Source organism: Cebus imitator, unplaced genomic scaffold (assembly GCF_001604975.1).
Source record: "Cebus imitator isolate Cc_AM_T3 unplaced genomic scaffold, Cebus_imitator-1.0 Scaffold41, whole genome shotgun sequence".
Classification (NCBI taxonomy): Eukaryota; Metazoa; Chordata; class Mammalia; order Primates; family Cebidae; genus Cebus; species Cebus imitator.
In genome coordinates, this window is record NW_016107356.1 from 7,541,523 (window position 1) to 7,613,611 (window position 72,089).

The window sequence follows — 72,089 nt, forward strand, 5'->3', positions numbered from 1 at the left end:
TACTAACCCTGGAAACAATTTAAAAATGGACAAAAAGTCCTACCCTGAAGAAGAAGAATGTCATATCAGCAATGGGTCTTGGAGCAGCTGGTGTAAGGACTATATAGAGAAATCAACAAATACTAATTGGATACGAGTCATGTGCAAAGCACTGAAGTCTGAGGGATGAGGACAAAAAGCATATCACAGTTTGTTCTTATAAGTGGAAAATATAAGTAATTACAAGTAAGGCAAGTTGGTTTTTTTAAATTTTTTTTTTTTTTAAGAGTATGAACAGAGACCCTATTCTAGTCCTGAGGGGCTGTGGAATGCTGTTTCCCAGGAGCTGAAGCTCTATAATGGAGAATGGGCATTATCCAGGTGATCATGGGAATGCTCTAGAATCTAGGAGAAGACAACAGGCCATTTGAAGCCCAGTGTCATGAGAAGGTGAGGAGCCTTGCCAGCATGTTTGTAAGTGGATGGAGTCAAGAACTCTTTAGGAAGAAGAGCTGACAGATCTCTGGGACTGAGTGGATGCTGGGAGTGGGGGAAAGGAGAGGAGTCAGGCTTCCTCCCAGATTTTTGGCTTGAGCAACTTGGTGGACAGAGGAGCCATTGGCTGGTAGTGGGAACATTTGCAGTGGAGCAGGTATGCCAGGTAGTGATGAGTTTTAGGACTTTGAGTGTTAAGGGCGCATAGGAGAACTGTATGGAGATGTCTGGTCGGCATCTACAAGAATGGGTGGAGGAGGGAAAGGCAGGCCTGGGGATGGTTGGTTTTTGGTCACTCTCATGTAGGCAACTGACGGTGAATGGGATGATCTAGAGAGAGCTGGGAGGGGAGCCTAGGACACTTAAGAGAAACTTGTATGTTCTAAAAATGAGCACCATTGCAGCTTCCTCAACCCTAGGATGCTCTAGCTCTATCAAGGGAGCGTCCAGCCGCTTGCTCCTCAGTGTGGTCAGTGGACCGGCAACATTAGTGTCACCTGGGTGCTCACTAGCAATGCAGAGTCTCAGGCCTCAGTCCAGATCTCTCAATGAGAATCTGCATTTAAACAAGGTCCCCAGGTCATTTATGCATGTTAAAAGTCTAAGAGACACTGGCCAACACCTCACTTTAGATTTGAGAAAACGGGTTTAAGCAACTTCAGGACGATGACACAGCTGACCAGCGACATTCTGTCTTCTAGTCCAGGTCTCTTTCCAGTTTTCCACGCTGACCCTGACTTCCAGATCACATACCAAGGCCTTCAGGTGGGTGGTCCCTCTAGCTGCTGTGACCGACCACTAGAGGCAGAGTTAGGGATGAGACTAATTTAATATCAATTGATATTAAATTAGTAGACACGGGCCTCAGGCTAGGGAAAATGTGATGGATGACTGTGTTGTCCTAATGAACCACAATGGTGCCTACGAAGTTTTTATTTGGGCAAACCTTCCATTAATTTGGAGATGTTGAACGGGTTTCTCTTTGACAACCTTCTTGTTTAATTATGAAACTAAAATCACTTCCAGGAGGCTCTGAAGAATCAAGTCTGAGCGATGCAGTGCTCTTGCCCATTTCCCTGTTCCCAAGGTCGTTTTTCTCCCTTCTTGTTTCCGGAATCCACAATTCCTGCTCTGCCTCCACTTTCTCCAGTGGTCGTTCAGGCTGCCTGCAGCAGCAGCTCCAGGGGCACCGGGACACCGCTGGGTGACGCACCACGGCGTCTGCTTCCCCATGTGGCTTCCACAGTCCCCTCTTGCTTCTCCATTAGTCTTCATAGATTATTCTTCGTCAATTCTTAATTTTATTTTTTAGAGACAGAATCTTGCTCTGTTGCCCAGGCTGGAGTGCAGTGGTGTGATCTCGGCTTACTGCAGCCTACTGTAGCTGTCATAAAGAACACAGCCTGCTCTCTGGGACTCAGGCGATCCTCCTGCCTCAGACTCCCAAGTAGCTGGGACCACAGGCACCTGCCACTGTGCCCAGCTACATTATTTTTCTGTAGAGACGAGGTCTCACTTATTTGCCCAGGCTGGTCTTGAACTCCTGGGCTCAAGCGAGCCTTCTGCCTCAGCCTCCCAATACAGGCATGAGCCACTGCACGCAGCCGTGAATTTTAGTTTAGGCCCCTTTCTTTGTGAGAGGGGGTCCCAGGATTATGAGAAGCTGGGAGGCTCTCCAGGACCCTGAACAAAGGTGGAAGTAGGGTTGTAAATGAAAGAAAAAATGAGGGAGATTCATTATGTTCTAATGACGATCAGGGAAGCTTTAGCTTTTGTCTCCCTGAAGCATCGACCTGCATTCCCGCTGCTGTGAGCACATCCCTCCAGGGCTGTGGGCTGTTCAGGAACAGGAGAGCTCTGGAAGAGCAGGGACGACTTTGGCTTCTGTTTCCTGCCCATTGCAATTAGACATTCGCAAGGCACCGTCCTGATTCTGTGTGGCTCACCAAACTAGGGATGATTTTCACGTTTTACATGACTGAAAAGCGTCAAATAGTACTTCATGACATATGGAAATTATATGACATTGAAATTTCAGTGTCCATAAATGAAGTTTTATTGGAACACAACCACATTCATTTGCAAGTGTCTGTGGCCACTTTGGTGCTGCTGTGGTAGAGTTGAGTAGTTGCTACAGAGACCATGTGATGAGAAGATGCGGCATTCCCATCATTTTGCTCTGCTGCTCTATGCAACGTAAATTGCAGTCACAGCTAGAGCTCAGCAGCGTTTTGAATGCCACATGCATTTCCATGCTACAACATTTTATTATTACCAGTATGCACAAGAATAGGAAAGTGGATTTCAAGTATCATTGTGCTTTTAGGGTACAGTGGAGTATGGATTGTTACTGAATTAGGCAGCAAAGTACAATGACATGGTAGCTGTCATAAAGAACACAATACAGCCAGGTGCAGTGGCGCATACCAGTAATCCCAACAATTTGGGTGGCTGAGGCGGGAGAATTGCTTGAGCCCAGATTTGGAGACCAGCCTGGGTGATATAGTGAGACACCCCGTCACCACAAAAAAAAATCAAAAAAGAACAAAATACATGTTGATATTTCCCATCTTACCACTCATCAAAATATTTCTAATTCACCAGAAAGCAATGGTCAGAAAAATTAGAAAATTTAAAATGGAATACCTCATCACAGAATTTATTCACAAAAGTGAAAATGAGGCTACAACCAAAGTAAGTTTCAGATGCCTCGTTTGTTAGCTAAGCAAGAAAGATCACTTATGGCGAATTAATTAAGTCAGTTGCTTGATGACTGCAAGTGAAGAAACATGATCAGAGAAAGTAAACTTGTTTAAGACTATTGGCCTTTCCACGATAACAGTTGCTCAAAGAGTTGACATTAGGAACGACGTCAGGAGTCAATTAAAAAACAAGGCAAATGGTTGTGAGCGGTTTCCCCTGACTCTCATGACAAGGGTCACCATATTATACACACTGCTCCATTGTTGCTGTTTATTCAAGGAGCTAGTACCACGTTGGAAGTAACCGAAGAACTGGCCTCGATCAATAGTCTACGTGGAACAACTACTGGCAAAAGTATTTTCAAAGTTGAGAAAACTGGCCGGGCGTGGTGGCTCATGCCTGTAATCCCAACACTTTGGGAGGCCAAGGCGGGTGGATCACCTGAGGTCATGAGTTTGAGACCTGCATGGCCAACATGGTGAAACCCCGTCTCTACTAAAAATGCAAAAATTAGCTGGGCCTGGTGGCATATGCCTGTAGTCCCAGTCACTCAGGAGGCTGAGGCAGGAGAATCGCTTGAACCCAGGAGGCGGAGGTTACAGTGAGCCAAGATCACGCCACTGCACTCTAGCCTTGGGGACAGAGTGAGACTCTGTCTCAAAACACACAAACAAAAAGTTGAGAAAACTGATTCAGTACAGCCTGAAGTGGAATCTGCTAAGATGTGTTATGACTGTTGGTAGTAGAAATGTTTGTGTGCATTAGTCCATTTTCATATTCGTCTGGAGAAATACCTGAGACTGGGTAATTTATAAAGAAAAAGAGGTTTAATGACTCACGGTCCCACATGGCTAGGGAGGCCTCAAAATCTTGGTGGAAGATGAAGGAGAAGCAAAAGTATATCTTACGTGGTGGCAAGCAAGGGAGTGTATGCAGGGGACTGCCCTTTATAAAACCATCCGATCTCATGAGACTTACTCATTATGAGAACAGCATGGGAAAATCCTGCCTCCATGATTCAGAGGGACCTCCCACTGGGTCCCTCCCATGACGTGGGGATTATGGGGGCTACAATTCAAGATGAGATTTGGGTGGGAACACAGTCAAGTCATATCAGTGTGCAATAGAAAAAGGCTCAGTTGGACAACTTACAAAGCTTGTAATAATATAAGGTGTTAAGGCCTATGATTATTCATTGTATTATTTAAGTCAACAGATACTTTGTGGGAAATATTTGAATCTATCATGCACTATTGAACCAGTATTGTCAACAGTGAACTTCCTTTAGCTCCTGTGGACTTAACTATCAACAGCTCCATGATTTTTTTTTTCAGATATATTAGCCAAATATCTGACATCACCTATAATAACAGCGGTTCAATGGCTTAGTACTGGTAAAGTTTCATTTAAGTTTTGAGCTCAGGACAAAGATTGAAATTTTTCTGAATGAGAACTGCCCTCAACCACTGTTCCTGGAACACTGAATAGCTTTGGAAATTTGCTTTTGCTGCAGACTTGATAGTGTTTCTTAAGGAATTCAGCCTAAAACCACAAGAAAAACTGTTTATGTGAAACTTCTGCTGCGTTAAGTGATTTCAAGAACTCTTGTTTCAATCACAACTAATGTTACTGCTTCAAGCTTTTCCTATGTTGTTAAAAGTTAAAAAAAAAAAAAAAAAAAAAAAAAAAAAAAAAAAAAAAGCCCTCCATTCCCACACACATTTGCCACAGATACATTATCTGAGCCCAAACTACAGTTCAAGCAGTGTGTTAGGGACCACAATGCAAACCCAAAAGAAATGTTTGTATTTCAGAATCCACTGATCTGCAATTGAGAAGTGATTAATTTGTTGAAAGGCAACTATCAAAAGAAAAATTTAATAGCGTTGAATAGAATCTTAAAGTATTTTATAAATGTGTTTGATGTAATATGCTAAGTTAAGCATGCTCATGAGCTGGGTGCAGTGACTCACACCTGTAATCCCAGTACTTTGGGAGGCTGAAGTGGGAGAATCACTTCAGCCCAGAAGTTCAAGACCACCCTGGGCAACATGGTGAAACCTGTCTCTATCCAAAAATTAACCTGGCATATACCAAAGGTCCCAGCTACTTGAGAGACTGAGTGGGGAGGATCATCTGAGCCTGGAAGGTTCAGGGTGCAGTGAGCCGAGATCACACCACTGCTCTCTAGCCTGGGTGACAGAGCAAGACCCTGTCTCAAAAAAAAAAAAAAAAAAAAAAATGCTCATGTACATAGTTGTGTTGGGAAGGTACTATCTGTGTGAAGACATGTTCAATGATGAACCATGTCACATTCCATTCTGGATCAGCATTAACAGATAAACATAGGCAAATATGCAATTGGTTTTGATGATTTTCAACACTAGCTCTGAATCTCAATTAGGGAAATGTTATTCCCCCAAAAGATTTCCAATTCCTGTTGGTAGGCCAGCATTACCAAAAATTGTACTGTGCCGTTATGTTTGAATTTGATCCCAGTTAAGACTTTTTTGGAAATATTTATTCTCTTCTTATTCTCTTATAGAAAACACCTATTCAATATTTTAGATTTGTGCCTTTTAACCCAGAAAACCTAAAGTATTTGATACTTTGAGAGAAAATATCTCCAAGAGATGGAGCAAATAAGCAAGTGGGTTTGGGTTTATGGGCCGGTATCCCCAAAAAGCAAGTTTGGGGCAGGAATGTGGTACCTTCTGCTCCCACTCCCCAGCACAGCCTCTGCTTCTTAAAGTCTTGGCGCCTGTAGCAGGACGGCACCTTTGTGAGAAATCCCAGGAGGATAGCTACATGTCCGGCAGCAGGAGATGGCAGCCCAGAGATGTGTTCGCAGGCTCCCAGCTGGTCCGCTGAGCACGCCCGCCCTCGTGCTTCTCCCCACTCACCAGTTTGCCTGCTCAGAGACAGTCCTGCTGTGTGGATACCTCCCTGAATGCACAGAGCAGCCCTGTGAAGTAGGTGGGTCCTGTTCCTATCCTCATTTCCCAGATGGAGAAAATTGAGGCCCCAAGAGAACAGTCACTTGCAGCATCCATCGGCTGCAGTGGTGAGGCCAGCTTTTGACCCCAGGCAGACAGAATCCGGAGACTGCTTTGAACTCCTCCGCCAAGCTCACTGGTGAGGAATGCTCAGAATTAGTGCCCCACATTGAGAGGCATTTCTTTATTTCTAGTACAGAAAAAGTGCTTAGCAAATAGGCTTTGGAGTTCAGGCAGAGCCTCCCCACACTTTCTTTCTTTCTTTCTTTTTTTAATAGGAGACAGGTTCTCACCCTGTAGCCCTGACTGGAGTACAATGGCATGACCATAGCTCACTATACCCCTGAACTCCTGGACTCAAGCAATACCCCTGCCTTCACCTCCCGAGTAGCTTGGACTGCAGGTGCATGCCACCATCAAGCCTGGCTAAATTTTTTTTTTAAAAATTGTTATTGTAGAAACAGAGTCTTTCTATGTCGCCCAGGCTGGTCTTGAACTCCCAGCTGAAACACTCCTCTTACCTTGGCCTCCCAAAGTGCTGTGCTTACAGGCATGGGCCATCACACCTGGCCCAGACCCCATTTTGAATCACAGATCTGTCATATACTAGCTGTGTGTCATTAGACAAATTGCTTAGCATCTCTGATTCTTTATTTTCCTCAACTCTCAAATGGAGATAATAATATTTGCCTTGGAGCATTGCTAGGGTTGGATAGAAGTTTGAAAAGCCCAGGTGTGATGATTGGCACACAAAGGGTAATACTGGGATTTCGAGGAGTCCCTTGTGGCAGGCACGTTCGGGCCCAGCAGCTGTATATCTTAGCACTCATTCAGCCCCATCCTGCCTCTCCCTGTAACAGTGGCAGTAGAGGCCACGAAACAGTCAAATTCACCAGTGGTCTTGCTCATGTAGGGTGCTTCTGGGATCAGAGGGAAGAGGAGGAGTAATGATTCTAGAACTATGAAAAGCCCTCAATTTCCACGTTTCTGGTCTTACTCTTGGAATCCAAGGTCGCCATTACCATTACTGAATACGGAGGAACCCCCCACACAGGCATGCGTTTCGGGGGCTGGGCCACATGTGCATTCTTTGCAGTCTTTCCACTCACTCTGGTGGCGTCTTGGTCTGGCCTTATCTCGGGCTGGACTCATTGTTGTAATGGGTGCCGCTGATGAAGTGCTCACTGTGCGTGAGTCTCTGTGCTGAAGAGGCCACTTCTTCCTCGCTCTGGGACTTTGGGCAAGGTACTTAAACTGTCTGGTATTTAAACTGTTTCCTGGTCTGCAAAATGGAGATGAGAATGTCGCCTACCCTATAGTTTATTATGGGATCAAATGAGCTAATACACTTGACACTCTCAGAACAGAGCCTGCCGCTAAGTAGGGCTTCATGTTCTTGGTTCTGATAGCCTGGTACATAAGGACTGTTACCTGAGATTCCGTAACACGCCCAAGGCTGCAGAGCTGTTGATTTGAAAGGGAGGGTTCAAACCCAGGTTTGCAGGCTAAAGCCAGGTTTCTTAACCATTACCCCAGACTTCCTCCAAGCCATGCCCACCCCCTCCCGGCTATCTCCCCTATGCCCCTGTGTCCTGGCTCCATCCTTTAGCTGATGAGCAAGGCAGACATTCCCCTCTTCTCCTTAAATCCTATCCCTGTCATTGCCATATAACCTAAGATTCTGGAAAATTCATTCCCTAATTTCCCTCAGCCTCCTGCACTCCAGCCTCATGGGCCCCTCAAATGTGCCTCCTCTGGCACTTGCTTCTGGCTTGAGCTTCTGTGATGCTTTCCTGATCCTCGCCGGCGTCGCTCCCCTTCATGGCTCATGGTCCCATCTGTGTTACATGGCACCTCGTTTGTGCCCCTAATCACCACACACCATTGCTGGCGTCAAAGTCAACTGTGTCTGTCCCCTTTCCCTCTTGAAGGCAGGAGCTGTTTCTGTGTCCTCTCTTACCTCCAATGCATGGTGCTGGATGGATGGATGGATGGATAGATGGAGGTACTTGCTTCTTAGGAAGGAAGACAATCAGCCAGACCAGTTAGGTCTCTTTTCAAACACTTTTTGAAGTTACTTTTTTAAACGTGTGCTAATAGAGCTGGAAGGGACTCCCGCAAGCAGGAAGTTGCCCAGGGAGTCAGGGACTAGGAAACACCATTTCGCTCTTGTACCTGAAAGAGTTTTCTTGGCTTGGAGCAGGAAGCCACAGCCTGCCATCCCCAACTCTGCTGGTTTTAGAGAAACAGCCGGTAGGTACGGCTCCTCCATTCACAGACACCATTTTGGAGCAGATTCTTTTAGTTTTCTTTGGGCAGAGAGGAAGCTCGGGGCTGGGGACTGTCATGGGTGGCCCTGTGTGCAGCTCCAGTACCCGGATTGGTCAGGGTTGAAGGAGCTGACTGAGGTGGAGCTGTGCCCATGGCCAAGGGCAGGGGCCCAGGGGTGGCTCGGGTGGGTGGGGTGGCTCGACGTGGCTCAGGTGGGTGGGCTCAGATCAGGTGGGTGGGCTTGGGCTGGCTTGAAGGGGGCCAGAGTGGGCATTTGGCCACCAGGAGAGAGTGAAGGCAAATCAAAAAATAAGAGTTACATCAGGGAATTTTGGCTTTTGAACCTAAAGCCAATTTTTAATAAAATGATCAAGTTTCTTTGGCTCTCTGAATATTTAACAAATAGTTACGTGTGACGTAAGCCTAAATTGTGAAAAGTCTGTGATTATGAAGAGTTAGGGTTCTAATAGCATGCATCGTCTGGATCCCAGATGTCATCCAAAAGGTGACCAGGATGGGCGGGACACAGGGCTTGTGCCTGTGATCTCAGGGATTCGAGAGGCCAAGACGGGGGGATTGCCGGAGGTCAAGAGTCCAAGATCAGCCTGGGCAACAGAGTAAGACCTTGTCTCTACTTAAAACAAAACAAAACAAAACAAAACAAAACCATAAAATTATTAGCTGGACCTGTTGGCACAATGCCTGTAATCCCAACTACTCAGGAGGCTGAGGAGGGAGGACCGCCTGGGCCCAGGAGTTCGAGGCTGCAATGAGCTATGATGTCACCACTGTACTCCACCTTGGGTGACAGAGCAAGACTCTGTCTCTAAATAAGTAAATAAAACCAGGAAGGCTAAATAGTAGCAAGCGGAGCTCACTGGCAGTACTGGTTTGTGGCGAAAGCGCTATCCAGAGAGAGGGGAAGGACAGGTTGGGTTTTATGCCTCACCGGGCCTGCATCACACAATGGAGCGTAGATTCAGCAAGTCTGGGGGGAAAGCTATACATATTTATGAGGGGGGTTGAGTGTATGGGGAATTTTAATGTAGTAGGCGCATGATTTATTGTTCCTTTTTTTGTTGGTTTTTTTTGTTTTCATTATCTTAAAATTATAAAATATCTAATACATATAAAAAGGTATAAACACTCTACACGTAAACTTATTTACTCATCAGACACTTAGATAACATTACTCATGCAGCCATGGCCACTTCTTAACTGATTTTTCAGGCACCTTTTACATATTAATCACCCTTTGGCTGTTTTGTGTATTGCAAATATGTTTCCCAGTTTGCCCTTTGTCTTTTCATTTGTCTATGATGTCTTTGACGTATGAGCATTATACGTTTTTATGTAATTATAAAGAATATGATTTCCTTTATAGTTTTTGACTTTACTGTCAGACTAAGAACCTCTTTGCTCCGGGATAATATAAACACTCTCCAATATTTTTCTTGACTTTTAAAATCTTGTTTGCATTTAAATGTTCTGCCTATTTGGAACAGACCGTATGTGTGTATGTGTATTGAGATAAAAATATAACTTTATATTACCAAGAAAATTGAGCATTAAGGTTAGAATAAACTTACCAAGTTGGCGATGTGAAAATATATCACCTTAATGTATGCATTTCTGGTACAGGTTGACCATTCCTAATCCAATAGCCCGAAATCTGGAATATTCCAATATCCAAAACTTTTTGAGTGCCAATATGATGCCACAAGAGGAAAACTTCACACCTGACCTCATGTGACAGGTCAAAGTGCAGTCAAAACTTCATGCACATAATTATTTAAAATATTGTGTAAGATTACCTTCAGGGTATGTGTAGAAGGTGTATAGGAAACAGATGAATTTTTCTGTTTAGGCTTGGGTGGGTCTCATCCCCAGGATATCTCATTATGCATATGCAAATATTCCAGCGTCAGACAAAATCAGAAATCTGAGACACTTCTGGTTCCAAGCATTTTGGATGAGGGATACTCAACTTGTATTACTAGAGAGTTTGAACCTCCTCATTCTGTTTTTTTTTTCTTAAGTTCTCTCTCTTTTTGAAATATTTTATTATACAAAAATAGAGTAATGTAATGAATTTACCTGTATTCATGACTTAGCTTCAAAAACTGTCGACTTACTAATTCATCTCTATCTTTACCACTCCCCACTCTATATTATGTTGAAGCAAATCACAACATGTTATTTTAGCTGTATTTCAATATGTGCCTCTAAAACATAAGCAAGGGCTTTAAAGAAATATAATCATAATAACATGATCACACCTTAAGATATAATTGTTTTATTTTTAAGTTCTGAGGTACATGTGCCAGATGTGCAGGTTTGTTACATAGGTAAACGTGTGCCATGGTGGTTTGCTCCACCTATCAACACATCACATTAGCAATGCATGCATTAGCAATTTGTCCTGATGCTCTCCCTCCTGTCACCCACTCCCCTGCAGGCCCCAGTGTGTGTGATTTCCCCTCCCAGTGTCCATGTATTCTCATTGTTCAGTTCCCACTTATGAGAGAGAACATGTGGTGTTTGGTTTTCTGTTCCTGTGTTAGTTTGCTGAGGATAATGGCTTCCAGCTCCATCCATATCCCTGCAAAGGACATGATCTCGTTCCTTTTTATGGCTGCATACTATTCCATGGTGTAAATGTACCATATTTTCTTTAGTCTATCATTGATGGACATTTGGGTTGATTTCATGTCTTTGCTATTGTGAATTAGTGCTTCAGTGACCATATGCATGCATGTATCTTTATCATCAAATGTTTTATAATCCTTTGGGTATATACCCAGTAATAAGGTTGCTGGATCAAATGGTATTTCTGGTTCTAGATCTTTGAGGAATCACCACACTGTCTTCCACAATGGTTGAACTAATTTACACTCCCACCAACAGTATAAAAATGTTCCTATTTCTCTTCAACCTCAGCAGCATCTGTTGTTTCCTGACTTATTAATAATCGCGATTCTGACTGGCGTGAGATGGTATCTCATTGTGATTTTGATAGATATAATTGTTTAATATGATCACATGTAAGATCAGTGTTCAAATTTCTCATTGTCTCATAAATGTCCAAATAAGTTTCATATGTTGGGATTGGTTAATATAGCTCTAAATCACTTTAAAAGTTCATAGACCCCTCTTTTCTTTTTCCTCTAATTTATTTTGAATACATTATTTTTAGTTTATTCCTTATTCTGTAGTCTCAGAGAGTCTGGATTTTGCTGATTGCATCTTTGTGGTGGTGTTTAACATGTTTCTTTTTCTTCTTGTTTTTTTGGAAGATTGGTAGTTGGATCCAAAGGATTGTTCATATTCAAATTAGACTTTTGGGGGTCAGTTTTATAGGTTATATTGATCTCACCCCCTTTCCTCAAACATTTTATTATAAAAAATTTCAAACATACAAAAAAATTGAAAGACTTATATAGTAAACACAGATATACCCACCGTCTTGATCATACAATTAGCATTTTGCTATATTTCCTTTATCACATTTTATCCATCTCTCATCTCTTTATTCATTCCTCAACCTTCTTATTCTTTTATATTTCAAGTAAGTTTCAGATATCAGTAGACTTCACCTATAAACACTTCAGCATGCATATCATTAATTAGAGTTCAACATTTATTTATGGTTTTTGATTTTTAGGTAAAATTTATACAGCGTGGAATGTACAAATATTAAGTGTACATTTAATGTGTATTGACTTTTGTAACCAATATCTGTGAAGATTCAGAAATTGTCATTACTCTGGAAAGATTCCTCATCCTCCTGCTGAGTCCCTACCTACAAAACTTAGGGCAACCACTATTCTGATATTTTCACCACGGATTAATTTTGCTTATTTTAAAACTTCATATAGGGGAAAACAATAGCATGGTAATAGATTTAAAACCAACCATTTTACTAACTACACTGAAAGTAACTGAAATAAAATTCCATTTACACTAAATGTAACTGAAGCAAAAACTCCATTTAAAAGGTTAGAGATTATTTGACGAGATAGAAGAGCAAGATTAAATGTATGCTTTTGTTATAAAGACAGAGTGATGAATTAAATGAAGGAAAAAGATATAATATCATGCAAATACTATAAGAAAGCCGGATTGGCTTTCCTATTGTTATATCAGATTACAAGATATAAAGAAATATTAACCGAAACAATGGGGGGCATTTTATAATGATAAAGAGCAATATGACAAGGAGACATAACAATCTTAAATATGTATGTACCTAATAATAGCTTCAGAAAACATGAAGCAAAACCCAGCAGAACTATGGAGAGAAATTTCCACATCCACAGTTATAGTTGGAGATTTTAGAAATCCTTTTTTTTATAATTGATACAGCTAGTACTCAAAAAATTAGTAAAGACAACAAAGATTTGAAAAATCCTATTACCAGTTTAACCTGTTTATCATTTGCAAAACATCATACCTAAAGGATATCAAATGCTTTGTAAGGATTTTAAAATTTGTAAAATGCAGCTATAACAGTGCATAGAGGGAAACATAGCTTTAAATACATATGTGAATAAGAAGAAAAGTTTAATATCAATGGTCCATAAAGCTAACAATGAAGGGCAAATTAAAGTCAAAATAAGTAGAAGGAAGATAATAATAATATTATGAGCAGAAATTAATTTAAAAAATGGGTCCCTCCCACCTCAACCTCTCAGAGTACTGGGAATACAGGTGTGAGCCACAGCAGCCAGCCTAATACAATACAATGGCCACAAGAAGGAGTAGAAAATCTGAAGTGCCCTGTTATCTGTTGAGAAATTGAATTTGTGATGAAAAACCTTCCCACAAGAAAACACAAGACGCAGATTGCTCACTGGTCAATTCTATCAAATACTAAAGAAATAAATAGTAACCATATTATGCAGATTTGTTTGGAAAATGAACAAGATGAAAGTACTTCCCAATTTTATGAGGCCAGCATAGCCCTATTTTAGATGGTTTAATGTTTTAAATTACACAGCATTTTGAAATACTTTAAAATTTAAAAAAATATGTGCATAAATGTAAGAAAATGTGTACCTATACATTGAAAAAACTAAAACATTTTTGTGAGAAAAATTATGGAAGACCTAAAGTAATGGAAACATATAGCATGTTTATGGGTTGAAAGATTCACAATTGTTAAGATATCTTTTCTCCCTAAATTAATCTAGATTCACCACAATCCCAGTGAAAATTCCAGGAGACTTTTCTGTTGAATTTGACAAGGCGATCCTAAAATTTTTAAAGAAATGCAAATTTTTATAGAAATGTTATGGAATGTCCAGAACAACTTTGAAAAAGAATAAAGTTGGAGAAATTATACTCCCTGATTTCAAGATTTGCTATAAATATTCAGCAATTGAGACTGTATGTAATGGTAGAGAGATAGACAAATAGGTTATTGGCATGGAAGAGTAACTCTGGGAATAGATCTGCTTTTAGATGGTCAATTGATTTTCAACAAAGTTGGCAAGGGAATTCAATGGGGGAAAGGATAGTCTTTTCAACAAATGGTGCTGAAACAACTAGAAATCCATAGGAAAAAATAAACTTCAACCATTATCTCACATCATGTACAAAAGCTAACTTGAAATGGATCCTTGGCCTAAATATAAGTGCTAAAACTATAAAATTTATAGAAAAGAACACCGAAGGCTGGGCACAGCATTCACGCAAACAAAGTGAAAACAGGTTTACAAAAAGATTTATCCTAGCAGGTGTAGTGGCACACACCTGGGACTACAGTGCCAGCTACTTGGGAGGTTGAAGCAGGAGGATCGCTTGAGCTCAGGAATACGAGGCTGCAGTGAGCTGTGATTGCACCACTGCACAGCCTCGGCAACAGAGCAAGACCCTCTCTCTAAATAAAAGAAGAAGAAAACATAGAATAAAATACTTGTAGAAGAACCTTTACAACTTAGTAAGAAAAAGACAATTTAATTACAAAAGGGACAAGATGCTTGAACATACGTTTCACAGCGAAAGCAATATTGATGGCCCGTAAATTCTTAAGAATGTGTTCAATATTATTTTGCATCAGTGATATGTACAATAAGTTAAAACCATAGTACTAAACTTTTATGGTTTTAATATGCATTTTAGCAGCCTAGATCCTGTTATTCCCCAGAAGAATGGCTAAAATTAAACCCTGACAACAGACAACAGCCGTTAAGGATGTAGAATCATACAACTCTCTTGCACCATCATGGGACCATATCAAGGTACAGTTGCCATGGGAAAATGCTTGACAGTTTCTTATTAAGTTCAGCATTCCCCTACCCTACAACCATCAACCTACTTCTAGGTATTTATGCAAACATGTAAAGTAATAAATATGGCCAGGCATGGTGGCCTGTAATCCCAGCACTTTGGGAGGCTGAGGCAGGCAGATCACCTGAGGTCAGGAGTTCGAGACCAGCCTGTCCAACATGGTGAAACCTCGTCTCTACTAGAAATACAAAAACTTAGCTTGGCATGGTGGCTCTCGCCTGGAATCTCAGCTACTCGGGAAGCTGAGGTGGGAGAACTGCTTGAACCCGGGAGGCAGAGGTTGCAGTGAGCCAAGATGGCACCACTGTACTCCAGCCTGGGGGATAGAGTGAGATCGTGTTGATGACTAAATAACTAAAGTAATAAATATAAACTAAAGTAGTCTTTTCAAATTACTTATCTTTATTGTAGATTTAACACAACAAATGCAAAATTAAGTGAAACTTGTTTTTACTATACATGTGATACATGTGTGCGTGTGTGTATGTGTGAGGCAGGGTTTTACCCAGGCTGGAGTGCAGTTGATCATGGCTCACTGCATATTCAACCTCCTGGGCACAAGTGATCCTCCTACCTCTGCCTCCCTAGTAACTGGAACTGTAGGTATGAACCACCACATTAACCTCTGGCTAATTTTTGTAATTTTAGTAGAGATGAGGTCTTGTTTTGTTGCCCAGGCTGGTCTTGAACTCCTGGGTGCAAGCAATCCTTCTGCCTTGGCCTCCCAAAGTGCTGGGATTACCGGCATGAGCCACGGCGCCCAGCCCCCATCATACACTTTTCTTTAAGGTAAGGGAGGAGTACAGGGAGCCTTAGCGGCCAGGTGGCTGCCAGCTTTTCGTTGTGGATGCTCCTCCTCCAGGATGGTGACATAGGTCCCGAGGTGGATGGGGTCTTGTCCAAGGACCCCCTCAGAGATACAGCCAGGGCTTGTGCTCCGTGACTAGACTGATTGTTCAGAGAGGGAGACAGCAGCATTCCCGCATGCGCTGGGCTCAGAAAGCCTGGAGATTGTGCGTCCAGTCATGGACATGATGAGCGGTTGTGTGGGCTCTACTCACTGCCACCTACCTGCAGGTTGAAGGATGTACGTATTCCACATCCCTGATGGGTCACCCTGATGGGCCGTCCAGGCTTTCCCTGGAGGTGGGCAGCTCTTGTGGATTGGTACCCATCAGGTGCTGTGGCTGGAATTCAGATTTGGAGTCTTAATTCAGACTTACACTCTATACACCTGGATTGGGATCACAGTATTATTATTTCCACAATCGGACTGAGCAAAGATGCTGCAGCCACTGAAGACTCACACTGTGAGGTGTGTCCGAGGGAGAAACCCTGGCCTGTTGCCAAAGATCTGGGAGAAAAAGTGGAGAAAAGGCAAAACTGTGCCCCAGAGCTCCTGCAGGAGGTGCTGGGACATCAGGACGCTGCCTCTGCAGCGGGGATTTGCATTTGTCACGGCCCTGTGTGACGTGCCTTGCCTGGTTTGCATTTCAGAGGGAAGAAAAAGAATGGAACAGGCTTGGTTCACAGCAAATTTCAGGCCCACCATGTCTTCAGACATTATGAGGCTGAGGCTCCGGGGTCCAGCTGGACTTTGGATTACAAAGGAGGGACATTGTGGGAATGGACAGCGGAGTTCCAGCAAAGAACAGGAGGCTTTGGGGCAGGCACATGCTTTGGTTCCAGGATGCACTATTGTTATTACCCACTGTCTTTAATATCACCTTCTAGTTCACACGATCTCATTAACCTTCAGAACTGTCCGATTGGTCAAGTGGCTTGTCCTTGATCACACAGCCACAAAATATGAGGGCTGAGGCTCAAAACAGGTGTCAGTGAGCTTCACGGGCGGCGAGGCTGTGTCAACACTGCTGGGACGTGCATCCCAGGGCTGCCCCTGCTGAGCTCCCCGAGTGCCAGGGTGATGCTGACCTGACAAGCCATTGATCTGGTGGGAGCTTCCTGAACTACTCCAGCATGAAAATCTTCCAGAAGGATTCTCCACAGGGCAATGAGGCAAGAAATTTACAGCTTAGCCTGATTAATGGGCCAGGCAGTTAAGAGTTCTTTGCCAAGCTATGAGCATAATTTAAAGTCACCACGGCAGGAGGAAAGGCCCCATAACTCACATCCTTAAAGGGCTCTGAGAAGAAGAGACACACCGGATCTTGGCAAACGCCTCCACTGCTTGCACCGAAAGAGATCAGCACGTTTCTGCGTATTTTGGTCAAAGAGCGGGGAATCTGGATTAATATACACGGCAGATAAAAGCGAAGAAAAGACACAGGTCATATATTTCTGACTGATATTTCATTTGTTGTTTTCAGAGGGACTTCATATTTATTTAATCACATTCTCACTCGACACGCCCCTCCCCACACCTTGTAAATGCCGTCCTCTTCAGCTGAGTCATTTTTCATCACATAGAATTGAAATGTTGCCAGCAAGGCGGTTTACGCGATTGTAGAAATGGTGCTACAGAAGCAGCGTGAGAAGGGGCCTAGAACAACAGTAGAAGATGTAGTTTGATTCCTGGCCCTTTTGCCATGGGCTATGTGATTTTAGGGACTTCCCTGACCTCTCTGGGCCTGTTCCCCACTCTATAAAAGAGAGTTTGGACAAACTGTCCTCTCTGGTTTGAAAGTTCTGTGAATTCCTTGCAATCGTGACAACCACAATCTTATCATTACTCAGCATCTGGAAGTCATGCTCCCTTTCTGAAACCCCAAGAGCATTTTATCTATATGTTAAAAAATGATATTTATCACTTTTTATCTGAAGTTCTAGTTATTTACGAGCATTTCTCTTTTTCCTATTCCTCTGCAGCTGGACTATGCATGCTTTTGGCAGGCTCTCTTTTTCTTCCTTGAATTCCCCCATGCCCCAGCACAGTACCTGGCCCATGGGCGTCACCTAATAAAACCGAGTGTGAAGGAAAAGTAAATGAATGAGTGGAGACGGTCTCTGCTTTCTCTGTCCTTATGTGGATGGATGGATTTAGAGTTTTTCCTACAAAGCATACATTCTTTCTGTTTGCTATAATTTATGTGTTTCAAAGTGAGGAGTTAGATTTCATTTTTGCAAGATACTATGATTTTAGGAGAATCGCATGAAAAGCTCCCCCTGTGGTGTCTCTTTTCCTCACCAGACTTTAAATCAAAGCAACATGCTTTTCAAGGATTCTGCAAGATATGGCTCCACAAATTCCATCTCAGTGGCTTTCTTCTCCCTGCTCCTGGTTGATCGTGATTGTTCAAAAACAATCCTCCCTCTTACTGTGGATGGAATATGCCCATTGATGTTGGGCCTGAACAAGTGGGCCAGGTTAGGCCCATGCAATGGGACAGACGGCATGCAAGCAGAGGCCTCAGACGTGCGTGTGTGGCTTTCCTCGCCTCCTGTCTGCCTTTTATCCTGAAAAGAGCTTAGAAGAGACCAGAGCCCAAACTGTAGCCTAGATCAGCCCAGCACAGTCGGCCTGCAGCAGGGTGATAAAACTGTCATGAGACACTGGGTGTTGGGAGTGTTTGTCACGCAGCATTACTTCGGCAAGAACTGACCTATGCTGTCACCAGCAGCCAAGCCGTACGGGTCTGTGGCAACCTCAATTCTGGCTTCCTCAGAAGAAAGAATTCCACTGAGGGGAGTAAGGCTGAGAGAGAGAGACCGAGGCAAGTTTTAGAGCAAGAGTGAAAGTTTATTAACATATTTAGAGCAGGAAGGAAAGTGCACTTGGAAGAAGGCCAAGCGGGCAACTTGAGAGATCAACCGCCTTGTTTCACTGTTGACTTGGGGTTTTATGTGCCAGCATGCTGCTGGGGTCTCGTGTCTCCTCTCCCCTCATTCTTCCCTTGGGTGGGCTGTCCACATGCACAGTGGCCTGCCTGCCAGCACGGGGAGGGGCCAAATGCGCAGTGTGTTTACTGGAGTTGCATGTATGCTCACTTGAGGCGTTCTTCCCTTACCAGTTGGGTGTTCCTCAAAGGTCACATGCCAGTTAAACGCTGCCATTTTGTCTCTTAGTGCACATGGTTGAGCCCACTGCCCAGCTCCTGATCACCAGTTTCAGGTTTTCTCGATCTACTGGAAGACTGCCTTTCCTGTCCCTGGCTGGGACCAATTGTTATTTTAGAGAGACAGTTAAAAACCACCTCTGTTTGCCTGACATTCCTAGTGGGGAGGGGTGCCCTCTCCTGCCCCGCTCATGTCTGACTGACTACTGTAACAATACATCTGATTTTATTTCATCTTTGTATGTGTTTACTTTCCTCACCAACTCTTTATCTCATTGTCTTTTGCCTTTTGAGATAGAGACAGATGTACTGCTTGGCTTGGCATCTATTTTCTTTTAAGTCAGGTTCTTGCTCTGGTGCCCAGGCTAGAGAGTGGTGGCACCATCTCAGCTCACTGCAGCCTCCTCCTCCTGGGTTCAAGCGATCCTCCTACCCCAGGCTTCTGATTAGCTGGGATTAGAGGCATGTGCGACCTCTCTCAGCTAATTTTTGTATTTTTAGTAGAGATGGGGTTTCACCATGTTGGCCAGGATGGTGGGATTACAGGCGTGAGCCACCCTGCCCACCTGGACATCTATTTTTTTTTTTATATAGTGACAGGTCCATCAAGCAGATTCTGTAGACACAAGCCCGCAGCTGGAGAACTGAGTTTGGTATCTCTGATTCTGTATGGTTGTGTCTGCACTTAATTTGTTGTTCTTTACACTTTAAAATAATTTGAAGCATAACCTCTGGGAACATTACATGATTTACCAACGTTTCTTTAAAAATTGAAACTGACATCATACATTACATTTTATGGAATCAGAAGTTCCAGATGGCTTTTCCTTGCTGAAACAATGGCTAAAATAAACACTTTCACATAGGATTAAGAAATTTAAAAATTAAAGTAGATCTAAAGTAAGGGTATTCATTTTTTAAAAATGAGATAAAATTCACATAACATAAAATTAACCGTTTTAAAGAAGGGCATTAGTAGTCTTCATCTATTCTAGTAGGTAGTAAGCTACTTCTTTCACTTTAAATTTTACGGCAAACCATAATTCAGGTAGGCCAGAATCAGAGGAGGGAGGGAAAGGGGAAAAGAAGCCCAGAGCAGCTGGAGAAAAAGGAGCCAAGGCGGGAGGGCTGACAGGGGAGAAAGCTGGAGAAGAAAGAAGCTCCCCAGTGATGAGCCTGTGGCTGCCTTCTGTTCACTGCCCTGTGCGGGGCGGGGGGCATCTAACACGGACCCCATGCTCTGTGTGTTTTTGGGGTGCACTAATGCTCCCCCAAACCCATTAGTTAAGGCAGGAATTGGATGTTCCTAACGACAAATCATCTTCAAACTAGTGGAGGACAAATGGAACTAACAACGTGGTTTTTAAGGCAGGAGGTTAAGACGTTCAAAGTCCTTGGCTTTGACCCAAGTCTAAAACTTATCTCTTTGCTCAGGCTTGAGGCAGGATGGCCCCTCATCGCCCCCTCCCATAGTATGTACCTCTCCGGAGACGGGATGGGCCACCCCTGTCCCTCCCCGCATGCCAGTCACCTGCTGTCTGCCACTTGAATCTGACCCCTGCATAAGTACAAAAGCAGGTGTCCCTGGCAGTGGTCTGGGGACACCTGGGGGGTCTCTGACACTCTTCCAGGGGTCATACAAGGTCAAAATAATTTTTCATTATAATCCTAACACGGTATTAGCTGTTTTCACTCTCTTGCGTGTAACGTGGAGTGTTCCAGCGGCCCCATGACGTGCGAGGGGGAAACAGATTGAATGCAGACGCGGACCTGGGATCCAGCTGGCTCCCGTTCAGCCAGACACTCATGAGTTTGTAAACATTTAAAACAATGCCATTCTTGCACGTTTTTTTTTCTTTCAGAAAATATATTTTATAAAAATCTTATTCATATGAACCTGTAATGGCTTTTCTGTTTTAAAAATGTCTCTGTTGTTACATGGGAAAGAGTGATCGCTATTCTCCACATTCACAAAAGCTCGCTGGAGTCTTTCCAGGAGTCTTAAGACCAAGAAGCCGGAGGACCGCTCCAGAGCAGCTGGCAGTGTTTCTGAAGTTTCCCGCTACTCATCTGTGTGAAACCTTGTGCAAAGGAAAAGACTGCAGAAAGGTTGGTGTTCACGCTCTGCTCAGGCTGAGGGGCCGAGGGGCTGAGGGGCTCGTATTGCAGTGTTGGCTCTAGGTGGGGAGCTCTGTGAGTGACACACGTTCCCAGTGCTGGCCTTGCCGGCTGCCTGCCTGGGACAACCCCCACCCCACGAGGCCTGGTGCCTTCAGGCTGCCAGCCCCGGCAGCACCCTAAGGCCCAATGGACAATCACCAAATGGACAGTGGTGAGGTCGGCTGCATAAAAATAAACCCTGACCACCACTTCTGCAGTGACCTCCCTGGGTAGCTGGACCACAAGCTCTGCAGCTGTTGGCCCCAAATGGCCAGGACTTGGCCAACGATGGCCAGCTTCCCCAAACTTTGCCCCTGCTTCCAACTCAGGAGAAACCAGTAAAAGGCAATGACCCCTGTAACCCCTCCCATTGGATGCCCTGCTGCCGCCAGCTTCCCTGCGGGACAGCCACCTGTGGCCTTCCCTTGGTCACTCTGCTTTTCCATGCCTGGCTTGGCTTGAGTCTCTGACGCAGGCAACTGTAATGGGCAGAACCGTGTGCCCCAGAAATTCATATGTTGAAGTCCTAGCTAACCCTCAGTGATACCGAATGTGAGCTTATTTGGAAATGGCGTGGTTGCAGATGTAATTAGTTAAGATGTCGTCCAATATAACTAGTGCCCTTATAAAAACGGGAAATTTGGACCCAGGGACACACACAGGGAAAACACCACGAGAGGATGCAGGCAGAGTGAGGGTGATGCTTCTACAAGTCACAGGGGAAAGAAGCTGGAGACAGGCCGGGCAGATGTTTCCCAGCGCCATTGGGACAGCACACAACCTGATCTCAGACTTGCAGCCTCTGGCATGTTTGTGCAGTCTGCTCTGTCCGCAGGACTTTGTCACCATGGCCCTGGTAAGCAGCAGCAGCTGACGCCCTGGCTGCAGGAGGATTGTCTTCATTTGGGTGGCCTTTGTCTGTCTCCATATCACCCACGCCCCTGCCGCGAGAAGGACAGGCCTTGCGGTGCAGTTCGCAGGAGCCCAGGCTTTGAGTCAGCTCTGGAGAGGGCAAGGCTGATGGAAGCCTTTTCGTGGGCTGCAGGTTTCAGTCTTGACATGGATCTCCTGACATGGTCCAGGGAGGCCTTGGAGCCGTCTGCCCTCACCTCTGCGTCACCAAGAGCCCCCTCAAGGTGGCCTGGGCCTGGGCTGCAAACCACCCAGCAGTTCTCAGCTCCCACCCCCAACCCCGGAAGCTCACAGGCAGAGGGAGCCCTGGAAGCCGGTGCTGGCGGTTTGCTTCCCGTGGTGTAAAGAGCCCGGGGTTGGCTCCGAGGTCTTTATTTGGCCTTGCATGTGCGTGGGGACCCAGCGCCTCACTCCTCCCACGGCAGGCCGAGGCTGACGGGAAAGGAGCTATTTTGAGATCAGCACAGGCTGTACAATAACAGTCATAGTATTCCGTTGCTGAAGTTGTGTGAGAAGTGTTGGGTTGGGGGAGAAGAATGGAGATGAGTTTAAAAATAGCAGGCTGTAATTAGCCAAGCACAGATTTGTTCTAGAAGGCATCAATTACTACGGCAACCACACGGCCCAGATTTTCCAGGACGGTCTCATTCCATGGCACTGGATTCTTTTCAGTAAATGTGATCGGTTCCACATGGAAAGGTGATTTGCTGTCATGGAGGTGTCCGACGTTACACATAAATTAATTCACAAATCCAAGCCAGTGCTTTGTTCTGTTGGGACTCTTTATTTTGTTACTAAAATGCAGTCATGTCGCCTGCGGTCTTTGTCTATAGATTAAGAGCTATTCATGTAGATGAGAATTCAGGAAGGCCTCTATCGAAAGTGGGGCCGCTGGAAGGGTGTAAAGAAGAGCGTCAGACAAACTTACTGGCTGCAGTGCTTTCCACTTTTCATTTTTGTGACAGGGTCTGCACTCCCAGGCTGGACTGCAATGGCGTGATCATAGCTTACTGCAGCTCCCAGCTCCTGGGCTCAAGTGATCCTCCCTCTTCAGCCTCCACAGTAACTGGGACTACAGGCATGTGCTATCACTCACAGCTAAGTTTTTGATTTTTTTTGGAGATGAGGGTCTCCCTATGTTGCCCAGGCTGGTCTTGAACTCCTGAGCTCAAGAGATCTTCCCACCTTGGCCTCCCAAAGTGCTGGGATTATAGGCATGAGCCATCACTGTGTCTGTCCACTTTTTTTTTTTTTTTAGAACAGGATCTTGCTCTGTCTCCTAGGCTGAAGTGCAGTAGCAGATCAGAGCTCACTGCTGCCCAGAACTCCTGGCCGCAAGTGACCCTTCCACCCCGCCTTCCCAGTAGCTGGGACCACAGGTATGCACCTCCATGCCCAGCTAAGTTTTTATTTTACATTTTGTAGCGATGGACTCTTGCTATGTTGCCCAGGGTTGCTTTACATTTCTAATTGGATATACCCAAGGGGCTAGTTCACAAGTGTTTGCACATTTGGTATAGTACATCTCATGGTATACCACAGAGGCTCTGCAGGCTACACTCACATGAGCTGTTCTGTGCATGCATTATTACGGCTTGTGTATCCTGCGTGTCCATGAAGTGCCACATGAAGTGTGCACCGAAAGAGACGTGTATGAATGCATCAGAAGCCAGAGGCAGAGCTCGGAGCCAGAGAGATGGGAGCGCCTCAGGGCCAGAGCTGGTGGAGTCATCCTAGCCACACGGGATTGGAAACCACGTTTTCTGTTTTCTGCCTTGGTTCTCAGAGAAGGCAATGGTCGGGCTAGTTGGTGGAGGGGGAAGTAGCCCAGCAGAAGCCTAGGAGTCAAGGACCCTGGAAGTGGGGGTGGAGTGAAGGCCACCCACTCACTGCTGGATGGACATCTTAACAGTAGAGACCTACATTTTAGTTATACTCGGGATAAGAGGATTGGAATTTTGATGGGCAGAGTAGAAATCAGAGTTAAAAACAACAACCAGAACTCCAAGGGGAAGGTGAACCTTGGAGGCTAAAGGCTGGGGGCCCAGAAGATGACTGAAGCCCCGGCTCCCAATCCCCAGCATCTCCTAGCGCTCTTCCCTGCTTAACCCTTGGAGGGTCTTGCACTTTGGTTTTAAGAGAAAGCTGTTCTGTGTTCTTCACAGCTGACTACTTGCTACCAAGGAGGTGGCATCTCCCAAAACTTGCCTTCAACACTGGTTTGTGGCTGTAAAACAGTCAAACAGTTTCTCAAAGTGTGTTTTGTGGCCCGTCAGCATCTGAAGCCCCTAGGGGCCTGTCAATTGCAGAATTCCAGCTTCCTCTTCACACTGACTGCCTGAGTCCAAATCTCTGAGTGGCCAGACCTCCAGATCTTCGTTTTCAGCACATACCTACTTAATTTTTCAGCTCACCAAAGTCTAAGAGCCACTGCTGCAAAATCTCAGCAAGTCGAGCTCAACTCTGAACTCCCTCTTATCTCCGCACTCCCTGAATGGGGAGTATCATTTTCCCAGCTCCAAGGCGACATGCCTGAATTCCTTCAGCTTGAGTGGCATGAGCATGCGGGTGCCTTTAAAAGGCTAACGTGCTGCCAAAAGATAACCACAGGTGGACATGGCCCTGGATGGGACTCAAAGACGTGGGCTGTTTCCAAAGATAGCAACACCAAACCCGTGCTGATGACTCTGTGTGTCTATATGTGTGCGAGGCTGAACAGCCTTATATAGTGAGGTGAGGCCCCAGGAAGGAGCGGCGGAGTACAGCGCGTTCCGCACGCTCTTGAACGTGCGTGTTCTCAGAAGTCTGATATGTGCGTCTCGGCAGCTGATCTGGAAGGAGGTCACCATGTGTCTGCGTCTATCTTTGCAGACTGCCCCGTCCAGCTTGACGAACAGCTGATAAATGCCTGTAGCAAGCAGAGTGAGGCAGCTGAGCCAGAACTCTTACAAATGGGAGCAAACATCTGCCATGGTTGCTTGTGGTAGAGGGGCTATCATTAGTGTTATCACAGATGGCGATGGATAAGCCGTAGAGCCTCAGATCGTTCTGTGGAGATGAGCCAACGATGGCACTACAGGTAAGAAGAGGGAAGGCACGTGCAGCAGCCACTCCCTCTCGTTCACGTGTTGTTCTCTCTGTAGTTTGTTGATTCTCCCATTGTATTAGTTCATGCTCACGCTGCTATAAGGACATACCTGAGACTGGGTAATTTATAAAGGAAAGAGGTTTAATTGACTCACAGTTCTGCAGGGCTGGGGAGACATCAGGAAACTTACAATCATGGTGGAAGGAGGAGCAGGCACATCCTTCTTCACATGGTGGCGGCAAGGAGAAGCGCAGAGCAAAAGGGCAAAGCCCCTTATAAAACCATCAGATGTCTTGAGAACTCGCTATCACACAAAAATCTGTTTTCTCAGAGAGAAAACTCGCTTTCTCACTATCACAAGAACAGGATGGGGAAACCACCTCCATGATTCAATTATCACCACCTCCATGATTCAATTATCTCCACCTGGTCCCTCCCATGACACATGGGGATTATGGGAACTAATAATTCAAGATGAGATTTGGAACCAGGCATGGTGGCTCACTCCTGTAATCCCAGCACTTTGGGAGGCCAAGGTGGGCAGATCATTGAGGTTAGGAGTCTGAGACCAGCCTGGCCAACATGGCGAAACCCTATCTCTACTAAAAATACAAAAATTAGCCTGGCTTGGTGGTGGGTGCCTATAGTCCCAGTACTTGGGGGGCTGGGACAGGAGAATCACGTGAACCGAGGAGGTGGAGGTTGCAGTGAGCTGAGATTGTGCCACTGCACTCCAGCCTGGGCAACAGAGCAAGACTACATCTCAAAAAAACCCCCAAAAAACAAAAAACCAAAACACAGAAAAAAAGATGAGATTTGGGTGGGGACACAACCAAACCATATCACCCATCAAAGCAGGGCACTCTCTTCCCCCACCTGCTTTACTTTTCTTCAAAGCGCTCACCAAGACCTCTGGCATAAATGCCTGGATTTATCCCCAGTCCCCCTCCTGGAACATGAGCCCTAGGGTAGGACCCCAGGCTGTCCTGCTCACGCATGGGAGGAGCTCAAAGAGTGTTTGTTGATTGAATTGATGATAGACAAGCTGTCTCAGAAGATTTGATGTGGCCGGAAGCTCCTTCTTGCCCCTCTCCCTGAGACCTGCTCACAAAGCATGAAGTCTAAATCCTGGCCCTGAATGAGCCTGAGCAACGCCTGAGTGCCCAGCAACCTCAGCTAAGCACAGCAGGCTTTGGTTTGCGGCTTCCACCCTGTGCCAGGCAGATCCCATCCTGGGAGTCTCCAGCTGGTCTCCACAGTGTCCAGACACCACGGTTCTCATGAGGCTTTGCCCTCCCTGACTTCCCACTCATCCAAGGGCCCCAAGTCTTCAAGGCCAGCTCAGACCCAGCCCTCCAAGAAGCAATTTCTTCTGAGGACACCAACCCATCCTGATATTTCCTGATTCCCAGTTCCTATGGGTGTGAGGCCCGTTGCAGTCCAGAGCGCTGCTACTGAAGCTCGGGGTCTCACCAAGTGGGAGGTATGAATGTTTGGGGGATGGACAGGCCTCGGAGTCCAGGGGCCAGGGCTCTCAGATGAGGTAGTACCTGGCAAGATAGTAAGATACTACCAGATACTACCTACAGTGTACCCCACGCATAACACCTAGTACACAGTAGGGTACATGGTAGGTGCTCACAACCCCTATTGATTGTTTAATTATTCAGGCTCCATCTCTATAAGTACCACAATCAGTTTTTTCGCATATTCCTCTTTTTGGGGTCACAGCAGGTGAAAGATCTCCTGATGCATTTTTGAACATTTTATCAAAGTGAGGGATGCATATGAAGAACTATATAGAACTGAGAGGCACGGAATGGTGAGAAGTGGCACCTCCGTCCATTCCTCACCTCCCAGAAAATGACACTTTCCTCTTCAATCTTTTAAGGACCCTGTGAATACACTGGGCCCACCCAGATACTCTAGGACCATCTCCCCATCTCATAGTCCTTAGCTGAATCACATCTGCAAGGTCCCTTTATCACAGAAGGTAAAAGTCACGGGTTCCAGGGATTAGGTTTGGGGACCATTTTTCGGCCGCCCACCTCCGTGTGACGGTATGCCGTTATTTCCTGATACACCCATCCTTCACGCATCATCTGCTGACTTCCTATTACGAGAAAGATTTCACCCTTACATCTTTACCCACTTCCTCCCTCATCTCCTCACATGTTCTTAAGGCCCTGCAACCATCCTTCTCAGCAGAGCCAACTCATGTACTATCTTTTTTTTTTTTTTTGACACAGAATTTCACTCTTGTTGCCCAGGCTGGAGGGCAATGGCACAATCTCGGCTCACTGCAACCTCCACCTCCCAGGTTCAAGCTATTCTCCTGCCTCAGCCTCCCAAGTATCTGGGATTACAGGCATGTGCCCATGCCCGGCTAATTTTGTATTTTTAGTAAAGACAGAGTTTCTCCATGTTGGTCAGGCTGGTCTCGAACTGCCAACCTCAGGTGATCCACCTGCCTAAACCTCCCAAAGTGCTGGGATTACAGACATGAGCCACCATGCCCAGCCATCTACCATCATTTCATGTCCTTTCTTGGAGAGCGTTTCTCCTGCAGTGGAGATACTTCAATTTTCTGGCTGCCTTTATCTCTGTCCTGCAGTTTGCTCTTATCATATTCCTGTCCTTCTCTGGGGACCCTCCCTCTCGAGCTCTCCGACTTTGTCCTCTGGGCCCCTCACAGCATAGTGGTTGGGTGGGTTTCGATCACTGAGAGAGAGAAGAGAGACAGAGAGAACACAAACACGGGAATACTGAGTGGAGTCCTATTACCTTTGACCCAGCGCTGGCAGTCACACAGTGTCACTCTGGCTGTACTCTTTTCTTCCAATTCTATTCACAAAGGCCCTGGCACTTTCAAAGGGATGGGGAAACAGACACTATCTCTTAAAGGGAGGGGGTAATGGTAACATCCTGGAAGAACATGTGAGACCAGAAATGTTACAGTGGGCAATCATGGAAATTATCAATCCACAAGTCCTTTTTTTTTTCTGAGATGGAGTCTCTTGCTCTGTCACCCAGGCTGGAGTGCAGTGGTGTGATTTTGGATCACTGCAACCTTGGCCTCCCAGGTTCCAGCAATTCTCCTGCCTCAGTCTCCCCAGTAGCTGGGATTATAGGCATATGCCACCATGCCCAGCTAATTTTTGTATTTTTTAAAGTAGAGATGGAATTTCACTACGTTGGCTAGGCTGGTCTTAAACCCCCAACCTCAAGTGATCCACCTGCCTTGGCCTCCCAAAGTGCTGGGATTACAGGTGTGAGCCACCGTGCCCAGCCCTGCATAACGGTCTTTTTCTCAAATAAAAATCTGTTTTCTCAGAGAGACTGGTGCTAGCAGAATAAAAAATTATTTTCAACTCCATCCCACTTGCTTTTCACTGTCTACCCATGTACTATATACAACTTTGTCATGAGCCTTTAAGACAACTTTAGTCTCTTATCTCCACCCCTCCCATTATTATCATTTTATATGACCTTATCTTTTTTCTTTGCTTATTACTAGAAAAATAGCTTTCAAAATGAAGAATAGTATTTTTTTTCTTCAAAGGATACATCCAGAAGCAGTTGCATTTCCCGAAAGTTCTTCTAAGTTTTGTTTTAACCACTTGAAAAAAAAAGTAAGGTGTTTGGGACAGATTTTTGTGTAACCAAAAGGCTGATGTTAGGATGATGGCCAAACTGTAACCACTCCCTGTCACCCCCCTTGGCTTGTTGCTCTTGTTTTTAAAAACCATTCTTTTGAAAACAAATACTTCTAGGCAACCTAATTACAATATGATATGTAATATTTGGACCAGTTGACCAAAATCAACATTAAATCCAAATCTCAGATTATTCAGGCAAAAAGGAGACCTAATATGTTATATAACATGTAGATTTCAAAGTTCTGACACTATTAAAACGGTCAGAAGATTGTAGGGGTTGACTACAGGCCACACAGCCCCTCTGTGAGGATACATTATCACTGAAGATGTCAAAAAAAGTTTTGACCTTTCTGATGCAGGAGCTGCTTGGACATTGTGAGGCCTCACTGGCTCATCTCATCCCACATTCACAGAGTCTACTGCTGTCTGGCGCTTGGGAAGCCTCATCCTCATTAGTGGCCTGACTGTTCCTCTGCCATGAAAGGTGTCCATATGTGCTTTCCCCTCTAGGCCACCAGGTACAGTGGTGCGTGCTGTACACTGAGCAACTCGAGGGGCACCATCCTAGGTCAGTTTCCTGACAAATAGTAGTAATTTATCTCCAGCAATGGGGGCCTTTCCTAGTTCATGCAGAGGTACAAGCTGCCTAGAGCGAAAAGAACATTGTTTCTGCGACCAGTTAATTGGGGTATAATCCTGCAGCTTCCGTTTGACGACTCTGTGTGGATTGTTTGCTAGGCTGCTGTAAAACACAACAGCCTGGGAAACAACAAAAAAGCATTTTTCAGAGTTCTGGAGGCTAGAAGTCTGAGATCAAGGTGTCAGCAGGGGTGGTTTTTCCTAAGGACTCTCTTCCTTGTAGATGGCTGTCTTCTCCCTGGCTCTCACATGGTCTTCCCTGTGTGTGTCTGTGTGTCCTAATCTCTTCTTATGACACTAGTCATATTGGATTAGGACCGAATTTTATGACCTAATTTAACCTCATTTATTTTACTCTTATTTGTTAAGAGTCAGAGTCTTGCTCTGATGTCCAGGCTGGAGTGCAGCAGCAGGATCACAGCTCACTGCAGCCCTAAACTACTGGGCTCAACTGAGCCTCCTGCCTCAGCCTCCCAAGTAGCTGGGACTAAAGGTGTGCAATGCCACGGCCAACTTCACTTATCTTTTTAAAGACCCTATCTGCAAATATAGTCACATTATCAGGTACTGGGGGTTAGGCCTTAAACATACAAATTTTTGGAGGAATATTTCAGCCAATAACACTGTGCCTCAGGGCGCTAATCTTTAACCTAGGGAATATAATGATATTCTTAGAGAAAATCATGTGAAAGTGCTTTGTCGACTGCAAAGTGCTGCACAAATATTGTGTGGTTACTTCCTGCATCCTGACAACTTGGGCCTGGATCCCTGATGTGTTTAGATCTGGTAGAAATACCAGGTGAAGTCAGCCTCTTAAAGGTGGGAACAGTGGATAACAAGTATAGAGACTGGGGCATGAGGTGGTGGCATGCTCTCCTTGCATTAAGGCCCTCTCTCCCCTGCTGCACCTGCTGTTGGTTCTGATATTCTGACTCATGGACAGTGAGCCCTACTATGTGTCATACCCTTGGGGCTGAGGGTAAGAGGGAAAGGGAACAATGGCCCACAGCAACATATAAAAGGCCCTCCAGTTCTGGTGTATAGGCCCTCCACATAGCTGGAAATGATGGCCACGATTCCTCAGATGCCTGCCGGCTCTTTCTTTCACGTGTTTATTGGGGGATCGATAAGGTCACTTGCTATAGGGAGACAGTGATTCACTCCACCTTCCCTGGATCACAACAGGTTGATTCTGATCAGGTATCTATGTACCGTTACTCCCTGAGCAAGCATTTGGCAGAACTAATAGTGGTGGGGACCCAAGATGGATTTAATTTCCTTTGTCCCACATACTCCATTTTCATAACATTTCTCTAAACTTAATGGAGGGGCTTTTGCTTTCTGAATCTGCCCTTTTTTCTAAAGGGTGAGGAAGGAAAGTCAGATCTCATTCTCAGATGATTAATGACTGGCGCCCTCCTGCAGAGTCCATGCTCCCACCCTGCAGCTTTCCTTTGAAATTAGTGAGTCTGCATAGATGAAGAGATACAAGCAGGTCCAAATAGAAGCGAGTTTTATATTAATAATAATGTTGAACAATAATGTCACTTCGGATGCTTCCTCTATTCTTTGGAGCCATAGATAGCGGATTTATTGACTTGTTTTCCTTTGACATATGGCTCTTTCTTGTTATTTTCTGTGTGGTTTTGCGTTGCTTCCTGGAAAGGGAAACAAATGGTTCTAGTGAGTCCTGGGAGAGGCCCAGTTTTGAAATATTACTCTCTTGATGACAAGGCTGCTCAGAGGGAAGTGTGGCCAGAAGATGTTGGGGTTCCTTGTGAATGTGACCCATGTGGCTGTAGACATTCAGTGGGCTCATGCCATCTTTGGGACAGAACCCCACAAGGGGCAGAAAATCAACCTTCTAAGGCTTGGGGAGTGCTGAACTGGACAAACCAGGTTTTAGAGCTTCCCAGTGACATACACCGACATACACTCTCAGCAGCCCCTCTTAGAGTCTCTCCAGAAGGAGGGGGCCCCTTCTTCCCTTTTTCGCATCTCCACTTCCCTCTCTTTAGGGCCCAGTGCTTTAGCTGCCTTCCTCTCCCATTGGAAATGCAGAGGTTAAGTGCATTTCACCTATCACTGAATACAAAGAAGATTCTGAATCTCAGAGAGCTGCTAAAAGTGGAATTTCAGGCATTTCCAGGAGGGTTTAAATGGTAGGAAGGGTGGATGACCATTAGTTTGCCTCTCCTAAGACAGAATTTCTTTCTTGCTGTTGGGTCTGAGAGAAGCGTCATTCATTCAACATGAATAAATAAAAGTTGGGCAATTTTGGTATCTCCTCAGCTGGCTCCGGTAAGTGTATGTGACGGAGCCCATTTTTCACTCCTGGCCAGCTCTGTGCTTCAGTGGCCTCTTGGCAACCCGTGTAGCCTCATTGCAGCTGAGGTCCCTGGTAGGCTGCCTCCTTCCTCTGAGCCCAGGGCAGTGCCAGGAATGGGGACTCTGGCAGGCAATGTTGGCAGGGTGTCTTGTCCTGAAGACACGAGGTTGGGTTCGGTTGCTGGGTCCTCCGGGACGCGGCCCAGTGCACAGAACTTAACTGAGCCCTTCCCCTCCCACACCAAGTGTGGCCCGAGGCCGGTCACTCAGAAGCAGCAAGTGGGGTGTCCTGGTGGGAAAAGCCTGGCTTTGTGCAGCATCGGGAGAGGTTTTCAACACCATCTAGGCCTATTTCCTCATCTCTAAGGCGGGGGCCAGGAAGCCCGCCCCGCAGGGTAGTTGCAGGAAGGAGAGCTGCATCTGGGAGCAGTTGGCGCGTTCCTGGCATGCGCTGCTCTCCTCCCGTTTCCCCAGATTTCCGGCTGGAACGTACTCTCGGGTTTCAAGGTTTCCTGGGAGGACGACGTGGAGAGTGGAGACAAAGATGCTGAAAAGCCGGGAAATCGCAGGCTCGGAAGCTCCCACAGGCACAGCCTGCTAACGCAGCCCCGCTCGGGGCCACGGCGAGACGAATCCGGACCCTTGCAGGCTGCCTACGGCTGGGGAAGCCAGCCGCCGGTCTGGGCAGCTCCCGCGAGAAGACTCTGTCCCTAGGGATCTTGGGGGCTGCAGACGCTTCTGAGGAGCCCTCAGCCCGAGGCGGAAGAGCCCGGCGGGCTCGGCAGCCACGTGACTGTGCGTCTGCGGCGCCTATTGGCTGTGCGCTCACTGGCCACGCCCTAAGAGCCGGGCTCCAGCTCCAGGGGGCGGTGCTGCAGCGGTTGCCATGGCGTCTTCCGAGCGCGCAGGCGTGGGCTTAGGGTCGCTTTTCGGGCGCTAGCTACTGGCTCTCCGGTTGGCGGGTCACCTTTGCTTGCTGATCTTCGTGCCCTGAGTCCTTTGGTCTCCAGCAACTTGCAGGGCAGCCGTCCCGCATGGGGCCCTTCAGTGAATGCCCTAAAACTCCGGAGTCGCTGCAGGAAAGCAGGCTTGGCCGGAGGGGGCACGTCCTTGCCGCCCGTGTCGTCGTGGTGCCTTGAGGGGACCCTTCTGGGAAGATCCTTGCAGAGGCCATGTCCCCTCTCCACGGCATCTAAGCCCAGTCCCGACTTGCTTTTCACGCCTGTCCCCCTGGGGAATGTCTACTGGACCTCAGGACAACCCGTCACCCCACCCCGTGCATCCCCAAGGTGGATCTGCAGCGAAACCTCTGTGGTGACTCACAGTTGCGGATTAGTTATCCCCTTCCCGGAAGAAGGTGGCAGGCTGATGCTGGCCTCATTCTTGTGTGTCTGACAAGTCACAAATGTGAATTCACATCGTCACAGCTGAGTCATGCTCAGGATTTCCATGAGCCCTGCTGGGGTGTCCAGCTGAGCTCCCTTCCCCACAGCCTCCTCCAGCTCTGCAGCACCAGGCACCAGTGTGACTCATGGAGGCCTGTGGAAGCCGGGGCTGCTCAGCGAGGCGGAGTCTAGGAGTGGGAGAAAGAGGGAGCCCATCAACAATTACAGTGCAAACGCTGCAGCTGCCACCCCTGAGAGTCTCCAGTTAGGAATTGGTTTGTGAAGTTCATTACCCTATGAGATGAGTTTTATCTCTGTTTCACTCAAGAGGATTCTGAGGCTCAGGAGGTTGTGAATGACTCGGGGCAGTACAGCTGGTAGGTGGCAGAGTTGGAATTTGAATACAGGTCGTTCTGACCCAGGAGTTCAGGCTTTTTCCCAGCCCAGCCTTTCCACTCGACCCCAATTAGCACAGTCAGATGCCGGGTGCCTGAGCTATTTACTTTGCCTGCGGGACTCCAGGAGCTGGCTCCTAATGACTCCATTTGAAATGGTCTTTTAGGCAAAGGAGACTAGATAAATGTGGAGGAGAGGGAAAGAATTTCTGGCAAAGGGAACAGTACGTGCGAAGACGCTACAGAAGAGCAAGGCTTATTATTCCAGTGCACTTCCAAACCCAGGCATGGTGTTCTTCCTTCCTGCGCCTTTTACATCCCCAGCCATTGCTTGGCGTCACCTGGTTGTCCTGTGGGCACCTGAAGCTCAGTGTTTCCCAGGCTGAACACTTGTCTTTTGTTGCCACATCTGCCTGCCCTGAGTGAGTATTCGTCCATCCTGATGTTCTTGCAGGGACCCAGGCGATGAAGACCAGGTTGTCTCTTGTTAACTTAAAAATCACACAATCTACAAACTTAGACAAGGAGACTTTCGGGTTTTTTGTTTTGTTTTGTTTTTCTTTCTTTTTTTTTTTTTTTTTTTTTTTTTTTAGACAAAGTCTCTCTCTTTTGCCCAGGCTGGAGTGCGGTGGTGCGATCTTGGCTTACTGCAACCTCTGCCTCCCAATACGAGGGATTCTTATGCCTCAGCCTCCCGAGTAGTTAGGATTCCAGGAGCACACCACCATGCCGGGCTAATTTTTGTATTTTAGTAGAGATGGGGTTTCACTTTTTTTTTTTTTTTTAATAGAGACAGTGTTACTGTTGGAGGGTGTTCAGGTTCTTGTCATCTTGTACAAAGAATTGGGCAAAATGCACAAACACAGCAAGGAAAGAATGAAGCAACAAAAGCAGAGATTTATTGAAAATGAAAGTACACTCCACAGGGTGAGATTGGAGCACAGGGGCTCAGGAGCCTGGTTACAGAATTTTCTGGGGTTTAAATACCCTCTAGAGGTTTCCCATTGGCCACTTACTGTACACCCCATGTAAATGAAGTAGTGGCTTGCATTCTGTCTGATTGATTGCAGAAAGCAACCAACCAGAGGATGAAGTGAGGTTACAAAAGTTATACCCTATGCAAACGTCTGACTTGTTGTGGAAAGCAACCAATCAGAGGCTAAAGTGAAGTTATGAAGTTACACTTCTATGCAAACAAAGAGCCTGCAATCAATCTGATTGGTTGCGGAAAGTGGGAATGGGGGTAGGATTTGCAAAGGGAGTAGCCTCTTGTCCTTTTGTTACTTAGTTGTGGAAAGTTGGGGTTTTTCTTTTGGTTTAGTTCTGGGAAGTCAGCATGAATTGGCTTTAGGTTCCTTGTTTCTAGACTCCATCCACCTGCCTCAGTGGGGTCTTACTATGTTGGCTGGGTTGGTCTTGAACTCTTGGCCTCAAGCAGTCCTCCTGTCTTGGCCTCCCAAAGGGCTAGTATTATAGGTGGGAGCCCCCATGTCTGCTGAGGAGACTTTATTTCTTATAAGGGGTTACAGCCTGCAGGGTGGCCATCCCATAGGCTGGGAAGAGCCTCCAGCAAAGACTGGAGACTGGCCCTCTGGGTGAAAAAGGGGTAAGTCAGGAATTTAAGTTGAACACATTGACCAAATGTACATATTCAGCAGGTCATCAGAGGAACTGTGAGTATTCAAGAAGGGGGTCCTGACACATGCATATTGAACAAACATGCATGTAACATACAACCCATGTTCACTTGAGGTGGAAACTTAACATTTGAATGTATTATAGTTAGGCCTTATATGTCAAGAGATCCTTTTAGGACATGAAAGCACTTAAGTGTGCAGCCTCTGTAAACTGACCAGGACTAGTTCATGATTGGTGGTCTCTTGTCTAGAGAAAGTTACTGACATCAGTCTCTTGTGCAATCAAAGCTGTAGTTATGGCTGGTCAGTTAGTCTGTGCGTATCTGCATGAACTGCAAAAATTGTTTTAATATTGCTTATCTTGAGACCAGTGCTTATTTAGGTGATAGAAAAAAAGAAAAACCCTGTGGCTGTTAGAACATAATTTATTCTTTTTTTTTTTTTTTGAGACGGAGTTTCACTTTTGTTACCCAGGCTGGAGTGCAATGGCATGATCTCGGCTCACCGCAACCTCCGCCTCCTGGGTTCAGGCAATTCTCCTGCCTCAACTTCCTGAGTAGCTGGGATTACAGGCACGCACCACCATGCCTAATGTTTTGTATTTTTAGTAGAGATGGATTTTCACCATGTTGACCAGGATGGTCTCGATTCCTTGACCTCATGATCCACCTGCCTCAGCCTCCCAAAGTGCTAGGATTACAGGCTTGAGCCACTGTGCCTGGCCAGAATTTATTCTTTAAGTGTAGGGGTGAGTGACTCAACCCTTGCCTGGTGTAAGGAACATGGCTTTGCTTTGATCAAGGATAGGCTGAAATAGGATGTTTACATCCTGCATGACTCAGTGAGTATAGAGCGCAGGTGTATAACTCTGTTATCCCATCCGTGGAACCATAACATGGGAAGGCCATCTCTTGGCACTAAGCTACTATTATCTATAAAAGGTATAATGTACAGGTGCTGGTGCCCAGAGAAAGAGAGAGAGCCAGAGCTGTCCATCTTTGCATGGACAGAGGGGAGCCAGGACACAACTCGGCTCACTTGTGCCCAGAGAGAGACAGAGTTAAGCTGGCAACCCTGAAGGCAAGGGAGAGCTGGCTGTGCAGCTGTGTGTGTGGGAGCCACCAGACTAAGCAGTTGAGACAGGGCAGTCAATGTGAGAAAGCTATTGGTGAAAACTGCTGCTGAATAAAACCATATTCACCTGACTACAGCCCCCTGAGTCTTCTTTCTGCTCATCTACCCACTCCCTTTGGACCTCAGCATGGGCTAGAACCTGGCCCTGAGAGTGACTTTTGCCGTAGTCACGAACCTGACCCATGGCATGGCCGTAGGTCTTATTTATAGTTTGGTATCTTATTGTCAGTCTTTTGTCAGTCTTATGATCTCGATTTTAGCATTAATGCTCATCAGCTGTGTCTAAACCACAAAAGGAAAAGGGTATAACAAGGCCTGTCTGACCTCCCATCCTGTCATGGCTGGGAACTCAGTTTTTAAGACTTTTCTGGGGTCCCATTGGCCAAGAGAGGGCTCGTTCAATTTGTGGAGGGGAGCTTAGGATTGTATTTTTAGTTTATACTCACAAGCTCCCTCTCACATCAGATTGTATGGAAACAGCCTTTTCATGTATTTTGTCCAGTAATTAATTTTTAATTTTTTATTTTTTTGCAGCAGATAGGCTCTTCCGGTTTTCCATCAAGGCCAGAAGCATAATTTGATGACAACATTCTTTTTTTTTTTTCTTGAGATGGCGTCTCGCTCTGTCACCCATACTGGAGGGCAGTGGCATGATCTCGGCTCACGGCAACCTCCATCTACTGGGTTAAAGTGATTCTCCTGCCTCAGTCTCCCGAGTAATTGGGATTATAGATGCATGCCATCACGGCCAGCTAATTTTTGTACTTTACTTAGTAGAGACAGGGTTTCACCATGTTACCCAGGTTGGTCTTGAACTTCTGAGCTCAGACGATTCACCCACCTCAGCTTCCCAAAGTGCTGGATTACAGGTGTGAGTCACTGCCCCTGGCCAATGACAGCATTCTTTTTTATCATTTTCTTTTTTGCTGTTCAGACACTGTTAATGGCTTGTAGTTTCCTATGATACTAATGAGGCAGGCTAGTTTATGACTGTTTTGTTCTCTTTTTTCTATCTCCTCCCGTGCGCCCTCTGAGCAGATAGCAGTACTCGTCACATGTGCTTGCTTCAGGAAACTGGTTGAAGACCACCCTTCCTCCAGCCTTGTGTGAGTCTGAACTTGTTGAAGAGATTTTGTCACAAGTTTAGTGGTGGGGGAAGGGCAAAAAGAGTGCTTTTGAGGTTTAAGAAGGAGAAGAAGATACTTTAGAACCGACTCTCACACCTCCTGCTCCCAGCAGGGCCTTGAGGGTGTGGTGAGACCCAGAAGGAAGGATGAAGGGAGGCTCGTGTTGGGTCAGCCTGGACTACCTCCTGGTGTGCTGATATGGTTTGAATCTGTGTCCTCATCCAAATCTCATATTGAAATATCATCCCCAATGCTGGAGGTGGGCCTGGAGGGAGGTGTTTGGATCATGGGGGCAGATTCTCATGGTTTAGCACCATCCCCCCTTAGTGCTGTGTCACTAGTGAGTTCTCACGTGATCTGGTTGTTTAAAACTCTGTGGCACCTCCCCCTACTCTTTCTTGCTCCTGCTCTGGCCATGTGATGCACCTGCTTCCCCTCTGCCCTCTGCCACAATTACAAGCTTCCTGAGGCCTCCCTAGAAGCTGAGCAGAAGCCAGAACCATGCTTCCTATACAGTCTGTGGAACTGTGAGCCAATTAAATCTGTTTTCTTGCTTTTTTTTTTTTTTCTTAGACAGAGTCTCACTCTATAGCCCAGGCTGGAGTGGTGGCAGGTCTTGGCTCACTGCAACCTCCACCTTCTGGGTTCAAGAGATTCTCCTGCCTCAGCCTCCCAAGTAGCTGGGATTACAGGCATACACCACCATGCCAGCTAATTTTTGTATTTTTTTTTAAAGTAGAGATGGGGTTTCACTATGTTGGCCAGGCTGGTCTCTAACTCCTGACCTCAGGTGATCCACCCACCTTTGGCCTCCCAGGGTGCTGGGATTACAGGCATGAGCCACCGCACCTGGCCTTAAACATTTTTTCTTTATAAATTACCCAGTCTTAGGAATTTCTTTTTTTTTTGATACGGAGTCTCACTCTGGCTCCCAGGCTGGAGTGCAGTGGCATAACCTTGGCTCACTGCAACCTCCGCCTCCTGGGTTCAAGCAGTTCTCATGCCTCAGCTGCCAGGTATTTCTTCATAGCAGCGTGAGAATGGACTGATACAGATGCTTAGGGTACCAGCAAGACAAGACCACTAAGGCATGAGAAGGCAATTTTCAGAGTTGGTTAAAGAATATTTGGTAAATATACATGATGGAGTACTACGCAGCCATAAAAAGAATGAAATCCTGCCATTTGGGACAACAGGAATGAATCACCATGTTCAGTGAAATAAGCCAGACACAGAAGACAGGCACTGCATGACCTCGCTCGGCGTTAAAAAAAAAGTTGCAATCATAGAAGCAGAGAGTAGAGAGATGGTTACCAAGGGCTGCGGAGGGGAAGAGGAAGGGAGGGTAGGGCGAAGTTGGTCAGGAGTTAGGAGGAAAATATTCTGGGGATTTACTGCACAATAGGGTGGCTATGGTTAACAGAAAAATATTGCATATTACAAAATAGCTAGAAGTTTTTAATATTCTCATCACAAAGAAATGATAAATGCATGAGGTATTAGACGCACTAAGTACCATGCAACATGGATTTATATTAAAACATGAGATGGTATCCCACAAACATTTACAATGACAATATGGTGATTAAAATACAAAAAGTATTTTAAAATATCAGAATTAATTTGATATTCAAAATAAAATTCAGAGTTGTCATTAGAAAAAAATCTGAATTTTGTTGGATTTTCCTGACATGTATTTATTATTATTTTTATTTGAAGTACCTATGGTTGGACACTGCAATCTCTCCAGGGCTCTGCACCCCTGAAGACCTTAGCTCGTGGTCTGGACTGTGTCCCCCAGGAGAATTGTCTTGGCTGTGCTCCCAGGCCTCACTTACTTGTTTGCAAGGAGAATCATTAGACTTTATGAAACCCTCTGTTTAGTTTTCCTCCTACCTAGCTAACATCTAAGGTGTTACCTATTCCAGTTTTTTTTTTAAACTCAGGTATAGATTTTATTTCCAGGTGATATTTCACAGGCTGAAAAGCACTGCTAATGAACACAGGAATTCCTCAGTCTTACTTAGTCCATCCATCCCTTTAACATGGGATATTTCAAAGGCAGCACTGCACTCAGGGGATGATGGAATCCCATCGTTCTGTAATCCCAGCTACTGGGGAGGCTGAGGCAGGAGAACTGCTTGAATGCAGGAGGTGAAGGTTGCAGTGAGCTGAGATCACACCACTGCACTCCAGCTTGGGTGACAGACTGAGATTCCATCTCAATTAAAAAAAAAAAATAGAAATAAAACCAATGCCAGATGGTTGAAATTCTTTTGAGATAGAAGGGGGGAGTCGACTCCAGAGGCAGGGCTCAGACACCGGACCAAATTGAGGACTAGCTAAAACGACTAGCTAAAAGACTTGAGTCAGGAAAGCCTTGACATTGCAAACTCTATGGCACAACTGCATAAAAACTTGCTTCCAGCACTGCTTGAATTTTCTCGCAGGACTAACTATCTGCTCACTCTGTCTGCCCTGTCTCGTTCCTGAACAGATCCTGACCTTCTCTCCAAATTACATCTCTCAGGGAGCAGCCACCCTGCCCTGCTTGTTCCGGTTCTGTTCTTGTGATCCTCACTTCTGAGAGGTCTCCATGACCATAAATCACAGATATTTCTTTCCCTTTATGGGTCACACCTGGGTATGTAAATATCACATGCAGTCTGGGGCTGAGCATCTGAACATTGGAAATCCTGTGATCCAAACTCTGTTTGGTACCTTTCATGCATTCTCTCTTTCCAGCAGTTTCAAACTTCTCTGGAAATGGAGTTTTTCCCATAATCCACCATCCCGTATCTGCAATCTTAAAATCCAAAAGGCTCTGAAAACAGAAAAGGTTCATAACTTTGCAGCAAACTCACCTGGTAGCAAAAACTTGATCTGAACTGGGGCTGTTTATAGTCTTTATCCTGCTAAGTGTGATATTTGTGTTTTGCTTTGGAAATGCAAATGTGTTTGACTACAGGGTGCTACTTGTAGACATCACTGGGGCTGCTATGAGGTATGAGGCCTGCGCACTGTATTAGCTTTTTGAAATCCAGTGCTTAATAAATCACAAAACACCCCAGTGGTTTCAGATGAGGGATTTTGGAGCTGTGCTGCTTTTCTGTCTCTAGCACATGCAGGGTACAGAGACCGTGATTTTGTGGGCTCCATGAAGGCACGGATCACACAGCTTTGGGACCAAAGCTGTGCCTGATGTGACACAGGTCTCCATAAAGGTTTGCCAAACAGGCAAGCGGGTGCTTACAATTTCCCATGACTGCCACTGAGATTACGTGTGCCTAAATAACTTGCCCGTCACTTAAGAGAGACCCTGTAAATGTCCTTTGATCAATTTATGCCCTGAGACTGTTGTCGACATTGTCGTTATTGTCATGTTCTCAAATATTTTTGCCTGAAGAGTTTTCCTGTCTGAGGACTTTTCACATGTAGAGGAATTACTTCTCGTTCTTCCTGTTGAAATTACTCTCAAATCTTTTCTGTCAGAGTTGCAAACACACTGACAGCTCCTGAATGATCTGATACAGGATCCTTAATAGGTGTGGAAGTGTTCGCCAGACAGAGAGGTCCTGCCCTTGCCGATCCCAGCTGGTTCTGTGTTAGAGACTCCGTGGGCGTCTGTTTGACAGTACCTGCCAGGAGTTGCAGAATAACTTTTCTGATCTGGAAGAGCAAATCTCAGATATTTTGCACATTCACAAGTATTTTAAAACAGTTTCTGTAAGATGCCAACATCACCTTTATAGTATTTTGAGGTTTTCCAGTGTTTACTGAGAAGAGCTCAGTTGTGTTTATACCGAATTTCAGGTGAGTTTCTTGACCACCCTTCTCACTTTACCACCAGCTTTGCTCTGGGCCCCTAACTGTATCGCCCGAGGATCCCGTGGATTCAGGTGACTGGTGCCCTTCAGGTTTCATTTGCGAGGACCCATCTTCTTCCTGGGATTTTGGCTGGTGTCTTTCTTCTGCTAAACCAGATTTGCTACTTCCTTTAAGATTCCATTCAAAACTCTCTCTTCTCAGGAACCTTTCCTGAAAACCCAACTCCCTATGCTGATTTGCTGATTTTTTCCTCATGATCCTTCCCTATGCCCTTGGTAAAATGAAGTTTGACAAACACAACTCTATGGCAATGAACATTTGCATTCATATAACTTTTCTCTTCTCTTTTTTTTTTTTTTGGAGATGAAGTCTCTGTCAGCCAGGCTAGAGTGCAGTGGCGTGATCTTGGCTCACTGCAACTTCTGCCTCCTGGGTTCAAGTGATTCTCCTGCCTCACCCTCCCAAGTAGCTGACACTGCAGGTGCATGCCATCACGCCTAGCTAATTTTTTGTATTTTAATAGAGACGGGGTTTCACTGTGTTGCCCAGGCTCATCTCGAGCTCCTGAGCTCAGGCAATCTGCCCGCCTCAGCCTCCCAAAGTGCTACGATTATAGGTGTGAGCCACCGTGCCCGGCTTCTTCTCTTGAATCATTTGCTTAATCTCCCAGGAGTGAGTTTACTGGATGAAAGCATGCAGACTTTTTTTTTTTTGGAGATTGGGTCTTGTTCTGTCACCCAGGCTGGAGTGCAGTGGCACGATCATAACTCCCTACAGACTTGACCTCTGGCCTCAAGCAGTCCTCCCACCTCAGCCTCCTTAGTAACCAGGATTACAGGCACACACCACCACACTGGGCTTATTTTTGTATTTTTTGTAGAGACAGGGTTTCCCTATATTGCCCAGACTGGTCTTGAACTCTTGGGCTCAAGTGATCTGCCTGACGCAGCCTCCCAAAGTGCTGGGATTACAGGCATGAGCCACCTTGCCTGGTCTCATTTAGACAGTTTTGTTGCTGATATATTTTAATAATTTCTTAATTTCCTTCTCTTTATTCATATCCTGTATTTGGTGAGACATAGGTCTCGTACTTTCCTTTATTTCTTTAGATCTGGCTTTCTTTAATTCTTTGAACATACAGTTGTCCTTTGGTATCTGTAGGGAATGGGTTCCAGAACCCCTGGGGATACCAAAATCTGTAGATGCTTGAAGTCCAATAGCTGACTCTCAGTATCTGCGGATTCAACCAATCGTGGATTGAAAATCGCAATGCAGGAATGTGGATAGGAGGGCTGACCATACATGTGATATTTGTAATAGCTGACTTGATATCGGCTCACTGCAACCTCCTCCTCTCGGATTCAACCGATTCTCCTGCCTCAGCCTCCTGAGTGGCTGGGACTACAGGCATGTACCACCACGCCCAGCTAATTTTTGTATTTTTAGTAGAGACGGGGTTTATCATGTTGGCCAGATGGTCTTAATCTCTTGACGTTGTGACCTGCCTGTCTTGGCCTCCCAAAGTGCTGGGATTACAGGTGTGAGCCACTGTGCCTGACTGGTTTGTAGTTTTTTTTATTGAATGCTGCAGTCTATGTGTAGCATAGCAATGGAGACTGAAAGAAATGCTAATTTTTCTAGGAAGTGCTTGCCCTTTTGAGTGGCAGGTATCTTGGATTAGGATCTTATCTCTTCAATCTAATAATTATTGAATTGAATTAGAGTTGAGGTTGCCACTCCAATTAATTTAGTTCACCTCTGGTTTCAAATATCTTGACTGTGAGATCACCCTCTCTCCAGCAGGGCTGTGAAATCTAAGCACCATGATATGACACCACAACATTTCCCTCTGCTTTTCTGTGTCATCTCCTGACTTCTTGGACACCGTTTATTCAATAAATTGCTATGGGAGAGAGTTGGAAGACAGACAGAGATGTCCAGTGCTGTATTTGGGATTCTTCCAGGTTCAAGTCTAATACCAGCTGTTAAATTTCCGGTTCGTTTCTCCTTATTCTCTCAAATTTTCTTTGCCTGTAGAAAACTTGATTTTCTGTTCATGTACGACCCCATGCTTGAAACTTACCACAGGAATGGACCACTGGTTTGCTCACCTGACATGGGCTCATCCATCTCTGGAATGTAGTTTATTTGGACTTTGAATCTGTAGGTTTTAAAGAAAAAGACAGTTTAATAGCTCACCAGTGCTTTATCCTTGCTCTGCTGAAGTGGTGGTTTGTGATCTTTCACATCCTAACCAGAAGTTGAAAAACTTAATATCTTTTAAATTTTGTAAAATCTTTTTTTTTTTTCATTTTTACATTTTATATTTCTTTTAAGGCATTATTTGTTTTGTTTATTGGCGCTCATGTCCCTTCTAATTTAGTTTTTTTTTTTTGAAAAATTTCCTTTGTACTTCAAATTCTGTTTTGTGTTCTGTCATCTTCATCTGTCTTTCAAATCTTGTATTTCTCAATATTTCTAATTATGCCTTAAATGATACTTTGAGATACTTTAATGACATCTATCATTTTCTTAATTCTTTTTACCTCATTTCAAATATTAGGTTACATTTTCATCTTCATTGCATGTATACCTCTCTGTTGTATTTTAATTGTAGGGCCAATATTGTGTTATTATTCTGCTTTCTCTCATAATAACTTTATATTAGATTTGGCTAGCATCCATTTTATTGCCTTTTTAAGCAATAATAAAGAAGTGAAATGAGTTTTTTTTTGTTCATAGAATGAGGTATAGGTCAAGTTTGGAATGTAGACCCAAACTTCATGGGTCTACACTCCCTCTTCTGTTGTTTTTGCAAAATGATTTCAAAAATACTTCCTTTTATTTTCTGAGATCTGACATCCTGATCCCATTCCTTATTTTTGTCGGACTCATTTCTCTAATCTGAACATTTTGTTTGCTAGCTTTGAAGACTTATAGACCGCTTCACTGTGGTCAGAATAGTATCGTGCTCTCCTTGCACCCACCCAGGAACTGAACCGGTAGGGCCATTCCTCAGCCTGCCACTCTTGGATTGGAACTCTATGCTTTCAGTGAACACAGGTCAGCAGTGCTGTGTTTTCCTGTCCTCTGGACTGCTGGGATCCCCAGTGACTTCCCCGACGTCCCAGTTGTTTCCCCTACACAGATCCTCATGCCACGCGGCCCCTGCAGCTGTTCGTGGTTTGTGCCGCACACTCTTACTGTGAGATTCTTTGGGATTCCTGGTCATTGATTTTGTTGTAGAGATACAAAGTCTTTGATTTTGATATGCTAGTTATTCAGCCTGTTTTTATGGGGAAATTTGAGGAGATTAAATTAGTATTCCCTATAATCTCCCAATAATCCTTATCATAATTATGTTCAAAGACTATAGAATAAAAATAGTTTACTGATTATCCACCTCTGGTGCCAGTCAACTGAGGTATTTCTGAAAAGGATGATTCTCTCCCAGTTTGGTGGCTAGACAAGGTCATTCAACATCTATGGCTGTTTGCCAAGATATGACTCTTTGCAAAGACCCCTAAAACCCTGATCTGGTTCCTCGACACCTTGAATTTTCTCTGTCAAGGGCTGAATTGTGTCCACGAAAGGTCATCTGCTGAAGTCCTAACCCCCAGCACCTCAGAATGTGACTGGATTGGGAGATAGGGCCCTTAAAGGGGTGACTGAGGTTAAATGAGGTCACAGGGATGGAATCTAATTTAAACTGACCGGCATCCTTGTAAGGAGAGGAGATTAGGACACAAACAGCATAAAAGAAAGACCCCATGTAGACACAGGAGAAGATGCCATCTGCAAGCCAAGAGGGGGCTTCAGAATGAAACCCACACTACAGGCACCTTGGTCTTGGACTTTCGGCCTCCAGAACTGTGAGAAAATAAATGTCTGTTGTTTATGCCACCCAGTCTGTGATACTTTGTTATGACAGCCCCAGCAAATGAATTCTGTCTCTCTCTCTCTCTCTCTCTCTCTCTCACACACACACACACACACAGCTCATGAGACTCAGGATCTCTTTCTAGTCGACCAAACCCTACTAGAACGACTACACCAGGACCCTTGTTTCACTCTTGATATGTAAGAATAGCTTCGTAGATCTACTTCTTTAAAAACATGTTTTGTGTAAAGAATAAGGAAGAATAAGGTAGAGTGATTTTTATTTTATTTTATTTTTGTTATTTTGGCACAGGCACGAACAAGACCAGGAAGTGATTGGCCTTTTATCTGTTTTCTTATCTGTTTATATTATGGCTGTATCTAAAAGTGTTTAAATTACACTAAATATTTTTTTCTCTGTCTTTCTCTGAGTTTTACACCAAAGGTTTTCTGGACAGGGAGCATGGTGGAAACCAGACTTCATTGGCAGAAAGAGATAGTTCAAACCTTTGTCTGCTGCTTGCTCTTGGACGTTGGGCAAGGCATCTGACATGTCTGAGCCCTTGCTTCCTCATTTGTAACGGGGAAATGATGCCCTTCTCAAAGGATAGTCATGAGGGTTACATGAGATAAAGCTGTAATTTGCTTTCTGGCCCATAACAGACCCCAAATAAATGCTATTTTCCATTTCTTCTCTTCCTTCTCCCAACCCATAGTTAGCCAGAAAAAAAACCAATTATGAACCAAAGAAAATTCCAGTTCATTGAATCTCTGTTTACATTTATGTAAATTTGAAGCACATGACTCACTGCACTCCCAAATTGGCGTCCTCAGCAGGAGTTCAAAGAGGTGCTGCTTCCAGACTCAGGAAATACATCAGCCGGCTGGTCCACGGACAGCCTCTGAGCATGGGACCCTCTCCAGACACAGAGGCTGTTTGAAGAATTCTATAGGCATTGCATTTATTGGGCAACTGGCAAGCTGGTGTCCCACCTAGTGGTCAGTGGGAGGTAGCCTATTTCAAAAAGAGATGAGAAGACATTTCATAATGTCTTCTTCTGGGCAAAGCCTGGAGAACTGTGTCAGCTCACCCCATTCTCTCCATTTCCAAAGGCCTGGGCACGTACAGTACAAGGGTGAGAATGACAGGTGCAGCATGTAACGTCCCCTGGCAATGGGAATGGGGCTGGTGAGAGTCACTCTCCTTGGAGAGACAAAGAAAGTCGTGAGATTAAGAGGCATACCTTTGAATGGCTTCCCTAAAATATAAAATATTTCAGATACACAGAAACGTTTATAACACAACACATTCCCCACCCAGCGCTCTTGAGTGCTAACATTTTGTCACACTTGCTTTCTATTTCGTTAAGAAGTAAAACAGGCGAGGTGTGGTGGCTCACGCCTGTAATCCCAGCACTTTGGGAGGTCGAGGCCGGTGGAGCACAAGGTCACGTGTTCGAGACCAGCCTGGTCAATATGGTGAAACCCCGTCTCTACTGAAAATACAAAAATTAGCCAAGTGTGGTGGTGGGCGCCTGTAGTCCTAGCCACTCAGTAGGCTGAGGCAGGAGACTCGCTTGAGCCTGGGAGGCGGAGGTTGCAGTGAGCCGAGATTGTGCCTCTGTGAAACTCCATGTCAAAAACAAAACAAACAAACAAAAAAACAAAACAATGCACATACCAACAAAGCTCCCAGAACACCCTTCTACGACCCTTTCTCTTCCCTGTCTTTCACCCAGAGGTAACCATCAGCTTCAATTTTGTGTCTACCTTGAATGGCATTCAAAAATTCCACTAACATCCCATGTGTGAATCCATCTTTTTCCATGTTTTCTTTTTTTTTTTTTTTTTTTTTTTTTTTTTTTTGAGACGGAGTTTCGCTCTTGTTACCCAGGCTGGAGTGCAATGGCGCTATCTCGGCCCACCGCAACCTCCGCCTCCCGGGTTCAGGCAATTCTCCTGCCTCAGCCTCCTGAGTAGCTGGGATTACAGGCACGCGCCACCATGCCCAGCTAATTTTTTGTATTTTTAGTAGAGACGGGGTTTCACCATGTCGACCAGGATGGTCTCGATCTCTTGACCTCGTGATCCACCCGCCTCGGCCTCCCAAAGTGCTGGGATTACAGGCGTGAGCCACCGCGCCCGGCCTTGCATGTTTTCAAAAAATTTTTTATTGATAACATGCTGTATTTTTTCTATTACAAACAAATAATGCAATGAATTTTCTTGTGCCATTTTCCCTATGGAACTTCTGTGAAAGTCTCTCTATTATTTTTTTACATGTGGAGCTGCTGGATCAAAGAGCAAATGTTTTCTTCCAGAGGTGGTGTACCAAAATTACCCTTCAAATCTCCAGGTATAGGAAGTCATTGTGCTCTACATTTGCATCTATGTTAAGATTGTTAGTCTTGGCTGGGCGAGGTGGCTCATGCTTGTAATCCCAGCACTTTGGGAGGCAGAGGTGGGCGGTTCATCTGAGGTCAGGAGTTCGAGACCAACCTGGCCAACATTGTGAAACCCTGTCTCTACTAAAAATACAAAAATCAGCTGGGTATGGTGGCATGCGCCTGTAATCCCAGCTACTCAGGAGGCTGAGGCAGGAGAATTGCTTGAACTCAGGAGGTGGGTTGCAGTGAGATCACACCACTGCACTCCAGCCTGGGCAACAGAGGGAGATTCTGTCAAAAAAAAAAAAAAAAAAAAAAAAAAGAATTGTTTGTCTTCTCAATATTTTCCATTTGATGGTTATGAAATGACATCTCATACTGTTTTGATTTGTAGTTTCTTATTTAGATGCTATAATGAACATCTTTTTATGTTTCTTGGCCTTGTATTTTTTTTCTCTTGTGAATGTTCTGTTTATATCCTTTGCGTTTTAGTTTTATTTTTGAAACAGGGTCTTGCTCTGTCATTCAGGCTGGAGTGCAGTGGCAGGATCACGGCTCACTGTAACCTCTGCCTCTTGGGTTCAAGCAATCCTGCCTCCTCAGCCTCGCAAGTAGCTGGGACTACAGGTGCATGTCACCATGGCTGGCTAGTTTTCTATAGAGACAGGGTTTGCCATGCTGCCCACGCTGCTCCTGAACTCCGGAGCTCAAGGGATCCTCCCACTGTGGGCCTCCCAAAGCACTGAGATTACAGGCATGAGCCACCGTGCCTGGCCTCTTTTATTTTTTAGTCGGATTTGTTTTCCTTATTGATTCTCAGGGTTTCCTTATATATTCCAGATAGGAATCCCCATTTTCAGTTTATATGCTTTGCAAATATCTTCTCCCTTCTGTATCTTGGTTTTTTTTTTTTTTTTTTTTAAGTAAAAAGTTTAAAATGGAGCTAGATATTACATTCATAAAAATGTGCAAATTATAAATGTAGAGCTCAGTGAATTGTTCATTATTCCTGCACCAATGCCACAGATTTTAATTACTTAGCTTTATACTCTGTCCTGGTATCCCCCTTGTGCTCCTGAATTTCCAGATGTCTTGGCCAGTCTTTAACATAACACATTTCCTCTGCTGTCGCCTCTGCCTGGATGCTCCTCCCCCAGATATTCGCTTGATTTGCTCTTTCAGGTTTTATCTAAATGGTATCCTCTCATTGAGAGCTTCCACAGCCAAGTGATCTAAAATTTTCACCACTTACCCTTACTTTGCTATCACAGCCTGCTTTATTTTTCTCCTTGAAACTGAGTACTATCAAAATATACCCTATGTTTTACCTGTTTAGTCTGTTGTCTCCCAGAACAGTCTGTAACTCTAGAAGAAAAACATTTTTGCTATTTTGTTCACTACTTAAGTTAATGCACCCAGAAGCAATGGCTGCCACAGTTATGTATTGAATTGGATTGAACTGAATTGCTAAGACAAAGGCTTCAATCTCCATTTTGGCATGAAAATATCAATGGCCACCTTAGCTTAGAAGGGTGGCATTTGGCAAAATCAGCTTTCTCATTGGCTTTGGGGAGAGGACAACTATGTGTTTAGGGACCATTTGAAGTGGATACACCTCCTTATAAACCAAATCCGAATCTCCTCTTTCCTCTGTGCTGAGCTTCCCAGGGTGCTGATTGCTTCCTAAATTTCCATGGGGGATGTCCCGCGCTGGTGTCCTTAGGTCCCTAACCTCATCACTGGGACATGTGGCTCAGAGCCGGCAATCAAAGCAGGGTTTTGAATGAAGGATGCTCTGTGACTCCTAAGTAATGACTTTAGGTACAAAGACATCTGTAAAAGAGGATGCGGTCTCTAGGAAAGCAAACTGAAATTTCGATATAATTATGTGGAGAACTGTAAAAAAACACAATTAATTTTGCCCAGGTTACCTAATTAGAGTAGGCTAGCTTTCCCATGCTTGTCCTTGTAAGCAGTCGTCGCTGGCCGTCAGGCTCAGTGGGATGAGGATTGGTCTCCCGGCACCCAGCTTCCTCTCTTTAGAGCCCGCTGCTGTTGCCACAATCTTATTTCTTAGTTGTGTTCATACACACTTTCCCCACAGAGGGAAGATGCATAGAGGGGGTTGTGAAGTTGAATTTGGGTTGTGGAATTTTGTAGACATTACAAAAAACCAGATCTGTCCACCCAACGCTGAGGACATTCTTCTGTGATTTCAGAGCAGGAAGTCCTTGATCTCCTGGAAGCAAAACCTTTTCTTTTTTCTCCCAGTTTACAGAGGGTCTTAGAAATTCTTCCCTGAAATATAGCAACATGGAGCCTCCTAACAAATAAAGGTGGCAAGTTTTTTTGGTATTATTGACCAACTTCTTCATCTGGATAAATATATAGCTGCATTATGCATTTCCACATTTATTTTATCGTCCGAGGAAGGAAAGCTGACCAGCGTGTTTCCTGCTGCCTGCGGGTTCTCCAGGCCTTCCTGTCTCCCACGTCAGCTTCCAGACCTGTGACTATATTCTGGAGATCTTGAACCTTAGCTGGCCCCTTTGGTGGGCTTTCACATTCTGAAACGTCTCATTGTCCCACCCTCAAAGCATTCCTGGCCTGGCAAGTCTCCTCACAAGGTGGCACCCCCATTCCTGGGGCACCAGCCCCTGTGCCTGCCACCCCTAGGAGGAAGGGGCTGTGGCTAAGAGGATGCTGGAGAGAAGTTCCCATGCTGAAGGCTGTGTGGACCTGTGTCTCTCCTGGGTTGTGTTTGCTTGAGTTGCTATCCTGAAACCTTCCCTAAACAGAAGTCATCTGGGTTTGGTCAGTTGGCTTGAGTCTGCAAAAAATGCTCATTTTAATCAAACTCCGTTAGCTGTCAGAAGACATGGTTCATGCAGGAGTTAAAGCCTCTGTGAATGAGAGGGAGAGAGAAAAAGAGAGAGAGGAAGGGAAGGAGAGAGAAAAGAGAGGAAGAGAGGGGAGGGAGGAAGAAAGAGAAAAGAGACAGGAGAGAAGGAGGGAGAGAGTGAGAGTGATATATATATGTGTATATACACACATACACACACACACACATATAAACAGAGGAAGAAGGAGTGAGAGATATGGAGAGAGACAGAAGGAAAGAGAAGAAGGAGAAAGAGAGCAAGGAAAGGAGAAAGAAAGGGGAATACATATCTATATCTAACTATTTTATTTATTTATTTATTTTGAGACAGAGTCTTGCTGTGGTGTGATCTCAGCACACTGCAACCTCCACCTCCCAGGTTCAAGTGATTCTCATGCCTCAGCCTTCCAAGTAGCTGGGACTACAGGTGTGTGCCACCATATGTGGCTAATTTTTGTGGTTTTAGTTGAGATGGGGTTTTGCCATGTTGGCCAGGCTGGTCTTGAACTCCTGACTTCAAGTTATCCACCCACGTTGGCCACCCAAAGTGCTGGGATTACACGTGTGAGCCACTGTGCCCAGCCTATATCTCTGTGCATCTATCTATCTATCATCTATCTATCTATCTATCTATCTATCTGTTATCTATTTATGTATATCTATCATCTCTGTCTATCTCTCTCTATCAGCTATCTATCATCTACTTATGTATATTTATCTACCATCTCTCTGCGTCTTTCCCCATGTGATGTATCATCCGCACCCAACCTGCAAGGCAGGCGAGGTGATCCTTGTGGGAGGCTCCGAGACTCTCACGGCCACCTGTGCCCAGCCAATTCGGGGTTCAGGGCTGGGTGTGACTCCCTTCCCTACACGGTGCCACCCTCACTGCCAAACAACTGATTCTTGGGCAGAAGGTGAAGAAGGGGGGGGATGAGGCAGAGGGAGCTCTGTTACCTATGCTGGGCTAGGACTCAGCCATGCCCTGGGGAACAGCCATCTACAAGGGAAGGTGCTCGGGTGCTCAGGACCCCAAGTAACACCTTAGGGTGGGATCAGAGTTGATGGTTTAATCTCACTGGATGGTTGCTTTACTTTCAGAATTTTCACACCTAAAACGCTAAGTTTACCAAGATGCTTTAGGTTATGTTACACCCACGGAGATTTAGAAACAGACAAATACCACGTGTTCTCATTTATCAATGGGAACTAAAGGATGTGTACACATGGACACAGAGTGTAGAGTATTGCACACTGGAGACTATGAAGTGTGGAGGGTGTGAGGGAGGAGGGTGAGGAGAAATGGCCTAATGGGTACAATGTACGTTATTCTGAAGACGAATACACTAACATCCCAGACTTCTCCACGACTCAATATAAACATGTAACAAAATTGCACTTGGACCCCTCAAATTTACCCAAATAATAACAAACTAAGAATAAAAAATAGAAGTCAGTGATGCAGGCAGCACTGATTTCAATGTATATTTACATAAATTAAGAGAGATCTTGTAAATAAGAAAAGGCAAGAGAAGCTGGTTTATTTCTTATTTTTTTATTAGGAAAAGTGGAAGCTACTACTTCTCCCCTCAGTTGCTTCCCTTGTCCCCCAGATTCAGGGCCCAGAGTCATACAGGTATCCTGAGCCATGTCTCTCTGCCGTCTGATGTTTGTCACCTCAGTTGGAGGACACAGGGCTTGGCCTGGAGCATTATCTTGTAGATGTATCCTCCCCAGTTCTGATCTCTTTTTCTGTTAGCTAGTGGATAATGAATGTATAAAAGCTTAGTTTCAGACCTCAGAGGGGTCTGACACACACCTGCAGATGCCCCAGGTAGCTTTGGATGGAAGCCCAATCGATCCTAGAATAGAATCTTGGCTCCCTGGCTTGTGAGTGGTGGGACCAGGGGCAGGTAACTGAGCCTCAGTTTCCTCATTTCTAAAACGGGGATTAGGAAACCGAGTTCTTCAGGCATCGTCGGGAATCTCTCGGATTGGTGGACGCATGGTTCACAGCGCAGGGCTTGGCATGTGGAGGCTCCGTGGCGGCAGCTTTGCTCTATTCACCAGGTGCCGGAAGTTGCAGCTTTTATGGCCATGTGGCCAGCCTGTTTTTACTTCCTGCAAATTACTTTCTCTGAAGGGTGGATGAGAAAGGGGCTGAAGACACCAGACATGGGGGAACGTGCTTACTTCAGACAGGACAGCAATAGACTGATGATATTGACATCTGGGCAGGGTGGGCGGCCAGGGCGTGGGACTTGCTTTCTCCTTTTCCCATCCCAGCAGCCACTGGGGATGTGTTTCCACCTGTGTCAGGGGCAGAAGAAAATGGAACTGCCTGTGAATTTGGAGGTAGGCAGGCAGCCTTCCTCCTCTGTGCTGTGTGGTACCGCAGTCAGTGGGCCCCTAATGCTGGCCCAGCACCAGGAGGTGGGTGAGGCCCCTCTAAGGATGGTTCGATTTGGTCTCCACTGGGCGACAAGGGTAGAAGGATGGGTTGTGGAAGGCAGGCCTTGGAGATGAGGCCGTAGCCACTGCGTCACTCTCCTGTCCTTTCTCCAGGGGCCTCTGCTTTGGTTCTGTTGGTGCAAATTCCAGAGGGCAACTGGGTTTTTTCCAGCATAGTGACATGAAAGGTAATTGATGATGATATTTATTGACTGTAATTGTTGAATGCTGCTATAGTCCAGGCACTGAGCTTTTACTCACAATGCCCTCTCATCCATCCTCTGAATACCACCCACTGATGGGTCCTGTTTGGGAGATTTTCTGCTGAGGATGTTGAGGCTCAGGCAGGTTGAGTGATTTGCTCAAAGACAACCAGAAAGGAGAGGCAGAGCCCGGCAGACATGAACCTACCTCCTTCTAACCCCAGAGCAGGCCCATGCGAAGATGGTGCTGCCATCCTGCTTCAGAGATTTCCCCTCTGACAGCTTCCTAAGGTGAGCTCTGTGAACTCAGGGCAGACACCAACACACAGGGTGTCATCCTATCCTGGGAGAGCTGTGGTCACACCCCAGGAGAGCCCTGGTCCAACCCTGGTCCCACCCCTGGTGAGCCCTGATCCTGTCCCTGGAGAGCCCTGGTTTTGCCCCTGGAGAGCTCTGGTTTTGCCCCTGTGTGAGTCCTGTTCCTGACTCTGGTGAGTCCTGCTTCTGACTCTGGTGAGCCCTGCTCTTCCCCCTGGTGAGTCCTGTTCCTGACTCTGGTGAGTCCTGCTTCTGACTCTGGTGAGCCCTGCTCTTCCCCCTGGTGGGTCCTGCTCCTGACTCTGGTGAGCCCTGTTCCTCCCCCTGGTGAGTCCTGCTCCTGACTCTGGTGAGCCCTGCTCTTCCCCCTGGTGAGCCCTGCTCTTCCCCCGGTGAGCCCTGCTCCTGATTCTGGTGAGCCCTGCTCCTGACTCTGGTGAGCCCTGCTCTTCCCTCTGGTGAGCCCTGGTTCTGCCCTTATAAGTCCTGGTGTGGTTCCTGGGTGAGTCCTGCTCCTACTCTTGGTGAGCCCTGGTCCTGCCAAGGTCCAGCCTGGTTTGCCCTGGGTGTTTGTGATCCTGCCCCAGGTGAATCTTAGCACTGCTCCTTGACTGCCCCCAGGGAACATCTAGAAGCCTCTGTTGCCCAGGGCCTCCTAAGCAGGGAGAGCCAGCCCAGCCATCCTGGGATCCTGCCTTGGCTGTGAGCCTGAGGTCACAAGGTCTGGGCTCTTTTATTCTCCCTCTCCATGGAGCCCGTCTGCTACCCTCCTTCCTCCCCAGGAATGAACAACTCCAGAAGGACCCATATCTCACCTTCTCCTTCCAGGGATCTCATAAAATCTGTGGCTGAGGAGGGTGGTTGCCTCCCACAGAGAGCCCCTCCTAAGCCTGTGGTCTGGCTTCATGCCGGCTGACGGGCCTCCAGAGTTGCAGTCAGAAGGGAGGGCAAAGTCTCAGTGCTGTGCATTATTTCTTTTTCTAAAATGTGCAGGGAAAAGTGTAACTAAACACAAAGGCATGCAGGAGGAACCAGTACCACTCGGGGGCTCTGGGCTTGTTTCCACAGAGGCTGAGTACGGCCGGCCCTTCTAGGCACTCATCACCTCCCTCGGAAGGATGCAAAGCTTAGTGTCTCTTATTTGCCTAATGGTGAAGACTGCCCAGTGCTCTAGAAATGCTTTACATTTGGGCTATGTCCCAAGTTATGCACGACATCCTTTTTGGTGGATGCTGCCAAATTCCTGAATTTCTTATTCCCTCCCCATCCCTCATCCCTTCCCTCCCTGCTCTCCTGGATTCATGGAAGAGACTGGACCTGGGATGTGCTTGTCTCTTGGTGGCCATTCTGAATGTGTCTGTGGGTTCTAGTCCCCTCTTCCGTCACTGACTCCTTCTGATTTGCCGACAGTAGCCTGGATAGTGTGGTGGGAGACTCCCTGCCTGGGAGCCCAACAACCTAGGGCTGGCCCTAGCATGGCCTCTAACCAACCTGTGACATTGAGCAAGTCACTGTGTCAACAGAATGTTATGATCTCATGGTTCTGGAGGACAGAAGTCCAAAGATGGTGCCAGCTTTCCTTTCCTGGCCATACAATGAGGTCATGATAGCTCCTACCTCCTGTGATTCTGATGACACTGAAAAGAAATAGTGCATGTCCATTAATTCATTAATTCATTTATTCACTGTGAGACACGAAGGACAGTGCCTGTCGCATCAAAGACTACAAATGTGGGCAGGTATAGTGGCTCACGCCTGTAATCCCAGCACTTTGGGAGGCTGAGGTGGGAGGATTATTTGAGCCCAGGAGTTCAAGACTAGCCTGGGAAACATAGCAAGACCCCATCTCTATTTAAAAAAGAAAACATTATATATATGTATATATATGTGTGTGTGTGTATATATATATATGTATATATAATTAAAAAATATATATTTTTGTGGGAGACAGGAGTTATATTACTCAAATATAATAGACAGGAGTTACATACTCAAATCAGTCTCCCCTAGCATTCAGGGGTCAGAATTTTTAAGGACAATATGGTGGTTGAGGGGAAGCCAGTGAGCTGGGAGTGCTGATTGGTAAGGTCAGAATTGAAATCATAGGGAGTCAAAGCTGTCTTTTCACACTGAGTCAGTTCCTAGGTAAGGGGCCAGAAGAACATATGAACCAGTTTATTGATCTAGATGGTGCCAGCTGACCCATCAAGTGCAGGGTCTGCAGAATACCTCAAGCACTGGTCTTAGATTTTACAATAGTGATTTATCCCCAGGAGCAGTTTGGGGTGGGCCGGAATCTTATAGCCTCCAGCTGCGTGACTCCTAAACCATAATTTCTAATCTTGGGGCTGATTTGTTAGTCCTACAAAGGCAGTCTAGTCCCCAGGCAAGAAGGGGGTTCGTTCGGGGAAAGGGCTGTTATCATCTTTGTTTTAAACTATAAACTAAGTTCCTCCCAAAGTGAGTTCAGCCTATGCCCAGGAATGAACAAGGACAGCTTGAAGGTTAGAAGCAGGATGGAGTCGGTTAGGTCAGGTCCCTTTCACTGTCTCAGTTATAATTTTGCAATGGCAATTTCAATCCTTCTCTTTGGGTTTTATAACACCTTAATCTTAAGGGGTTGGCTAATGAAGATGGAAAAAATGTGAAGACGGCTGTAACTTCTTCCTGCTGATCAGGGGCATAGTCAGGGTGGGTGTTGGCCCCAAGGTGAGAAAAAGAAAACTACAAATGTGAACTGTGACTGTGCCGCCAGCAGGCGGAGCTGCCTTTGTGGGTGGCCTGGACGCAGATGGGATTGCTCCTGTTCAGGTCGGAGAGTTACAGCCGTGAGTCTCTGAGATCCAGGAAAGCATCGCAGGCTCAGGGCTCTACCACGCGGCCGACCCCATCTCCAGAGCCTGTGGCTTTGTTTCTCTATTTCCCTTTCCTGATCTGACGCTTTGGGCCTAGGGCTTTGTATTGGGTTCCCTGGGCTGCTGTAATGACTTATTACAGACTCAGAACAACAGAATGTTATGATCTCATGGTTCTGGAGGACAGCAGTCCAAAGTCAAGTTGTCAGCGGGAAGAGTCTGTCCCTGACCTCTGCCAGCTTCTGGTGGCTCCAGGGTTCCCCAGCTTGTGACCACATCACTCTAGCCTCTGTGTCCGTCTTCACAGGACCTCCCCTGTCTCTCCCTGTGTCTTCTCTTCTTATAAGGACACAGTCGGTGAAAAGAGTCAAACTCTGTAAAATATTTGAAGAGATTTATTCTGAGCCAAATATGAGTGACTATGGCCTGTGACACATCCCTCAGGAGGTCCTGAGAGCATGTGCCCAGGGTGGTCGGGGCACAGCTTGGTTGTATACATTTTAGAGGGGCATGATGTCAATCAAACACATTTAAGAAATACATTGGTTTGGTCTAGAAAGGCAGAACATGAACTCAAAGTGAGGGAGCTTCCAGGCTATAGGTGAATTTAAACATTTTCTGGTTGACAATTGGTTGTGTTTGTCTAAAGACCTGTGATTGATAGAAAGGGAATGTTCAGCTTAAGATAAAAGATTGGAGACCAAAGTTCTTTTGAAGTCTTATAGTGGCTGCCCTTAGAGACAATAGATGATAAATGTTTCCTGTTCAGATCTTAGTGAATCTCTTTAGGGTTGGGGGGGTCTGGAAGAAAAGGATCTAGCTATGTGAATAGAGATTCTTTACAGATGCAAATTTTCCCTCACAAAGAACAGCTCTGCAGGGCCATTTCAAAATTTGGCAAAGGAAAATGTTTTGGGGTAAAATATTTTGCTTTTCTTCCTTGTCTCATAATGTTATGCCTGAGTCAGGTTGGAAAGTAAGTCACAGTATATAGGGTTAAATAAAATCCATCTGATGAGGTTTGTGATTTGCAGAGCATGACTCCCCAGACCCGTTAGATAGGAATTTGGGCAAGATAAAAGTCAGAGTTTAGTCCTCAACACCAGCCATTGGATTTAGGGCTGTCTCTATGATCTTGTCTCAACCCTTAACTAATTACATTTGCAAAGACCCTATTTTTAAATAAAGTCCATTGGAGACAGGTTTATAATGTTGGGAAAAATCCACACCAAGACAATGGATCACTCAGCAAGGCTAGTTTACTTCCTGCAGGCAGGGTGCAACTTGCCGGCAGTCTTGCCACGACAGCACACCTGAACAAAGGAGACAGGGACATTTATAGCTTTCCTAACCTGACGCAATCGCCCTACTGCTATGTCCAGTTTCCATTGGCTGGAACGGGATCTCACATTCTATGCTTGGCCCGATTGGCTAAAAACTTGGAAATTTGCTGAATAGATAAAGGGAAAGAAGATGAGGAAGAAGACAAAGAAAAAGAGGAAGTTGGTCAGGAGAAGGTCAGGAGGGTTTCCCAATAAGGAATGGCACGCACCAGGGTTTGGAGCTTGCCCAGTCCTGTTCAGACATGCCGGAGTGAGTCAAGGTAGCTGATTTAAGATGTAGCTAATTTAGAGAATATATATATATATATATATATATATATATATATATACATACACACATGGATATATGTTTATGCTAATATCACATAAAGGCCATACAGCAAGAGATTGTAACTCCTTATAATGTAGTCTAAGATATAAACTTTGAAGAAGAACTTTCCCATCTCTCACAGTTACATCCTGAGTTTCTAGGTAGATGTGAAATTTGGGGGACCCTATTCAACTCCCTACAGGCATTCACACTGGGCTCAGCATGTGGTGGTAAGGTCGTCACCCATAATGGCTGGAAGCTCTTTCCTTTACGCCCTGAGACAGGCTCCAAGAGACCTGGTCCTGACCTGGTGAGCTCTGCTCCTTCCCCAGAGGACCCCTGATGACCCCTAATCTTAGGGGACAAGCCTGCTGACACTGACCAGGCTAGAGGACATTTGTTTTCTCCCCTCCTTCAGCACCCAGGGCATCCCTGGAGTTCTTTCTTGATTTCCCAGATTCTTTTTTCAGCTCTGTTCTGTTTTCTGAATCTTTCTTTCCTATCGAGTTAAGGAGCCTACAATCCAACCAAAGCCATGGTCTGAATGTGGTCGCTACTGAGAGGGTAAGGTTTTTATTTTTGGTTTTAGAGATGGGCTCTCTCACTCTTACCCAGGCTGGAGTGCAGTGGTGCCATCCTGGCTCACTGCAGCCTTGACCCCCTTGGACTCAATTGATCCTCCCACTTCAGCCTCTTGAGTAGCTGAGAGCAGGCATGGACCCCTGTGGAGTCCTAATAAGTAAACACCAACGAGGAAGGGACCTCGGGTGGGAAAAGCCATTGTTCTGAGAGACCAATAATCACAGACAACCCACTAGCACAACATCCTGTTCCCAAATACCTTGCTCTGTATGTAGTGCCAGCAGCACAGCCTCATTCTGCACACAGCCCCCTCCAGCCCCTGCCTCTTTGCACACAGCCCTTTCTCTGCTGTGCTGTCCATTGCACCCTTGCAATGTATCTTTTTACCTCACCTAATAAATCAGCCTTTTTTTTAACCTACAACTGTCTTGGTAAAATCTACCAACTGTGATGCTGGCCCCAGCCAGTCGCACCCATGATAGCCACCATGCCCGGCTATTTAAAACATTTTTTGTAGACGTGGGGTCTTGCCATGTTGCCCAGGCTGATCTTGAACTCCTAGCTTCAAATGATCCTCCTGCCTCAGCCATGTAATGTGCTGGGATTATCAGAACAAACCACTGTGCCTAGCCTGCAAACGCTTTTCTAAATGTTAAAACAATAATTTGTTTAAAAATATTTTTAATTCAAAAAGATCAGAGATAAACTACAACACATAAATGCATGAAATTGGTGTTGGGCTGCAAAAATGCTCATACTGAGTTTTGTCTGTCTGTCTGTCTGTCCCCTCTCGACTTGGTTACCAATTTCTGCACCCCTCTTGGGCTCTGTCAGGATTGCACCCTGCCTGCTTTGTACACACGGAACAGACTTCTCGGTTCTTGGCAGCCCTAAGGGCCCAGGCTCTGGTGAGTGATCACAGCCAGCGCTGCCTTCCTTTCAGGCACTAGTGCTGTTCAGTTTACGTGCTTTATGGCTTCTGCAGCACTGCAATGCCTGGAGGAAGAATTTCCCACCTAGGGGCTTACTGCTCTGTGCACAGATGTGTGAGTTGCTGGAGAATGAGTGTCTAATTTGGCGTGGCCCGTGGAGGGCGAAGGCTCAGCCCGAGGTCTTGGTTTACCTTCAGCTGCTGGCAATGGAGGTGAGGGAGCAAATGGGGCTGTGGGTTTCCACCTAATTTGTTTCTCCTGGATCTTTGGCCCTGGCAGCCTCCCTTCAGCATTTCAAGGCGTGGATAAACCCCTGGAGACTGTTTGTTCGGATTCCGTATGACACCAGTTTTCTCGGTCACCCTGTGTCCGACGGCTGGCTAAGTAAGTAGCTGTCTGCCTGCATTTCCCACTGCAGGCCTCTGACTCCCAGGGCCTGTTAGGGTGCATTAGCCAGAGCTTGTTTCATAGGTGTGAGATCGTTGCTGTGGCTCGGAGGGTTTCATGGCGGCAGCTCCTCATGGCTTCAGCACTGGTGCAGACTAAGGGATGACACGAATATCGATCCTGACTATTGTGTTTCCATCAGGGAGCCTCTATGATCCGCTAAGTGGAATGCCGTGAATATGATGTGGTTCTGTCTTCCTTGTTGCTACTTTTTGGCGGGGAAGTGATATGTGGATATGGAGAAGGAAGCAGAGGAGGGCCAGGTGGGCGTTGCCCCGGGCAGGTGTGGCAGAGAGAGGGGACAGTGTGGAAACTGGGCCGAGGGAGTCAACTCCTCTCACCAGGCCCTTTCCCAGCCCAGCATCCACAGAGGTGGAAAACAAATGGCAGTGAAGCCTAATGTGGCAGGTGGTTTTTCCAAAGCTAACTACAGAGCCGTTGCCTCGCCTATGATCTTCTGTGTACTTGCCACCCTGCCATGGTGGAGGCTCTGCATGCTGGAATCTGACTGCATGGAGCATCAGGATGTGGTGGAAAGTCACTCCGTTCCTGGTGTGGACAGGTCAGCCAAAAATAAAATTCTAACCCCGCCCCCTGCCCTCCTATCTGAATGAACCCCTTCCCTTAGCAAGGGCATTGGAAGGGCTAGCCCGAAGTACTGGTTCAGACCATGATGTGGGATGGCGGCTGGACATGCCTTGCTATCCCCTCCCCCCTTTCAGAATTACTGACACAGCAGGCTCTTTCAGTTTACTGAGAAACACTTACAGTCTCTTCCCTCTGAAGCCTGCTGCGTGGTGGCTTCAACTGCATGAGAAAACTTTGGTCTCCAAAACTCCTTGTCATAACCCAGACACTCCTTTCTATTGATGCCAGGTCTTTAGATAATAACTTAACTCCTTCAACCAATTGCCAATCAGAAAAAATTTAAATCTACCTATAACCTAGAAGTCCCCTCCCCACTTCCAGTTGTCCCGCCTTGCTGGACCAAACCAATGTCCATCCCACATGTATTTGATTGATGTCTCATGTCTCCTTAAAGTGTATAAAACTAGGCTGTGCCCAACCACCTTGGGCACACACTCTCAGGATCTCCTGGGGCTGCATTATGGGCCCATTTATCACTCCTATTTGGCTTAGAATAAATCTCTTCAGTTTTTTCTTCTGTTTTTTTTTTTTTTTTTTTTTTTTGAGATTGAGTCTCACCCTGTCACTCAGGCTGGAGTGCAATGGCGTGAGCTTGGCTCACTGCAACCACTGCCTCCCAGGTTCAAGTAATTCTCCTGCCTTAGTCTCCCGAGTAGCTGGGATTATGGGCGTGTGCCACCACGCCTGGCTAATTTTTTGTATCTGTAGTAGAGATGGGGTTTCACCATGTTGACTAGGATGGTCTCGATCTCCTGACCACTTCAGCCTCCCAAAGTGCTGGGATTACAGGTGTGAACCATCTGGCTCGGCCCCCTTCAGATATTTTACAGAGTTCAGCTCTTTTTGTTGATAGACATAAACTGAACTGCTTCAGGCTTCTAGCCCCTTGGAAGCTGGAGACTTCCTGGCTGGGAAGAGCCCACATCTTGTGGAGCTTGGGGGCTATGGAGACAGGGCAAGACAAGGAGGCTGAGGCACCCTGTGGTTGGCGCTTGGGTCAGAGATGCACCCTCTGCGCCTGTCCTCCTGATCCCTGACCTGCGAAATCATGACAAAATAAAGGATGATTTGAAGTCTTGAAGTATGGGGAGGCTGCATATGGAGTAACACAGGACTGGAGCATTCAGCCAAGATGCGCCTCATCCCCTAGCTGGGATGCAGACGAGGCTCTAAGATGAGCCACCCAATGACCTAGGGGATGAGGATTTCAGCGGCTGTCCCAGGCAGAGACAGAGAGGGGCATCTGGCGGGGCCCACCGAGGCCTCCTGCTCCTGTGCAGCCTGGTGGAGGCCCCCGCCTTACTGCCTCCGGGTGTTAGAGGGGACTCAGCAAGGGCAACTCGCATTTTGCCCGCTGGGCAGCTTGACGTTCATCTCCTGACTTAGCAAATGCATCCAATCACAGGTCTACAGGCCCCTTTGAGACAGGTGGAGCAAACAGGCACCTGGGGCCTCAGCGACTGACGGGGTAGTGGCACGTCCCAAGAAATCCCTACACTTTCCTGGGAGAGGCAGGTGGGCTTCCATGGGTCACTCAGAGTGGGGATTGCAACCCAGACGGTGGCTGCCCCACCAAGAGCCTCACCCTGCTGGTACCTCTCTGGAGGCTCCTCTGAGGAGTCTTAGCAGGGGAAGCACATGGCCATAAAGGTGTCATAGCTGGGCCGTGATGTGAGCGCCTCCTGAATCCAAGTGGATACAGGCGAGATTTCCTTAGGGGCTTTGGGGTAGGACTTGTTGAGACCCCTCTCCCTCAAGGAGCAGGGAGCCATGTTTAGGGACTAAAACCAGATCTTTTTGCCTCTGTCTTTGTGATCATTGGGAGTATGTCTGAGCCCTCCTGACTCCTGAACTCACTGAAGCCGATTTTTTGTTTCTGGGTAAGAAGGAATGGTTGACGATCCCTCACAATGTGGTGCCTCTTCTCCCCAGCAGCCTGTGCCTTGTAGTGTGAGAAACAGCCCTCAGGACTTTTCCTTGGGAGGAGGTTCATCTTATCCTGGGGCTGTGTGGGTTTGGTCCTGGGCTAAGAAGGGCACTGCAAGTTTATAGAATGAAACCTCAGATACCTTTAATAATAGAGAATTAAAAGGAGTGGATAAACAATGTAAAGACAATTCACAAGTATTTTAATCAATAGTTGTATTACTCCACTCTCATGCTGCTAATGAAGACATACCTGAGACTGGGTAATTTTTATTATTTTTCTTGAAGTTCTGGGGTACATGTGCAGAACCTGCAGGTTTGTTACATAGGTACACATGTACCATGGTGGTTTGCTGCATCCATCAACCTGTCATCTACATTAGGTATTTCTCCTAATGCTATCCCTCCCCTAGCTCCCCATCCCCCTACAGGCCCCAGTATGTGATGTTTCCCTCCCTGGGTCCATGTGTTCTCATTGTTCGACTCCCACGTATGAGCGAGAACATGCAGTGTTTGGTTGTCTGTTCTTGTGTTAGTTTGCTGAGAATGATGGTTTCCAGCTTCATCCATGTCCCTGCAAAGGACATGAACTCATCCTTTTTTGTGGCTGCATAGTATTCCATGGTGTATATGTGCCACATTTTCTTTATCCAGTCTATCATCGATTGGCATTTGGGTTGGTTCCATGTATTTGCTATTGTGAATAGTGCTGCAATAAACATACTTGTGCATGTGTCTTTATAGTATATGATTTATAATCCTTTGGGTATATACCCAGTAATGCAATTGCTGGGTCAAATGGTATTTTTGGTTCTAGATCCTTGAGGAATCGTCACACTTTCTTCCACAATGGTTGAACTAATTTACACTCCAACCAACAGTGTAAAAGCATTCCTATTTCTCCAAATCCTCTCCAGCATCTCTTGTTTCCTGACTTTTTAATGATCACCATTCTAATTAGCGTGTGATGGTATCTCTTTGCGGTCTAATGGACTCACAGTTCCACGTGACTGGGGAGGCCTCACAATCATGGTGGAAGGTGAAGGAGGAGCAAAGCCTTATCTTACATAGCAGTAGGCAAGAGATTGTGTGCTGGGGAACTGCCCTTTATAAAACCATCAGATCTCATGAGACTTATTCACTATCATGAGAATAGCAGGGGAAAAACTGCCCCCATGATTCAATTATCTCCCACTAGCTCCCTCCCTTGACATGTGGGGATTATGGGAGCCATGTTTCAAGATGAGATTTGGTTGGGGACACAGCCAAACCATATCTGTAGTTTAATCAAAGCTGCTTATGGGGAACTATTTTGAAACTTCCTTCTGTTTCTTTCTTGTTCTGCATGTGGCCATTACAATGTTATCACCAACTCTCCAGCAACAGCGGGATGAACTGGGAAGTTCATCATTATTTCTGTGACTGATGGAGATTTGATTCTGTCTGACTGCATGCCTGCATGGGCACATTTTTCAAACTGTGAGAGGTCAGCCCATTCTGCGTATTCATTCATGGCTCCTGTGTGAGGACAGCTGTGGTCAGTGTTAAGGGGACAATGTGCCCAGCAGGGATGATAAAGCTGTGGGCATCTTAGTGAGGTTCCTGGGGTAGCTCCTCACCCCTTGGTCACTCCAGAGGCCATGTGGCTTGCTCCTGAACCTCCCTTCACATCCAGCTTCCTGGGCTGGTCAAATACTGATTCCAAGTGAACACTCAAGCCTTGGTCTCTTGGGGGCTGCAGAATCGTGTGTGAAAGTTTGGCAGTTCCTTGGCAAGCCTGCTGCTTCCCCAGCAAATGAAAACACCATTCTGAACACCTGGACATTGTCTCTGACATCCCTTTTTGTGGGGATTCACTCAGGGTGGTAGGAAAATATTAAAGGAAAAATATTGGAGATAGTTTTAAGGAATAATCACGAACCTTCTTGGAAGGCTGAGAAGTTTTTGCATAGTTTTGGTAGAAGTTTTGGCTGAAGGCAGCCTAAATCTCCTTTACATTTAGTTAATAAGAAAAGCAAATAGCTAGGGTATGGGGAGGAGTTTATCTGAATAACTTGCTTACTCATATGGTCTTAAAACTAAACTTTAAGCCAGATGACCCTCTCCGGGGGAGGTCAACCTGGGAGATTACCCTCTAATGGTGTTTGCTTTAGGCCTGGAACCTGGACTTTAATCTTTCTCCACAAGTGTGTTTACTTAGAGCCTCTGTTATTAAACTTCACTGAATAAATGTGAGTCTCACTGGCTGGTGAGAGCCCGCAGTCACAACTGTTTACAGCATTCTCCAGGGAGTCTGTAAGCAGCCTGGACACTCAGTCAAACTGGCAAAGCATAATATCTGTATGTCAGTGTACTTTACTCATCTGTTGTTGAGTCAGGGTCTGCAGGACAGATCCCCACAGGTGGTGACCCTGATACCTTTTCATCTCCCCTCTCTCACCAAATCCAGCTGGCTCTCTATGCCTTCCATGGATATCAAGAATGTTCACCATCTTCTGAATCCAAACCCTTCTCACCTGTTTCTTGAACTAATTTCTTCCTGTTTCTTCCAGTCCTCGCTTCTGTTCATTTCTCTCCTCTGCACACAAATACTTCAGTGGGGTCCACTTTCTCGTTCAAAATAAGAGCCCAAGTTCTTGCAGTGGCTTGGAGGGCCCCAACTATCGGGTCCTTTCCCTGTCACTGTCCTGGTCACACTTGCCTCATGACTGTTGTGTCATAAATACAGTTGACACTTAACAACATGGGTTTTAACTGCATGGATCCACTTATGCACGTATGTTTTTTAATTAATATATTGAAAATTTTTTTGGAGATTTGTAATAATTTGAAAAAACTTGCAGATGAACAGCATAGTATAGAAATATTGAAAATTAAGGAGAAGTTAGGTATGTCATGAATGCAAAAATATATGCAAATATTAGTTTATTTTATCCTTTACTTCCATAAAATACACACAAATCTACTATAAAAGGTTAAAAATTATCAAAGCTTATGCACACAAACACTTACAGACCATATAGGGAGCCATTCAGGTGAGACAAATGTAAGCAACCATAAATGTGCACTATTTAATCATAACTGCATAGACACTGTACCACTGCACTAATTTCAAAGCCACCTCCTGTTGCTATGGTGGTAAGCCCAAGTGTTGTGAGTATCCACTTAAAATGCCCTGTGATACTCATCCTCTCTGTGTGAACAGTTCATTTCTCCAAGAAATTGTGCATCTCAGGAAAAATTGATCTTTCAAGTTTCTTGTGTATTTTATGTCATGTTTGGTACAATACTGCACACCTGAATAACATCATGGGACCCATATGAAGTTCCACAGGTGGCGCTGGAAGTGCTCCCAAGAAGACAAAAGTCATGACATGCCAAGGAAAAGCTGATTTGCTTGTGAATCCCATAGGATCCTGGTCATTGCCTTATTTCTCCTGCTGGAGTGATATCAATAATGTGATCAAGTGAATCCTTGTTCAGAAGCAGTGTCATGTCTGATACTGCAACAGTAAGAAAGGTGACCATTAGGCCTATGTGTGATGGTGCTGGTATAAGTGAGGGTGTTGGAAAGAGCAAATCAGAGGAAGAGTCTCTTCCAGCAAGACTATATTGCTGGGGTGATGGAGTCCCAACTAAACAACTGGTTGCCAGGTAGCTGCCACATTGGTCTAGAATTCAAGGTTCACATGTGGGTACTGCATTGGAAAATTAAATACTCCGTGGTGTAACAGCTGAGTCAGCCTTGGAGAAGGGGCTGTCTGTGTTGTGAGCTCTTGAATGGGATCCATCCTGAAATCACGGTCCCTTTGCTGCTGGGTTCCCAAGCAAGCGCAGTGATGGTTGGGAAGGTTGGTGATTGACAGTCATAGGCAGCAGGGCCTTCTTCTAAATGATCAGGACCCTTCTCCACAATAAAGACTTACTGGTGAGCATTTGCATGGACCACAGGTATCTGCAGACCCCGTGCTCATTCCTAAGTGTCTTCATTACGAATTTATTGATACCAATCATCCCAAACTGTGCTTCTTCCAAGACCCTGGCTGCCCAGTCACACCAATAGCCACTGCCTATGTTCTGGTCTAGCTATTTCTCCCTCTAGGCAATGTGGACAATGAGAGAACCCTTGAAGTTATGTCTCCACCATCTTTCAGAATCATCTCTGGTTTGTTTTGGTAAATGTTTAGCAACAGGGTCTCTGGAAAAATAGAAGCTGTAATTGGTAGTATTTGCCAATTTCTATGGTATAAATAGTCCCACAATCACCAATTTCAGCCTCTGAAGACCCATACTTGGAAACCTACTGGCTCCCCGGGGGAGTTAGGGAAGGATGTCCAAGTTTCCTGGATGGCTCTGGATTCACATTCTGGAAAGAAAGGAACAATATTGTCAAAGCTAAGGTGGTCTGAGAGGGTGATCCCTGTCTAGGGAATGTGGACATTTGATAAGGTAGGCTAGAAGGGGAGAGTTTTGGTCTGCAGAGGGGTCCAGGGCCCACAGCCTGCTGATGCTGAGAGGCTCAGCTGAGGTCTTTGGACTGAATGCAGCACAGCAGTGAGCATTCATCAACATGTGCTCCAACAGCAGGGGTCTTGGGGCAGTGGCATTTGAGGGGCAGGGCTCTGAGCCTCCACCCCTCCCGCAACCAAGCTCTCCACCTTGTCTGCCTTAAATATTGAGCTACTGCTTAAGCTTTCTGTCAGAGCACAGTTTCTGCAGCTTAGTTTGAAAACCACCAGAATAGACAAAGAAGTGCCAGTATAGTTTTGACCAGGGAGTTACTTTGGACAATCCCTTGGGGGTAATGTGGAAGGTGGCCCCAGGGCCCAGAGAGAAGCAGGGATGGAGCCCTTCCTTGGATGCATCTCCACAGGCTTGTGTGGGGCTTGATGGGTGCCAAGTGGGACAGACACACAGGGGCTGGGGGACACAGAGGACAGGGTAGTAATTCCACCAGGCACAGCAGCAATATGGGAGGAGCACATTAGGAAAAGCAGGACGAAGTACAGACCATGTCCCAGGGTTTGTTTCACCAAGCACTAACTTCTGGGAAAGAATTTATCCTTGGCACATTTTTAAATGACTTTTATACATGTTACAGTGTGAGGCGGCTCATGGGTCATTTTAAAGCTTGGCTTCCTGCAAGCTTCGGTAGAGAGGGAGAGCTGGCTTAGCCACCAGCCCTAGATTCCCCGGCGTGGAGGAGTCAGAGCAGAGCCGAGGTGCTGGAGTTGGGCAAAGCCAACCCATGCAAAATGGAACCCTGAGAACATGAAAAACTCTCACAGAAGGTTTCTTTAGTCCAACATGGGACTTTATCACAAACAATCCAACTCCTTTCATTAAGACTCTTAGAGCTGTGACAAGGGGCAGGATCAACTGCACTGCAACTCCCTAAGTTCCATGAGGTGCAACAGGTATCAAAGGGGTCCCACTTGGGTCAGCAGGTGTGGGTAGGAGTGGAGCTGGCCCATTGCTGGGATCTGGCCATAGGCAGAACGTGGGGGGAGAGATGGGGAAAGAGAAAGGAGAGGGAGAGGAAGGACGAGGAGAGGAAGTGAGCGAGTTAGGGAGAGAAAGATGGAGAGAGAGGAAGAGTGGGAGGGAGGGAGAGAGAAGATCACTCCAAACCCATGGTACTGTCTTTGGGTTCTGCCTGAGATGCCTGATTATCTTGAGTGGCCATGGGGCAGAGTGTCATGCTTTGAAACAATTCATGCTCTCACTTGCAGAAAAGGCCGACTTCTTTGGACACAGACAAACACACAAAAGAAACCAAGGCCATATCAAATTTTTCTTTTATTGTTCCAGTCGAAAAAAGAGGAACACCTCAATATGTAAACAGTTTCCCTAACACAGCGAGTTCTTAAATATATATATATATATATATATATATATATATATATATATAATTCTAAAAAATTTTGGCATTGTAGTGATTTCTCAATACATAATTTGTGCTTTCGCATTGAGCATGCTTCCGTCTCATTGTCCGTGCACAGACGTACTTGGAATTGAGTAAAGGGAGTTACAGAAGGACCGAAAATGGGATAGGAGCCAAACCAGTACTGGAGCCCTAGCCAGTGTTCCTTCCTACAACGCTTGTTGGAAAGGTTGGCAAGATTGACCTCAGAAGCAAATCTTAGTGACTTTATCCTGAAGAAATCTCAGAAGCCTTGGTAGCAACTTTGGAAAGAAACATTTCTTATTTTCCTTCTGTTCATCTCTAAAGGATCATTGGTTTTGCTTGGAGAAAATTTTAATTATTTTGTACATTATATTTCTTAATATCTCTAAGAATATCTCCTATAATAAACCTCTTGTTTTATGATTTTGCTGGACACATAGTTTACTACTACATGCTATTGAAATTCCAGTAGGGATTTATTCTGTTTTTTTTTTTTTTTTTAACGGAATCATTTCAAAGTGCTTGACGGTTGTATAATGACCTTTTGGTTTTGCCAAGTGAAAATTATCTTTAAAAATTCAATCCTAAAGACTGAAGAGCCTTTTAAGTGCAATGATGGGTCTATCAATAATACCGCTCGTATTATTCCTTTCTTGGTCCTTCTCCTTAGCCTCAAATTCTAAGTCCCTACAAATTAGCACCAGTTTTCCAAACACATATTTTTTCAAATCCTATGATCCTAGGCCGGTCTAGGTGCCATCCCCCAATCTTACCTTGTGTGTTTCTGTCTTCAGACCCTCTCCCATGCTGACCTTGCAAACTGAAATGCCTTTGCTTTTGGATTTCTCTTTCTCGCTCTCCTTTTAAAACAGAGATGGGGTCTTGCTATGTTGCCCAGGCTGGTCTTGAATTCCTGGGCTCAAGCAATCCTCCCACCTTGGCCTCCCAAAGTGTTGGAATTACAGGCACGAACCACTGCACTCACAATGCCCTTGAATCTCTGTCTTGCAAAACCTATGCAGTCTTTGAGAAATGTCAGGACAAATGTTTCTTTCTTCCTCATGATACCATCTCTTATTGCTTATGCAGAAGCTGATCTACTTTCTTTAAATGCCAGCAGATTCGTTGTACCTGTCCCTCTCTGTTTAGGTAGTCCTAAAACTAGACTCAGTTACTTCACGGGTAAAGTAAAACTAGACTCAGTTACTTCACATGTAAAGTGGGAAGCAGCATTTGCTCACAGGGTTTTTGTGTGGTTCAATGCACTTGGCACAGCGTTGTTGCATGGTAAGAGCTGGCAGCCATGGGATTGCAGGCTTGTTGAGGACAGTGGGGGATACTTTTTCTCAGAGTCTTCATAGTAACTTGTCTAGGACATCACTTGCTGTACCACAAGTGTTCACTGAGTGCTCATGGCCAGCACTCAGGCAAGTGAATGCACATTTGGAATAATAAAATATGGGGCATCCGCTAACTTTCAGAATACTTTGAGTGGAGTTTTGTCCTTGTCTAGTTTTAGTTGGCTGCTGGGATCCCTGAGAATAAAATTACAAGTGTGTGCCTGCTCCCAGCATTGACGAACTTCCTGCACCTTGAAAACGAAGCACTTTATTTCTCTGTAGGATGTGAGCATTTGATAAAAAACTCAAGTTCCTAAAAAAAATTTATGGGGATAAAGTTGAGGATCAAGTATTATCTGTGCTTCATTTCTTTTGGGAAGATGTGCATTCCCTAGGCATGGACATTGGAGTTGGCACACTGACATGCACCCTAATGACCCTCAGCTTGGGGACCCAGTTCTGAGAGCTGCTGGGCTTTGCTTTCTTTACTTAACTAGTTCCAGAAAATTCTGTGTGATGCCAAGAATAAGAACTTCCAGGTAAATAGAAACATGAATGTCTTGAAATGTGCAACCGCCAGACTAGATGCAGTATTATCTTCAATTGCATAGATTCAAGTTTAAAGAGACTATTGAAACTTTGGCACTGCTATAGACTTTTTGAACTAGTAGCTTTCTGGAATAATTTTCTGTCTTAAGAAATAGCTCACAGAACAACCCCATATTTTACTGGGCCATAGTAAACATTTTGGGCCTTAATATAGTGCCATTTTATTAGGAAGGGCACATAAAATGAATTATCTTTCAATTCATAATGAAACACGGCTATTATTTCCCACTATTGATGTATGACTGAAATAAAGCAGGAGTGCTATGGCTAAAATAAAACAATTTAATTAAAATATTATGGTTTAGGCTTTTTGCCTCCTTAATTATCCTCTGTCTGGTTTAGTTTAGTTTTTTTTTTTCCCTGACTGGGGCCCTAGGTGCATGCTTCAGGGAGGGTAGAGCTGGATTTCGGTTAAAAGCAAGTTGTGAAGAGCCTGCTAGAGCTGAAGGAATTGCTTATGGATGAGCCGGTGAGATGTAGCCTTGCATTTATTTTCTGTCAGTGATGCTGACCTTCCTTGGACATTTTTCTACTGCAGAGAAGACCACAGTGCACATGCAGTAGCACCTCATTTATCTAAAAGGCAACTACCTCACAGCTCCTCTCTCTGCTACTGGGCTTAATGGGGGTAAGGACAGGGGAGCAGGGTGTGGTTGGTGGGTGTTGCTGGAGACAAGTGTGTGGCTGGTAGTTAGTTTTCCTGATGCTAGCAAGGGAACCAGTGAAATGATGAAAACAGCTAAGACTTAAAGTGAAACCATCTAACGTCATTTAGTGTAGAGGTACAGTCTAGAACTGATGATGGTGTAGGTTGGAATGGGCACTGGAATTATTAAAGCAGAGACTATGGAGTTCAAATTGTTTGTTGAAAAAGGTGAGGAAATGACAGCAGATTACTTATTCTTCTTAAGCCCACGTGGAGTATTAATCAAGACAGACTGCATTCCAGGTCATAAAACATACCATAGGATGCTTAAAAGAATAGAAATCCTCAGACCACTTGAGGTCAGGAGTTCAAGACCAGCCTGGCCAACATGCTGAAACCCTGTCCTTACTCAAAATACAAAGATTAGCCAGGTGTGGTAGCATGTGCCTGTAGTTCCAGCTACTTGGGAGGCTGAGGCAGGAGAATCACTTGAATCTGGGAGGTGGAGGTTGCAGTGAGCTGAGATCACGCCACTTCACTCCAGCCTGGGTGACAGAGTGAGACTCTGTCTCAAAAAAAAAAAAAAGAATATAAGCCCTACAATGTTTGCTCTTAAATAACAAATTAAATTAGAAATCAGTAACAAAGATAGCTGGAAAATGCCAAAATACTTGGAGATTAAACAACACACTTGTAAATATCATGGGTCAAAGAAGAAATCTCAAGATAAGTGGAAAAATGTTTTGAAATAAATGAAAATGAAAACACAGCTTATTATAATTGTGGGATACAATAAAAGAAATGCTTACAGGGAAACTTATGACACTGAATGCAGAAGATCTGAAATCACTCATTTAAGTTTCCATTTTAAAAAAGTAGAAAAAAAGCAAATTAAATCCAAAGTAAGCCTATGAAAAGAAATAATTAAAATTAGAGTAAAAATTAATAAAATTGAAAATAGGAAATCAATAAAGAAAATAAATAGAAACAAAAGTTGGTTCTTTGAAAAGATCAATAAATTCCATAAGTCTCTGGGCAGGCTAACTAAGAAAAAAGAGAAAGAACACAAATCACTACTATCCAAAATGAGAGAGGGGATGTCACTAGCAATCTCATGGATGCTGAAAGGATAATAAAGGATAATGAAGGAATTTTATGAACGACTCTATGCCCACAAATTTGATAACCTAGATGAAATTAACCAATTCCTTGAAAGATAGAATTTGCCAAAACTCACACAAGAGCAAATAGACAGTCTGAATAGGTATATATCTATTAAATAATTTGAATCAGTGGTTAATAACCTCCCCAGACAGAAAGCACTTGGACCAGATGGGTTCAGTGGTGAATTCTATACAGTAATCAACACAATGTGGTGTTG

At 45.4% G+C, this 72,089-nt stretch overlaps 1 protein-coding gene and 1 long non-coding RNA gene across 2 annotated transcripts in view; one reads left to right on the top strand and one right to left on the bottom strand.

Annotated features, from left to right (window-relative positions):
* Positions 1-37,028: 37,028 nt before the first annotated feature.
* LOC108302576 lies at positions 37,029-41,435 on the top strand. The gene is made up of 3 exons (XR_005199785.1): positions 37,029-37,194; positions 39,713-39,859; positions 40,708-41,435. It is a non-coding gene; the product is annotated as an uncharacterized LOC108302576 (long non-coding RNA).
* Positions 41,436-65,026: 23,591 nt separating this feature from the next.
* KCNJ6 (potassium inwardly rectifying channel subfamily J member 6) overlaps positions 65,027-72,089 on the bottom strand; it is a 298,664-nt gene continuing 291,601 nt past the window's right edge. The window contains exon 5 of the mRNA XM_017526247.2: positions 65,027-66,571. Within this exon, the coding sequence (XP_017381736.2) occupies positions 66,477-66,571 (95 nt within the window). The 3' untranslated portion in view covers positions 65,027-66,476. The remainder of the gene's footprint in view (positions 66,572-72,089) is intronic.